General features: G+C 43.5%; 2 protein-coding genes and 1 pseudogene across 2 annotated transcripts; 2 read left to right on the top strand and 1 right to left on the bottom strand.

The window, feature by feature from the left end:
• The first annotated feature begins 853 nt into the window (after positions 1–853).
• Positions 854–20,111, top strand: CLDN19 (claudin 19). Its single transcript, XM_075840772.1, has 5 exons — positions 854–1,383; positions 11,043–11,207; positions 12,390–12,474; positions 16,343–16,492; positions 18,859–20,111. The coding sequence occupies exons 1-5, from the start codon at positions 1,161–1,163 to the stop codon at positions 18,899–18,901; spliced, it is 666 nt and encodes a 221-aa protein (XP_075696887.1). The 5' UTR covers positions 854–1,160; the 3' UTR covers positions 18,902–20,111.
• A 5,330-nt stretch (positions 20,112–25,441) lies between these two features.
• On the top strand, positions 25,442–34,926 carry LOC142662559 (claudin-16-like; annotated as a pseudogene).
• A 12,857-nt stretch (positions 34,927–47,783) lies between these two features.
• On the bottom strand, positions 47,784–50,243 carry LOC142662558 (claudin-16-like). Its single transcript, XM_075840771.1, has 4 exons — positions 49,585–50,243; positions 49,343–49,507; positions 48,853–48,917; positions 47,784–48,172 (listed from the first exon to the last, which is right to left on the bottom strand). The coding sequence occupies exons 1-4, from the start codon at positions 49,637–49,639 to the stop codon at positions 47,978–47,980; spliced, it is 480 nt and encodes a 159-aa protein (XP_075696886.1). The 5' UTR covers positions 49,640–50,243; the 3' UTR covers positions 47,784–47,977.
• Between the last annotated feature and the right edge of the window lie 3,005 nt (positions 50,244–53,248).

Genomic DNA, 53,248 nt, shown 5'->3' with positions numbered 1-53,248 from the left:
TTCAGAAAGAAAGAAAACTCTTTGAGGGTATGTGCACACGAGAAGTGTCTTTTACGTCTGAAAAGACAGACTGTTTTCAGGAGAAAACAGCTGCCTCGTTTCAGACGTAAATGCTGCTCCTCGTATTTTGCGAGGCGTCTGTGACGCTCGTAAATCTTGAGCTGCTCTTCATTGACTTCAATGAAGAACGGCTCAAATTACGTTGCAAAGAAGTGTCCTGCATATAATGTATATAAGTGTCCTGCACTTCTTTGCCGAGGCAGTCAATTTACGCGTCGTAGTTTAACAGCTGTCAAACGACGACGCGTAAATGACAGGTCGTCGGCACAGTACGTCGGCGAACCCATTCAAATGAATGGGCAGATGTTTGGCGACGTATTGTAGCCCTATTTTCAGACGTAAAACGAGGCATAATACGCCTCGTTTACGTCTGAAAATAGGTTGTGTGAACCCAGCCTTATACGAGTCAATTAAAAAGTTAATTTATTTGCCGTAACCTTATCACTTATAGGTAATTCTAAAAAATTACTTAATCCTGGATAATAGAATCTCACCGCAACTGCAGGAGGAGTGGCCTTTAGTGTCCATGTGTTCCTTCTTGAGGATCCAATACTCCAAAGTAGGTTCATTAATTAGACATTTAATGAGCCGTGGCGGGAGGAAATTATATTTTAAGCTTCCCTGGACAGATGATAATAATACAGGTCCTCATATAATATGTGTACAGTGTAACTCTCCAGTTATTAAAGTGTTAATTCTAAATTCCACGAGTTCTGCCTTTTCCTCTGTGGGTGTTCCTATGAATTCCATTAATGTGAGGACCAGCCTCCTTGCATTCTGTGAGCTGCTTCCAGACATTAGTGCGTGTATTTTTTTTTCATCTTCCACTTTGTCCCCTAAGTGTCCTATAGACTCAGTCAAGTGTAAACATGAATTTCTGGACACCCAAGTGTCCCATCCACATCTCAGCTTGGGAGAGCATTGTCATGAATCGCCACTGAACTGTATCATCCTCCTTCCACCAACCTGCAGGCAAAGTGACTCTTCAGAGACTTGTGACTATAACCACCATCATCTCTCCTGACCGACAACTGCAGATAAAGGGGATTCTCTTTCAATCATTTGAAAATAATTTAACTTTATTAAGAAAAAAAAAAATTATGGCTAATTCGGGGATCCAGCTCCTTGGCTATTTTTTGGGTCTGGGAGGATGGATTGGAATCATCTCAACCACAGCATTACCTCAGTGGAAGCAATCGTCCTATGCCGGAGATGCCATCATCACAGCGGTGGGATTATATGAAGGCCTGTGGATGTCATGTGCATCCCAAAGTACTGGGCAGGTGCAGTGCAAAGTCTATGACTCTCTTCTCTCTCTGGAAGGTATGTAAAGCGACAACCCCCAAAATATCAGGGGGACACATTTACATTATGCACTTACATTTAGCAATGTTATAATGCTTTCATGAATGCATGACTTGGTAAATGGTAAATAGCACTGTACAGGGGCATAGCTAGGCGATTGGCGGGCAAGGTGCTGGGTGCCAGGGGTATGCCAACAAGCCACTCTACCTTCACCAAGGGAATTTTGATACAGGGTTAGGTCAGTGAGCTGAATATTTGCCTTTAGAGTATGTAGTAATGTAATTATGTAATAGTCATTGGGCTGGGGCTGGACAATGACTAGTGTCTTTAGAAGCAATGATGGTCTGTATGAATGCCCTCACTTTCACCTAGGTGTGATGTATACATGTCTACGTTTTTTTATTTTTCACGCAACTTCATTAGTTTTTTCTAATTTCAAAAAGTTGCACCAAAGCTTTTCTCTTCCGGAATCTGAAAATTGTATGTAAGTGTATGTGTAATTTTGTAAAAGATGTATCACCCATTGCAAGAAATAAAAAAATAAAAAATTATATATATATATTTATTTTTTATATTTGTTTTTCTTCTATATTTGATATATATATATATATATATATATATATATATATATATATATATATATATACACACACACACAAAATAAATGCTGCAGCACTCCAGTAGTCAAGATGAAAAAAGTGTGGTTTATTATGCCAACATGGCAAGTGCAACATTTCTGTCCCACATTAGGACCTTTTTCAAGCATGTTCCAATGTGGGACAGAAACGTTGCACTTGCCATGTTGGCATAATAAACCACACTTTTTTCATCTTGACTACTGGAGTGCTGCAGGACTTATTTTTTGGATATCTGTATGGTCTTTGGATTGAGACTACTTGCTGGCACCCGTTTACTACAGGACTTTCTGCTTGGATTTGAGTGCTGCTGCCTTTCTCTGCTGGGATAGATAGATTAGATAGATAGATAGATAGATAGATAGATAGATAGATAGATAGATAGATAGATAGATAGATAGATAGATAGATAGATAGATAGATAGATAGATAGATAGATAGATAGATAGATAGATAGATAGATAGATAGATATCAGATAGATAGATATCAGATAGATAGATATCAGATAGATAGATGATAGATAGATAGATAGATAGATAGATAGATAGATAGATAGATAGATAGATAGATAGATAGATAGATAGATAGATAGATAGATAGATAGAAAGCTTGAGAAAGGTCCTATTGAAGGACTGAAACGTTGCACTGTCTGATGTTGACTGAATAAAACGACATTTTTTTACCGTCTACTGGAGTGCTGCAAGATCTTCTTTTGAAAACTATTTAGTCCAAGGATCAGGACTACTTGCTGGGCACCTGATACATATTTTCCTGTTGTGAGCGCTGCTGCTCGTCCTTTTTGCCTATATGTAGATATAGATATATCAAATATAGCAGGAAAAAAAATTACATGAACTAAAATCACATAAAAGTGCATTAACAAGGCCCTGTTACAGGTCATCACATACTAGTCACTTAAATTTTTTTTTATTGATTTATTTAATTGATTTGCATTCTATTTGTATGATGGTAATGAAAAAATATGAATTATCATTTTATTATTAATATAATAAAAGTATAATGCAAATAAATAAATGATATAAATAAGAAGAAATTAAATAGTAACAAGCATAAGAATAATAATTTGTATTGTTTTATTATTATCGTCTGATGTCATGCTTAATATGTATTATCAGTTTTTTTTTATTTATATCTGTACTTTTACTTTGGACTATTTCGTTGTTTTAGCTTATAGTTAAAATAAAAAAGTATTATGTATTTATTAATCTTTTACACGCGTTACTGCGCTGCTCATTGAGAAATCCAAGGACAAAGAAGAATGTAACATTCCAGCCTAATTGGCCTGAGCGGGATTTATAAGGCGCAATATACGTGTCCTAAGAGTCTCATAACGCCAGCGGTATGTTACTATAACGGTTTATTAATGGTGAACAAAAAAAAATACCAATGAAAATGTAGTAATATTGAGGTATAAAATGATAACTTTCAGAAAATACACGAATAAATATAGGTAAATATATTAAATTGATTTAAACATAGTTGAAATACTACATTTGGTTATATTTAAGACTGGTTCATGTTTATAGTGGTTGATTCACGATGACTACGTCTTTCCATATGTACTATTAGGGCATATGGACGTTATATAGGGGGTCCCCCGCTTGGAATCACCCTATATTAGCCAGAGAATAGACTAACAAAGAGTCAGACCCAGCCCATCCATGTTTTACATGATCCGCTATTTATTTTTATGAGCAGCATGTAATACAACATTTCCCCTGTAGGCTTCCATTGAAAAAGGGGTTGTCATGGGTAGACAACCCGTTTAAAGGAGTATTCCCATCTTATAATGATATGGCATATCACTAGGATAGACCATACCATTATGATCACTCGGTGTCCGACATTTGAGATCCTCAATGATCAAGACAACAAAGGGACAGTGGTCCCCCCCAGCCCCTTTAAGGGAATGGGGCACTGCTGTAGTTCCCTGCACAGCGATGGCTGGAAACATTGCTGTGCATGGAAATACTGTGAAGGAGCAGCAGCGTTCAACTTGCACTACTGCTCCTTCATTCTGATAATTAGTGGGAGTCATGGCAGTTGGACCCCTACCAATCATTAAAGAGGCTCTGTCACCAGATTTTGCAACCCCTATCTGCTATTGCAGCAGATCGGCGCTGCAATGTAGATAAGAGTAACGTTTTTATTTTTTAAAAACGAGCATTTTTGGCCAAGTTATGACCATTTTTGTATTTATGCAAATGAGGCTTGCAAAAGTACAACTGGGCGTGTTTACAGTAAAAGTACAACTGGGCGTGTTTACAGTAAAAGTACAACTGGGCGTGTATTATGTGCGTACATCGGGGCGTTTTTACTTCTTTTACTAGCTGGGCGTTGTGAATGGGAGTGTATGATGCTGACGAATCAGCATCATCCACTTCTGTTCGTTAACACCCAGCTTCTGGCAGTGCAGACACACAGCGTGTTCTCGAGAGATCACGCTGTGACGTTACTCACTTCCTGCCCCAGGTCCTGCATCGTGTCGGCCACATCGGCACCAGAGGCTACAGTTGATTCTGCAGCAGCATCGGTGTTTGCAGGTAAGTAGCTACATCGACTTACCTGCAAACGCCGATGCTGCTGCAGAATCAACTGTAGCCTCTGGTGCCGATGTGTCCTCGCTCGTCCGACACGATGCAGGACCTGGGGCAGGAAGTGAGTGACGTCACAGCGTGATCTCTCGAGAACACGCTGTGTGTCTGCACTGCCAGAAGCTGGGTGTTAACGAACAGAAGTGGATGATGCTGATTCGTCAGCATCATACACTCCCATTCACAACGCCCAGCTAGTAAAAGAAGTAAAAACGCCCCGATGTACGCACATAATACACGCCCAGTTGGACTTTTACTTTAAACACGCCCAGTTGGACTTTTGCCAGCCTCATTTGCATAAATACAAAAATGGTCATAACTTGGCCAAAAATGCTCGTTTTTTTAAAAATAAAAACGTTACTGTAATCTACATTGCAGCGCCGATCTGCTGCAATAGCAGATAGGGGTTGCAAAATCTGGTGACAGAGCCTCTTTAAGTGCTAGCATAGCTTGGCAATATGCCATCACTAAACATCATGGGAAACGCCTTTAAGCAAAATACATGCAAAAGGCTAGAGTGAAGAACGGTTACAAAAAGCATTACATTGATTTGAATGGGCACCGTTTAATGCCTAATTTGTCCTGTGGTGGCGCTGCAGGGAAATTGAACACTTACTGTTAGGGTCTCCCTCAGATTACAGCTGATCCCTGGGGGGAACTTTGTGATCAGCTTATGGTCAAGAGACCCATCTAACAAGTGGGGATTGTACAAAGTGGAGAACCACTTTAATGATAAGGTCAGAAGAGAAGAACACATATGTTTTCTAATATGGCCAATAATAATCATATGGGCTATTGGGGTCACTCTTTAGTAGTAAATACTATAACATCATACCTTCCAATTATAGATCCGCCTCATCCTCCCAAGTCCTGACTGGATGAACAGAAGATACAATTTTTTTACAAGACCACATTGTTTTTAATAAGCCCCACCTCCTACAATTGGGACTATCCGGTGGAACATGGGACTATTGAGGAATGTGTCTGATATTGATTCCAATATCATAATGTAGATAAACATTTTTGTCCATAATAATCTGTAATGAAGATATCCTATTGTTTTAATGTATATCTTTACATTAAACATGTATATAAATATTTGATAAAGCTAAATATTATTGAACTCATGGACTTGACTATATTCTCTTCAAGTTCAAATCCATCAATCCATTCAAGTTCCTCATGGGCGGGCCTATAGCGTCTGCTAGGAGTGTTGTCTGACTTTAGAAGTTACCCATTTAGTGTCCATGAAAGGGCAAAATAGCAGGACAATTAAAAAAACTATGTATATCCTTTGGTGGTCTAGGGCACTTTACATGTCTATGATTATAGAAACTGCAAATACTCAGAAGCACTAACATCCTCTTGGCAAACTGTAGACATTAGATTTGTTATGTCAGATACTAATGATTTATGGCATCAACCAACAATCTAATGACTATGTGATCTGTATTTCTCATTTAGACAACATGTTTGGTCTAGAGGGCCATATGTTATTGGGGGAGTCAAAGCTTATAGCTGTTGGCCAAACAATAATGTTCATGGCAGGACCCAGAGCTCTCACCACATCAAGGGTGTACGTAAAATAGAGGCAGACCATGTGGCTGCTATGAGGCCCCTAGAGAGAAGGGCCAAGCCCTGGTTGACCTCTTCACTTGTTTTAAGACAAATTTGAACCACTATTTATTACGGGGTATTCAACAAACTACAAAGAAAAAAAAAAAAGTGATTGTACCAATAGATAGTAGCTTCTATGATTAGTTTCCTTTATAGTTCAAGATTATTAAAAATTGCCTTTATAGATATTATGGAAGATCCTCAGAAATCCTCGCCATCAGGATTCAGGGACAAAGATAGTCGTCAGATTCCAGGACTTAGCACCAAAAAATATAAAATTTTAACTGGTTTATTTAAGTAAAAGTAACAAACATAAAAGAAAAAAAGATATATAAAACAAACTGGAGCTCGATGTTTCCAGGGGGGCCTGCTTTATCAGGAGATACAAAGTGCCTTCTTGGCCCTTTTATACATGGTGTTGGGGAAAGGGCTTTAACACAAAAAATCCACACAGTCAGATATAAAATATCTCTAACAACAATACAAATAATTGCATACAAATGTATAAAAATATCTTCAATATATACAGTTAAACTGTAACAGTGTCTTATCCGATCCACTGCGCATGTACCAAACTGTAGAGCTGGGGTTGTGATGCGCCAAATGCTCCTGAACGCTGTATGCTAAGTGGTAGGGCTGAATATGTTAGATATAACAGAGCTAAGTGTGACCCAATAAGATTGTAAGGAATTTAAAGTTCCAAAAAAAGTGTGTGGGGGGGGGTCAAGTAGTAGGTAGGTTAGCCTAATGTGAATGTAGTGATATAGAAAAAAGTTCCAAATATGAAGTAGAGGGATATACAATTACGGTGTGTCTCTGAAGACCCATTAAGACAGGCCAAAGAACGGGCGAATCGTTCTTGATCATTGCCCTATGTAAACAGGGCAGTGATCGGCTGATGAATGAGCAAACGCTGATTTAATCTTTTATGCTGCCCAGAAAATCATTTTTGTCGGCAGGATATCTATCTCCCCGTGTAAACAGGAGATTTGATGCCAACATTATGTAAACTGTATCAGGATCGAATGATCGTATTAACAATCGTTCGTCCCCATACAGTTTACATTGGCCTGTGTAAAGGGCCCTTAAACGAGTGCCGATCGACCTGTAAATATTGGCGATCGGCGCTGTTTATGGCCACATATGTGCCCAGCTTTAGTCAAAAGATAGTTCTCTGTTCTATAGTTCTATGTTGGCGTTAAGGTCTTAATGTGCCGATTTTGTAATGCATACATTTTTTAAACCTGTCCTTCCCTATTTTATCCTCCACAATGTCAATTCCCACAAGTCTCATCACGTCGTCGCTGTCATGTCTTCCCTTATATTAATAGATGGTGGAAACCACCACAGAGATCCCCTCTACACAACCCTTATAACATTAGCAAATGTTGGTGTGAGGAATTAACTAAAGAATCATGAAAATAAGATGAAGGCAAACATGCACCTAGGCCTCCTCTCCTGGATAGTTAGGGGTGTGATAGTGTTAACAGCGCCTGTAGAGGGGGCCCCCATTTTGATACTTGCTGTGTGGCTCCCTCAACTCAATGTACACCACTGCACCAGACCGCCTATACACATTAGATAAACGTCGGCCGAACCTGACGAAACCGGCAGGACCGGCTGACTATGTAATGTGTATGGGGGTGTCCCAACTCTCCCCCGTTGGGAGATGTCGGGGGAAAGAAGCATCGGGCATGTTGGATTTCAATATGCCTGATCCTCCGTTCTCGTGGGAAATAGCCCGCCCCAAAAAGGTGTCTGACCGTGACTTATTCCCCTCTTTTTAATACACAAACTCAGTTGGCCGGGCCATGCCGAGCGTTTATGTGTATTGGGAGGAATAATTGCTCGTTTAGCCAACAGCTATCTACGGTTTATGGCCACTTTTACTCCTCTGTATGAGGACAGTTGGGAAGTTGACCACATTATTATTGATTCGAATAGAAATCGTCTGCCCTGTTGGGTACTCTTAGGCAAGGGGTGAATTTACAACTAAAGGAACACCCTTCACAATTTAACTATGGAGTCCAGGTATTTCTAATTACAGCTCTCTTAAAAGTGAAGTGAATTCCCATTTTGCACATTGTATCCAAATATATTGTTGAATTGTTTTTGTTTTGCTTGTTTTTGTCAATTTTGACTGACAGCCCCTAACGAAACTCTCAACAATGCAGCTTTTATAGCTAACTACGCCATATTTACTCATTAAATCCCATGTTAAATTCCCATATCTTAAAATCCTTTCATGTCAATCAATCTTCTTTGTTCCAGCATTGGAACCCTCTATATTAGATTAGCCGTTCTCTCAGTCCTTTAAAATCCCAACAAGAAAGCTCAGAAGTCCCTTAATAGACGATGTAGAAAAACAAGGAGATTATTTCAGATCTGGAATGTATTTTGTCCTAGACCAGAAACTGTACAAATACTTTTCTTATTTAATACTGTGCTGTGATGTTGACAAGTCTCTTGTAGTGGACCGCAATTTAATGAGGAGGCGTTTGAATGCAGCGGTGGTCGAGCATGTGCGCTACCGCTCCATTCAGAGCCTAAGGGAAAGATGGAAAAAGCTGAGCAATATGTGAGGGAACAGAGGACTTGAGATCACTGAGTATATTACCAATATAGAGCACCACCTGCTATTTAAAGAAAAATTTTGATAGGGGAGTCATTAAAGGGGTTGTCCAGTGAGATATAATTGATAGCCTATCCTCAGGATAAGCCATCAATATCTGAGCGGTGGTGGTCCAACTCTTGGCACCCCCGCCGATCATCTGTTTTGAAGGGGCTTCGGTGAGCACTGTTTCCCCTTCATCGCTTACGCTGCTCCATACTGTAAAACACAGACACACTCATAGCAGCAGTTCTCCCATTCAAGTAAATGGGAGAAAACTGTAATTTTGTCGCTACGAGTGTGACAGCGTTTTACAATCTGGAGCAGCGTAAATGATGTAGGGGTGGTCAAACCAAGAAAATGCAGTTGTCTAGCAATGTCAAGTATGTGACTAGCAGCCGGCACACAGTCATGTTCTGTAATAAGCATCAAATGGGAGCTGATAAAAGCTTGAAAACCCTTTTATTTAGTGATTTTCAACTAGTGGACATTTTCCTGGAAAAAAAAGGACAAACAAAAGTCAGTAATTCAGACAAAATGCCAGTCTGCCACCGACTCAAGACTCAAGTCTTTGCCATTAGCTTTCAAGGGGAGTTCAAAAAAATGGCAGCAAAACCCCTCTAATAATTTTTCCAATAAAGAGGATTTACACCTAAATCTTAATTCTGGCCAAATATTAGTAAATTAGAAACTTTTTAAACTTGCGGAGATATTGGCATATTTCTTGAGGCGGCCATATTTGCAAAAGTGATGACCGGATCAACCTTTATATTAGTTGTCAATTTCTAAATAGTTTACCAGCAACTGATGACAAATTGTTACATTTCCGAACACAAGCTAATTCCAAAATGACAACTATTATGGCTGCACTTCCTGTTGTCACTTTCAAAAATGGCCGCTGCAATTGAATGCAAAATTCCAATAACTCTTTAAATAAGAAATACATAATTAAGAAATTTTCACTGTTGATCTATATTGTGATTTACTACTATGTGGTCATTTATAAGGTTCGTGTGGAAAACCATTTTAAAGACCAGTAGTGATGCAGCAAGATATGTTGCTAGAACAAGGGAGCATACATGGGCGTCACTGGCATCGGGCATCTGGGCAATATTCCTAATGGGGGCACTATGGGGAGCACTATTCCTAAAGGGGGCACTATTACCAATGGGGCACTCTGGGGAAGCACTATTCATAATAGGGTACTCTGGGGGAGCAATAATAATCGGTGCACATTTTCCAATGGGAACAATCTGGAGAAGCGTTATTACTAATGGAGGCACTCTGGAGGAAGCATTATTGCTAATGGGGGCACACTGGAGGAAGCACTATTGCTAATAGGGGCACTCTGGGGAAACACTATTACTAATGGGGCACTCTGGGGAAGCGCTATTCCTAATATGGGCACTCTGGGAGAACCATATTGCTAATGGGGGCACTATTACCAATGGGGGTATGCTGGGGAAGCACTATTCCTAATGGAGGCACTTTGGGGGGACACTATTACTAATGGGACACTGTTACCAATGGGGGCACTCCGGGGAAGCTTTATTCCTAATGAGGGCACTCTGGTGGAAGGACAATTACTAATGGAGGCACTGGAGGAAGCATTATTACTAATGGGGGCACTCTGGCACAGTTACTTGTGGGGCACTGTAGGGGAGCACTATTACTGTTGGGAGCACTGCTTGGCACAATATTATATTTTTCTCTTGCCAGCATATAGGGATTTGTATGTATTATTTTGTGTGGGATCCGAGGACACCAAGCTGAATTTTTGCCCCAAGTCAAAGAAAGCCAAACACAGGTAATAACTGAGAAGGGGGAAAAAGGTTGACGACTCTGAAATCTGTATTGTAGCGAGATTCCAACATCATGAGCAGGAACAAACAAGCAGTGAACACCCTAGATCCAAACCGTCTCCCCTCCTGGGACCAAATCTGGCCAAAAATCTTGATTCAACAAGTCAGAATTTTGGGATTTTCAGAAAACTGTGTTTCTGATCTCTCGTTAATTTGTCCTCTTAACCCTTATTCAGAAAATAAGATAATATGTCTACTTCATCATTACAAATAACTGGAAGGGTCAATAATCTGTAGGTCTGCACATGCCGTGCCGGCTACCTGCATTAACCCATAACGATAATATCAGATGTGTGACTATATCAGTTCATGTATATTCCTGTATTTGTTCCGCAGTTCACATCCAGGCAACGCGAGCTCTCATGGTGGTTGCCATGCTGCTGGGATTCATTGGAATTATTATCAGTGTTGTTGGAATGAAATGTACTAAAGTGGGTGACAACAATCCCATTACGAAAAGCAGAATCGCAGTGTCAGGCGGTGTCCTCTTCCTGCTCGCAGGTAACACACTGAAATTATATAAAATCTCTTTATGTTGAAACAATGGTACAATGGTTCCTTACATGAGATCAGTAATCCATGAGATGACCCACAAATCCCATTCCATGGGTCCACAGCATGGAGATGTCAGTAGAGCACACCAGCTTTCAACAGTAATCATTCAATAAGCAAAATGTCTCACGGTACGTGAGGTCACCGTATCGGGTACAGTGATGTCACTTGCCTCAGTCCATTCTTGGCAAACGAAAGAATATCCAGATTCAAAGGCAAAATATTTAGAAGTAATTGTATATCATTAGGAGTTGTGGTGACCACCCATGAAACCAGACCATTGGTGGTTTGGAACCTACCAGAGATATGATATATATCATGTGAACTATGGAAATGTTAATATATAGTTTCTATACCACAAGTTGACTTTGGTGATTGAGCTTAGGTTGCCTTGTCCAGGTACACCTCCTTCAACTGTAAACCTAAGCATTGATGTTATAGACGTCATGTCATCCCATGCTTAGGGCTCATTCAGACGAGCGTATATGTAGTCCGCGTGACGGCCGTTAAAACAACAGCCATCACATGGACTCATGTATTTCAATGGGGCCGTTCACACGACCGTCGTTTCAACGGAGCGTGTGAAAGGTCTGTGAAAAAATAGGACATGTCCTACTTTTTGCGCTTCACGCATCCCTCCATAGACTCTAGTCTATGTGGGATGCGTGATAATGTGTCCCACATGGGTGCAGCATGGGTGCACCTCGGACGTGAAAAACTGCAGTTTTTCACGTCCGGGGTTGGCTACGTTCGTCTGAATGTAGCCTTATGTGTTATGCAGGGCCGCATTTCCATGAGGCACAAAAGGCTCATGTGTAGGATGGACCCTACTGGAACGGGGACCTGCTCCTCAGTGTCATGGCTGGATTATAATTGATACAGTGGGAGATGGTGCAGTAGTCTCATGTGGTAGTTCTGTTATCTACGGTTTGATACTAGGCCTTCTATGGTAAAAGTTTGGGTATCCAGGTCACTGGCCCTGTCTATGTTACATTTACACAGAATCTTACAAGAGAGATATAAATCCTATACTTGACTTGAGGCTATATTGGTATCACCCATATAATGTGTAACCTATTTATTTGAATGTGACGTGCGCTCTTGATGTTCCTCTCGTTTCTGTATAATCAGGTCTGCTGACATTAATAGCTGTTTCTTGGTACGCTACTCAAGTTACTCACGAATTCTTCAACCCAAATACTCCAGTTAATGCACGGTAAGTTGAAATATGAAGACTCATTAACAAAAACTAATACAGCCAAAAAGTGGAGGTGCCGCTCGCTGTTAATTGTCTAGTCTGGGTTAGGAATTTTATCATGTCCATAGAGCAGCTGGTAAGGTTAATAAGAAAAAGAAATCTAACCAAACAATGGCACCTCCAAGCCTGCAGCCACAATCACCGGCCAACCAAATCTACCTAAAAATATCGCCTCGACCTCCACCATTTCCTAAATGGAAGGGTTTTGTAGCTATATAGAGTACCCTAACCCTATCACTGAGTAGATATTGTTGCAAATATAGGAGTCATCTGGAAGAGGAAAAATACTTTTCACAGCACTGTATAGGTCATGTTTGAAGATAAGTTAAAGTGGACATCCCCTTTAAGTATCAATAACAAAGTAAGGCCTCATGCACACGACCGTAGCCATGTGCATGGCCATGATTTTCGGCGGAGTGTCACCAGCAAGCCGCCTGAAAATCGCGGTCCCTGCACATGGCCGCGTCCATTATTTTCTAGGAGCCGGGACCGCAGAACACGGCCGTTATAAGACATGCCCGTTGTGTGCATGGCCCCATAGAAATGAATGGGGCCGCAATTCTCCCGTGGATTTTTGGGGGAAATGCGGCCGTAAAAGCACGTTCGTGTGCATGGGGCCTTAGAGAGGACACTACACATGTTCAGTTACTTAATCCTTATTTACCAAAAAGTAGAGATAGCCATAAAAAATATAAAATATAGATTAAAGGGATTGCTTAGGATCTACATTGTCAGCATATCGCTAGGATATGCTGCCGATGTCCAATTATCTGGGGTCTAGCCGCTGTTACCCCTGATGATCCCCAGAATTCGGGAAGTGTGGCACCAATTCATCTCCTGTTAGATTTTTTGAGTCAGGCTGCATGGGTCGATCAAGAGGCCTCCAAAGAAAGCCAAGCCGCGCCGACTGGAGACAAAGTGGCACGGTGCTTTTCTAGCACTTAATTCTAGCAATTGTCAGGGGTCACAGCAGTCGTCCACTTCCGATCAGACATTAGAGGCATATCCTAGCAATATGTCACCAATGTCTATCATGAGAAGACCCCATTAATTGTATGAAATGGGTCTAAGATTTAAAAAAAATGTATATTGTTATCTAGTTCTCAGTACTAAGAAACAGATATTTTCACGAATAAATATTAAAAACCTGAGACATTCCCTGGGATTGGGTACAATTGGTGGATTATACATGGATTATGACTTCTTACAGTAATGTGTATGAATCAGGGATAAAGTGGAGTAACTTTTAAGCACCATGAACATCTGACTGTAATACAATTACTTTTTGCATTTTATAACTTTGGGAAATTGCCAAAATCCAACCTCACACCTTTATTCTACAATGTGATTTATACAAAGTCTTACATTCATTTGCACTTTTAAGAGCTTGTGTCATTCACGGCAATAGACCGCAAATGTGCTGCCAAGTTTCAGAAGACGGTAACGTTTACAAGGTGCTTGGATTGTTTCCATGTTCCAAAATAATAATTCAGGAAAGAGATACGGCGGGAGGGGGAGGGGATGGATTGTCATGCACAGCATTATAGTAATATAGTAAAATGTAGCAACTACTTTCTATAGAAGAGTCGCTGCTGAATATACAATCCCACAATGCCGAATCTCTCAAAATTAAAGGTCTTGATACAAACTGAAAATTCTGATTTCTTTTCCAGGGATAAATCCCCTCCCCATAAATCTTACATACCTTTTAGACCTTCGTTTTGGATATCCACGCCAGCCAATGCATGAACGCGAGCTCCATGTTTATAAGCCACCATAGCAAATACTCCCTTAGGTAGTTTGGGTCATGCATTATTTAGTAGAGCTACGCTGTTTTCGTAACTCCCGACCATATAGTCAGAAAGTGACGGGGAGGCGAGGGAGAAGAAAAATGTAGAATGGGGCTCAGGGGGCCCTGTTCTAGAGATAAGTGCGGGTCCCAGAGGTGGGACCCGCATCTATCTGACATTTATGACATATCCTGTGGATATGTCATAAATGTCTCTGATGGGAAAACCCCTTTAAGGTAAGTTTGACTTTGGGAGTTGGAGAGGGCATCTGCATCCACTCATTTGAAATTCACATTACTGAGAGAATTGGCAAAGTATCTTCTATTGTGCCTACTCGATCTCTTATTTGCAGATTTAACTTAAAGCAACACTCCTCTGATACACTGTGTCATGCCGAGTGCAGGGCCTGAGGGGGCGGAGCATGACAAAGAGATTTTCTTTTTTGTGTTCTTTGGATCCCTGTGTCATGCACTGCCCCCTTAGGCCTTGTCCTAGGTATAACACACTGTAAAAGTTGTGCCTGGAGTTTTCCTTTAAAGAGGATCTGTCACTAGTTTATTAATTCCCCATCTCCTAACTGATCTAATAGGCGCTTTGCTACAGTGTGATTTTTTTCAAAAACGTTTATTATTTGCAAAGTTATGAACATTTTTCTAAATATGCTAATGTGGCTGTAACAGCCAAATGGGAGTCGATTCTTTATTTTCATTCTGGGCGGTGTAACATTTTCTGTATGATGCTGTCCAATCAGCAAACAGCTTCTCCCCCTTCCCTGTACACAGCGTGATCATATAGTATACAGCTTCCATTCCCGACTGTGTTTTCAGCTGGCGATATCTCCGGTTGTGTCACAGCTAGAACTGTGATCCTGGTGTTATATTAAAGATTAGAATCTCATCTTTCATATGACAACCGCTATTCTAGGTGGTCCACAGCCGGAGATATGGCTATTTGAAGTGATCCCCCTTCCCTCCAGCCTCAGTCTCTCACACTGTGTGAAGCAGCTTCCTGCTGATAGGACAGCATCAGAGGCTGTGAGATAGCTCCACCTCAGGAGAATCGCTGCTATTGACGCCCAATTGGCTAGTATAGCCTCATTTGCATAATTAGGAAAAAGCTCATAACTTTTAAAATAGAAAACATTTTGTGATTTTTCAGTTTCACTAGCATTATCAGTGTGACAGCGTCTATTAGATTAGCTGGGAGATTGGGCATTACTAAACTAGTGACAGAGCCTCTTTAAGATAGGTATCTGTGCAGATAATTCATCTGATATGACTGATAACAAATGTTCATTCTAATAATCTGTGTATCTAACAAAATGAAAATTTCATATACTTGAACAGTGAGGCACCTGTTACCCAAAGATAATAGCTAAAGGGCTTAAAATGTGGCACCATTTTATGGTACCCAGAGATGTTGGCACTTTCCTTTCCACAGACACCAGTGAATCAACTGCTACAATGTCAAAACCATACTACAGCAGAGAATATAGGGTGCACAAAGCCTTTTCAATGTACAGGTAGAGAGTAAATATATGAAGTAGATATTATGTAAAAGACAATCTCTCATTTTGCAGATCAGGCCCATTCAGAGGCCAAAGCCCCATCGTTCTGTTGATCGCGAGGGTCCTGGGGTTGGACCCTCATCGATCACACATTGATGGCCTATCTAAACCGCTTTCAATCCAAAGAGGTTATTCAGACACAATCTTAAAATGCATTTCTCATAGTATGAGCTCTCTAGGGCAACTATAGATGGTCCAAGGACAGTTGGTGAGACATCTAACCTCTAAGTAGCGGGGCTACTCAGAAAAAAGGAATTATCATGGACAGACAAGTTGCAAAATATCAAGGCCATCATATGTAGCACTGATTCTTTACAGTTGTCCTATTAAAATATATAGTTGGGGTCATATGATTTTCAGAACTTTTTACTCACATTGCACCATGTTTTGACCAGAACATGAACATCAATCATCTCCACAAGTCTACAATAACCTATTATTTGACTATAAACCAATTCTTGTCTTGCAGGTATGAGTTTGGCTCAGCATTGTTCGTAGGGTGGGCTGCAGCCAGTCTCACCATGCTGGGAGGATCCTTCCTGTGCTGTTCATGTCCCAATGGAGAGAGCGGCGGACAACAATATTATAGACAATCCCAACCATCAGCAACAGCCAGAGAGTATGTGTAATCTTCAGCCCATTCCAACACATCCTAGTCAGCAGTGTCTCCAGGTGTCCCCCTCTCAGCCACCACGCACAATGATACCACATCACATATTACTTTTGTTTTTTATATAAACTTCATGTTGTTTATGCTTTATTTTCATTTTTTAAAATTTTAATATTTTGTAAATAAATGTCAACATTATAATACGTCAATTATTATTATTATCACTACAAAAATGTATAATTTTCAGTAACTTCTATTATTTTTTATAATTTACAACAGAAGAGACATGAAAGAGAAGTTATCACCAAGACAAGCCACCTTAAATTTGGACACGTATTAGAGGCTGTAATAACACTTAGTTAATATTTGCAAAACAAACCATTTAACAGCCCCTAGTTCCCGACCAGGGGCCTATAAGCAAGTGTATACTGTAAAATCGCACATTCATCTCGCCTATTGGTCAAGAAGAATCACCTGACTGACTACAGAACTCCCTTATAGAAAAGAAACCAATTGGGTTAACCCTCTCACAACACACTCAGCCAAGATGGTGGCACTGTTCGAACTAGAGTACACACTTTCTAATGGCCCCTGATTGGTGGTTTATTGACCATTCAGTGGATGAAACTGCGTAGCACGTGACATATATAATTTACAATCGTTTTGCACCTGCACCTTTTACCCCTTATCCCGCATGCTTTTGTTCTGAGGGAACATGATTTCGGAAGACCATGGAGAGGTAGGGCCCTTTTACACCGGCCAATTATTGGGCAAACGAGCATTCACAAAACGCTCGTTCCCGATAATTGCCCTGTCTAAAAAGGGCAACGATCATCCGATGAACGGGCACTCCTCCCCATACATAGCTTCTTGTGAAAGGAACAAACGAGCGCCGATCAATGATCTGTCTCGTTAATCGGCACTCGTTTACACGGCCCTCGTTGGGACGTGTAGGAGGACCTTTAGTATGGTGTGGAGAATGTAGAACATTCTGCGACCACCTCTATACAAGTCATCAAATAGTCACTTAGACAGAAAGTCAAGCAGCTAGGCAACCTGAACTCGCACACTATAGCCGGCCATACATTAGGGATTTCAGGCAGCTTGTCGATGCTCATGGCCAGTCAGTGAAAGCTGTCATTTTGGACGGCAACGCCATTAATTAAAACAATAAATCGTTGATCAATCCCTGCCTTGATATGAGGCCTGGTCTGGGCTTCTTTCTATTCATGATAGGCAGATCTGTCGTTTGGCATGATCAACTTGACAAGACTTCACCTGACAACGACAACTGAAAGAAATCCAACATGGCACATCAACTTTTCTACAGATTTCTGTTTTCGGACAGCTTCTGTCACGCTTGTTTGTGTCATGAAAAAATGTCAATAGTCGGCAGAAATTGAGTCGTCATTTTCTGTCATCCAAAAGCTCTAGTGTATGGCCAGCTTCAGAAAAACTGAAAATACTGTAATGCACAAATGGCGGAAATCAGTCAATCTGTGGTTCACTCCTTTTAAGTCTTTCAATTTTACATTTACATTTGTGCGTCCTGCAGGTTAATCCCAGTTTTTGAACCCTCAATAGGGTTTGGCTTTATTTAAAAGGTCAAATTTATAGAAATGTGCATAGAATCAGTTCGCTTGGGTTGATTTTGGTGGGCCATGAACTGAGCTTTCAAGTGTTCTGGCGTTGGAAATCTAAATTTTGGGATTTTTTTGCAGAATTATCACCCGAATATTTACAGGAACTGTCTCTGAGTATATCAAATGTGCTCATCTGACTTGTTCAGGGTGTCCTAATGGGTAATTTCCTGTAAGAACAAGACAAGTTACGTAAAGTAATTCATCATGTTGTATCACCAGCTTTAGCTGCATGGAGGCAAACATGTACGTTTATAGAAATATCCTACATAAATCCATCTTTTGATAATCAGAACAGAGGCAAAATGTTCCTTTCGTAAACCATAACTGTACAGTGGTTTATATTAGAGTGGCTATTCGTGATAGATAGTAGACTGAATACATGAAACATACAAGCTACTGCTAATAATAGATAACGAATTTAGCTGAGGAGAGAGCAGAGACTATACATTTATTTGAAGCCTCGGTGACTCTGTGACAGCATAAAGCACCCATAGCTGCTCAAAAGGGCTCCTACTTCCTGTTCCTCGCAATACATAGAAAAAGCGGTCAATGGCATAACTGGCTGACATAAGCAGTCCTCATAGAGTACTTAACATCACTTATGATGGGTTTCAATATATATGAAATATCTTAGTGGTAATAAAAATGAGATTGCTAGTGAACTCAATATACTTGCAAATATCATTAACCATCCATAACTTCGCATTGTAATTGAATCATTCTTCTATCTAGAATTACAAAAGTCCCCATGAAGAAAAAAGAAGAGACGAGTTAATGCGAGAGCCCATCATGAAATCCATGTTGAACTTGTTATGGCATGTGTAAAGAAAACAATGGAAGGTCCTGGAAACAGAATGGATTATTTCCTCCTACAAAAAGACTATTGCTTTATAGAGAGACTTTTGCTATAAAGTAAACGTTGCAGATCTTTTGTAAATGTGAGGAGTCCAAAGTAGAAGAAACTTTTGTAGAGCGTCCTATAAAGCCTACTTCACTGTAGTGTCCTATACCTTCTACTCTCAATAGTGTCCTAACCCTACACCAAACCAGTGTACTATAAACTCTAGTCTCCAATAGTGTCCTATAAACCCCACTCCCCAGCTGTGTCGTATAAACCCCTAACCCTACTCCTCACCAATGTTCTACAACCCTACTTCTTACTAGTGTCTTCTAAACTCTACTTTCCCGTAGTGTCCTATATGCCTCACTCCCCAGAGGTGTCTTAACAACCCTAGTCCCTGGTTGAAGCCTTTTATCCAGTAGTGTTCTATGAACTCTCCTCCCTTATAGTATTCTATAAACTCTTCTCTTTAGTAGTGTCCTAGTAGAGTCCTCACTCCTCATGGGTGTCCTAGAAATTTTTCTCTGCTGAAATGTCCAATACATCCCACCCCCCCCCCCCCCCCCCAATGTTGTCCTTTAAACCCTACTGCCTATGTTGTCATATAAATCCTTCTCCATGTTGGTGTCCTAAAACTCCTACTCCCTAGTAGTGACCTGTACACTACACCCAGGTGGATTGCCGTAAAACCATCTCCTGCAGGCCATACTAAGTAATGTTAAAGGTGTCTGGGGGGGCATTTTATTTTCAGAGACGGTAACCTCAACATCCATAGACTTGTTGTATTACATGAATTATAACCAGCGCAGTGCTTGTACTTTATAAAATATATCCTGTGATTATTCTCAAAGTTTTTCTTTATTAATTTTGGGATTGCTAAGACAAGCCATACAAAACGTTCTTTTTGTGAGTTTTAGTTACACTGCATATGCCATTGTCTTTTCTTATTAACAAACTAAACCAGGGTCTACAGTATTTTCCTGCTAGGGTAAAGAGACTGTCTGATCAGAAGGTCTTCAATTATATATTAACAGTATAACGTTAAGCTCTTTTTCTTATGGAATTGTAAATATAGGGAATGAATTTAGGAAAACATTTCAAATGTTTTGCTGTGACTGTAACTTTTTGTCAACTAATAAAAAAATTAAGGTAATGAGTTCTTATAAATCAGAATGTCACATTTTATGTTAAACTAACAGGAAACACCGTCTTAAAGGGCTGCTCTGGATCACTTACTAAATCCTATCCATGACATGGACGTATCTTATACGTCCTTGCATGGAGCCACTTTAGTAGCCAAGAACGTTTCTGATATGTCATTGTTACTAAAGGCTCTAGCTCCGGCTAGATCGTGGCTATTCCTGCAGCTCCCACTTCAACCTGCTGAAGCTCAGCCCAGATCTAGCACAGCCAAGAGTCTTGGCTTTAAAACAAGAAATAGATTGCAGCTCTAGCCTGAGCTAGAGAAGGTTGAAGCGGGAGCTGCATATATCCACAGCTCTCACTTCAGCCTGTTCTTCTAAAGGATCTAGCTCAGGCTAGATAGCGACCACTGCATCCATAGAGTCCAATGTCTACACATGTGCAGGCACATACAAGCTATAACTTGTACGGCACTTGTATATGCCGGTGCATGTGCAAGCAGGGGATGCTATGGACGCAGCAGTCACATAATATATCACGTGACTTCCGAATCCATCAATGCGCCGCTATTATTTACATAAAGCACTATTTTTGGAGACATCCTATGGATAAGTTTTGTGACCTTTCATGTTAGGGCATATGACATTAATATTTAGAAAGTGGCTAACCCCTTTAGAGTCAGTAAAGTGGATGGTACGGGGCCCATGACAATTATTGATTGAGAGTCCCAACCCATCTCAGTCCACCCCTGGTCAGTGGTCTATACAGTTTTTGTACAGTGCTCCGATGGTTAGTGGTATATACAGCGTATGATGGTGATTGTATATACTGTATATAGTTCGATCTATGGTAGTCTGTGTTATGTACAGTGATTTGTCTTTGACAGTCAGTAGTATAAGCCATATACAACATACCTAGTGGTCATTGGTTTTAGATCATTTATATTACCCAATATGTAGCCTTTCTTTACTTAGTCAGTGGTATATACAGTATTTAGATGTTTTTAACGTATTGATAATATACATTCAGTAAAAGAGGGGGTGGAAGTGATTAACACAAAGGCAGATAGATGGCAATATGACTGCAGGATCAGACTACTCAGGGTCTGTTTGTAGTCTGTTACCATGGATACACATACGTCTGCATTTAAACTGTAGACACAAAACAGTAAGAGATTTTGAATCAAGACTATTTGAAAAGTTGCTCCATTTTTTTTATTTTAGATGCATTGGAGCAATAAACAAAAATGTGTTGCAAAGTTTACAACTCAAAGACTTTTATTTACTGAGGAGTTTAATATTCTAAAGAAAAATTTCCTGTAATAAGAAAGTACTCAAAAACATTTGCATCTTGTACTTTGGCCCTGAACTGGTGCAAAAATATTTCTTCTGGGATCACTGTATTCCATCACACGTTGTCCTTCAGTAACCACTGCGTTTAAAGACGCTCACACATGATTTCCTGGATACTGCACACAATGTCCACCCCATTACCATGATAATTAGTGCAGAAATCACATTGGAGAATGCAAAGCACATCTGACATGACTTGGAAAGACTTAAAATAGTTCAACAAGGAAATTGGCTTCCACCTCTCCCAATCCTACACTTTCTCCTTCTTTCCAAAGCTGGAAGGTGACTTGGACCCACAGCCGGCCCCGGGAGATCACTCTGGTTTACCCTTTGGCTATTTTCACCTTTTTGAAAGTCTATTATTATTGGCCTGAGAAGTCATAATAATTAGATATCTCCCCCACATGGACCAACAACAATGAGTCCCGCGAGCAGAAAGTGGAGGTAACCTTACAAAATTCCTTTAATTTCAAGGGAAATAACGAAAAAATATGCAAACCAGGTAAAATATGGATAAAACAAGAGTTGATATGATGGCAAACGGGTTTCATTCCGGGCAGGCAGCCTATCTATCTATCTATCTATCTATCTATCTATCTATCTATCTATCTATCTATCTATCTATCTATCTATCTATATCTAATATCTATCTATCTATCTATCTATCTATCTATCTATCTATCTATCTATCTATCTATCTATCTATCTATCTATCTATCTATCTATCTATCTATCTATCTATCTATCTATCTATCTATCTATCTATCTCATATCTATTTCTTTCTGTCCCTTTACATATATATTTGTTTCTTTTTGTATATATATATATAGTAGGATTTTTTTTTTTAATATGGTAAAGACAGAGTCTTCTCTGGAATCTGAAGGGAATAATAACTTCAATGATTGAGAACAACATCAAATATTATTTTAGCCAAGAATGAGCATTTATAGAAATTGATTTCGGGTTAATTAGCGTGATAGTGCGGCAGAAAAGCTAAAATATGGAAATTGGAAATGTTACCTTGGGATTTCAGCTCATTTCCATTCTTTTGTTTCTTTGCGTGGAAAATGTCTCTGAATATTAATCATTATAGTCATTAAAATCTGTCCTCGGAGAAAAGAACGACGCTTGGAAATCAAATATTCAAGACATTTGTTTTTGTTTTTTTTCTTTTGACTTAACAATTTTTGGCTGATACTTTATTCATTATTAATCCGGACAAAAGATTTAGTTTAGAACCTTTCATGAACCTTTGTCTTGTATATGGGGAATGTCACATACAGCAACTTCCTAAATTCCTACTCTGTGGTATTCATATGGTCTCATGCAAACTGCGTGTTGTATGGTAATACAGGACCCACAGATCTCTATGGGCCAGAACTGTAACTCCGTTTTTGACATGACATGTTACATTTTATTCAGTATTACAGAGCTATAAGGAATGGCTCCATACAACACCACACACGATGCCAACTGCTCTGCATTATGGAACCATAGACACTGTGTGCCACTGTATAGGCTTCATGTACTAGGTTTTGTCAGAGCAGGAGGCTAAGGGCGGATTTAGATGCAGCAGATTTTGTTGCAGAAATTTCTGCGACGTTTAATTCGTCTGAATGTAAGGGGGTTTTACACTGGGCGATTATAGGGAAGATAAGCGTTCATTGAACACTCGTTTCCCGATAATTGCCCAGTGTAAACAGGCAGCGATCAGCAGATGAACGAGCAAACGCTCCATTATCTGCTGATCGTATCGTTTTAAAAAAGTTAAATATTATCGCTGTCGGCAGAACATCTTGGTGTGTAAACAGGGAGACGCGCTGCCGACGGACTAACGAGCACTCGTCCCCATACATAGCTCCTTGTGACAGGAGCAAATGAGTGCCAATCGACGAGCTGTCTCGTTGATCGGCGCTCGCCGCACCGGCCAAAATAGGCCAGTGTAATAGGGGCTTTACTTTCAGAAATCCATGCACGCAGAAACAACCCCATTCAAATGAATGGAACTGATTTTCAGTCGCAGAAACTTCTGCAGCAGAATCTGTTGCGTGTGAATCCACCCTAAATGGGCTGTAAATGTCAAGAAGAGCAACCCCATGATAGTTATGGTACAGTTACAGGGTCAGTCCCACAAAAACTGAATGCACCATGGTTACAGGAATGTTCACATATGTTTTTATACACAGCATGTTACACAACGTGGATTTTTCAAAGAATTTGTGGAAGAAATCTGAGGCTGAAACCACGGATGTGCCAGCCCCATGTAGTTCATTGGGGCAAATCTTCGGCTTTTCCGTGTGGAATCCATGCAAAATAATGAACATATTTTTTTTTTTTACAATCTGATTGGCGTTTATTATTCCGCACTGATTTATTCATCTACATGTGAATGGGGTTACGAAAACACTATTCACTTGCATTGGATGCAGAATGTCAGCTGATTTGGTGAGGATTTAGGGGCGGAATCCACGCCAAAATCCTTATCAAATCCTGATCATGTGAACATGGCCTTAAACTCAGCCCCAAGAAGCAGCAGCAGCCACATTGTTGTCTATAAGCTGTCTGCCATAGAGTCTAGAGCGGCTACATGCACGATTACATCTCTCCTGCTTCTCCTTCTTGCAACAATCGTTGTCATTTTAGGTTGCCCATTTTCTTTAGCCTCAGTTTCTGCTGGATTTTATGATTGTGCTTTACGTAGTCCTAGCAGAGCACCTTGAAGCTCCTGGGCCTTAATTTGATACCTATACCTAACCCCCAACCCTCATGTGCAGTACTGGAGTTCTCCATATGTGGACCTGGGTGTGACTGCAGTCTCTATACCCCTATAGTCACATCCCTGTATATTCCTTTGTATACACATACTTGATACCTATCTTCCTTCTTCTTCCATTATGCCTCATTTGTCAACTCTTCTGAGTCCTAATGAAGCTCATTGTACATGGCTGCAGAATATGTTGGCTGCAAAATTAAAGGACAGTAGTAATAATAATAGTGACAGTCTATAAATACATGCTTCATCTGAATATATATCTCATTGTCAACTGAGCAGTAATAGCAGACACTGAAAATTAAATTACACTAAAGTGGAATAAATTATCCCAACTGGGGAACAGCACAGTCATCTTTCTGGTTTGATCCATGATGAATGGCAAAATACAAGTATTTAGAAAGCCATCATTGAGAATTATCGGCCCGCCTTGAAAGTTTCTTGTACTATTATTAAAAGGAATTCTTTGGGATTCCTGGGCCATAGATCCATAGGGTCAGGGTCTTTGGTGATTCTTGGACAGTTCTCAGAGTCTTGGGTTAAAATGAGGAAAGTTCTCAAAGTTTTAGATCATTATGGAGGACAGTTCTAGGAGTCTTGAGTCATTATGAAGGACAGTTCTAGGAGTCTTGGGTCTTTATGGAGGACAGTTCTAGGTATTCTTGGTAATATTTAAGGAAAATTCTAAGGATCCTGGGTTAATAATGAGGAAAGTTCTTGAAGTCTTGGGTGATTATGGAGGACAGTTCTAGGAATCTTGGGTCATTAATGAGGAAAGTTCTAGGAGTCTTGCGTCATTGTGAAGGACAGTTTTAGGGATTCTGGGTCAATAATGAGGACAGTTCTAGGTTATCTGTGTCAATAGTAAGAAGTTTAAATATGACCATCATTATGTAGCCCCTAGAGAGATGGCCCAACCCTAGTTGGTCTCACTGCCGACAAGTGACCATTTTTCTTGCCACATAAAAGATCTTATCAGCCGACAAACGAGCATTTGCTCGTTCATGGGCCGACCGCTACACGGGCCAATGAATGGAAACGAGCGTTCGTACGACAGAAATTCATTACGAATTAGAAAGGACCCTAAAGTAAATCTTTTTTTTTTTTTATAAAATGTGGATATTTAACACTTAAAAAAAAACTGGAAATAGGCATTCAGACTCTCTATTTGTTGTGTATGTACAAGATATAAGACTAATTTTTCCTTGATGTGTAAAGAGTTTTTTGTGTTTTGGAGTCTTTTTTGCTTCAGTTCATGGCTCTGTGTCTGGCTCTTGTGTCAACCGTGTTTTTGGTTGTGGCCACTTGGACCGACTGCTGGATGGTGAATGCGGATGACAGCTTAGAGGTGAGTAGACAAAAATGATCTCGCCTCAATAAAAAAAATTATAAAAGCCCTCGAGGTGCCCTCATGAACACACAGGACATCAAGATCATAAAGAAGGATAAATTGTCTTTTTGTGAATCTACCCATAGGAGATAAACCCAAGTGGTAAGTGATTGGCTCCAAAGTCAATTCCAAATTGGGTTGATTATGCTGGACATTTGGGGCTCATTATGGTGTCAGAGTCTTGGCCCACCAGAGGAACCGCCGGTACTCGAGAAAGCTACGGGCGAAACGCGCGTCGGGGCGCTATCCTATACCACTGGGTCACACTCCACCTCCCATACATGGGTAAGTGCACACTCTGGATTTACATCGGGGGCTTTTTTGCCATTTTTTAGACAATAGGTACCTACTTTTCGGTCACTATAGACCCTTTCAGAGTTAGGCATTTTGCCTGTTTTTCAAACAAATCATACTATGTCAATGCACCCCATGTTGGAGTTACATTGAGTCATAGTAACTGTGCATACTATCTGTATTTTCTCATATATACAGTGACTCAATGTACACTTTTGTGACCCATTTATGGACTATTTTTGGATTCTCTGTCTGTTATTTTATGTATTTTATTCTTGTTTCTTAATAAAGATATTTAGTTGTTTCATACATTGATATTTATGGACTCTGGTTCTCCGGTTTATCACAAAACATAAGACTGTAGAAGAAAAAGAAAAAAATCACCAATTAGGAATTAATATATATATATATATATATATATATATATATATATATATATATATATATATATATATATATTTATTTAATTTTTTTTTAAAACATAAAATGGGGAAAATTGTATCTTACTACATTATAGAGCACCATTGAAATAAATGGAAATGCAAATAGAATGAGTTTACATTCCTAACATCTAGGTTGCATGTAAACCACTGGTATTCAACTTGCAGCCCGGGGCCAAATTCCCTCCTGTGCCTGATGTAAGGCCCCCAGGGGAAGGCAAATTCATATGGTGCAGCTGCCAAAGTTGTATGTTTACGTACGTATGTATGTATGTATGTATGTATGTATGTATGTCTGTATGTCTGTATTTATGTATGTATGTATGTATGTATGTATGTATGTATGTATGTATGTATATATGTGTCTGTTGGTTTTCTCCATATGTGTTTTGCCAAAAATAAGAACAAATCCAAACCCCTTTTATGGAGAAAATATATGGTGAAAACGTCGGCTACAAATACGCTTGGTAAAAAGGTCATACCTATGTGTGCCTTGCCTTTCACCCAGCTCTAGCTGAATGTAATGTCTGGCCTCAAGGGTTGAATTTGAGGCCCCCACGATATGTTGTCCACCACTGAAGTGGGCTATAATGCGAACATTCCCTTATCAGTGGCTATAAACGTTAGATCCCAAACAATTCTCAAGTCTATGACCATCTTAAAGGGATATTCCAGCAAGAAGCATTTATCACCTATCCACTGGATAGATGATAAATGTTAGATTAATGAGAGTTAGGACGGTAGGACCGCCACCATTTGCTACAATGACCGCGGCTAGGAAGTGGTCGTGCATGTGCTCTGCAGCTAAATTAAAAAGTCTATAACACAGATGGATAAATGCTTCTGACTGAAATATCTTTTTGAATATATTTTGAAATATCTTTTTGAATATTCACTGAAGGCACAGATGACCGTTGACTATGGGAGACAGAGAAAGACATGAAGACAGGTGAGGTGAAAGAAAGGCCAGAGAAGTGTCTGCGTATGCTTGAATGCAGGCATGTGACTGGGTGACCAGAAGTTTCATTAACATAACTTCAAAATGGCTGACCAAGGAGTCAAGTTCCTGTTGTCGCTTATAGTAAGTTGAGCAACTCTACAGCCCAAACAGCTCTAACAAGTGAAATATGGTGACAAAAAAGTAACAAGGAATATTTAGGAGGATATGAAAGCACTTTAAAGGGATTCTGTCACCATGACAGACCCATTTAAGTAAAGATATCTATAGGAAATATATCAGTGGGTGCTATTAAGTTACATATAGTTAAATCTAAGCCCTGAAGGAGAGATATTAGTGCCTGAAGTCCTTTGTGTCATGAGTCGTGACTCTGACCATTTGATGCCTCTCTGCCAATCAGACTTGAGTTACATTAATTTACATATAGCATACAATGTGGTTTTCAGGGTACCAGGTGCCTTTTCCTAAAGAGCATAGACCTGCCCTGGTCCTGGACTGACTCCCTTGAACAGAACTTCAATCAAGTTCAATATGATTGATAATCTGTAGAGGATCAAGCTGTGAAAATAGCAGGAATAACAAGAGCATATAGAGTCTTAATAGGGAAGGTCTTTTTGAGGATCAACATTGGTGAGACATCTGCCAACTTTATCTGCCTTTACTAGTTACATGTGCGTTCTTCTGCATGATTATCCATTTAGGTTGGCAGAGGCTGATCTTCTTCAGATTACTGGATAGGACATCTGGTGTGAGTAGGAATATATTTTCCCAATATTAACAAACCTCAAATGTTTTCGATTCTGATAAGGTCCTAAAATCTTTAAAGAACTGTCAATTTGTGTTGTGGGAGACATTTGTAGATTGTGTTGGGGTCCGAAACTTTGTTTCCATTAGCCTTATGATTAATGTTAGAATTGTCTTACCCTAGAAGGATGTTGTCCAGGGGCGTAACTAGGAAAGACTGGGCCCCATAGCAAACTTTTAACTGGGGCCCCCCCTCCGCTGGGTATCACACAACCCCCCCCTTGTAGATAGTGCCTCCCTATAGATTCCACCACACAGCGCCCCCCTATAGATAGCCCCATACACAGCTCCCTGTAGATGGCACCATACACAGCCCCCTGTAGATAACGCCATACAGCCCCCCCTGTAGATAACGCCATACAGCCCCAAATCCCCCTGTAGATAACGCCATACAGCCCCCCTGTAGATAACGTCTTACAGCGCAAAATCCCCCTGTAGATAACGCCATACAGCCCCCTATAGATAACGCCATACAGCCCCCCTGTAGATGACGCCATACAGACCCCCCTGTAGATAACGCCATACAGACACCCCCTGTAGATAACGCCATACAGACCCCCCTGTAGATAACGCCATACAGCCCCCCTGTAGATAACACCATACATCCCCCCCTGTAGATAATGCCATACAGCCCCAAATACCCCCTGTAGATAACACGATACAGCCCCTCTGTAGATAACGCCATACAGCCCCCCTGTAGATAACGCCATACAGCCCCCCTGTAGATAACGCCATACAGCCCCCTGTAGATAACATCTTACAGCCCCAAATCCCCACTGTAGATAACGCCACACAGCCCCCCTGTAGATAACGCCACACAGCCCCCCTGTAGATAACGCCATACAGACACCCCCCTGTAGATAACGCCATACATCCCCCCCTGTAGATAATGCCATACAGCCCCAAACCCCCCTGTAGATAACACGATACAGCCCCTTTGTAGATAACGCCATACAGCCCCCCTGTAGATAACGCCATACAGCCCCCCTGTAGATAACGCCATACAGCCCCCCTGTAGATAACGGCATACAGCCCCCTGTAGATAACGTCTTACAGCCCCAAATCCCCCCTGTAGATAACGCCACACAGCCCCCCTGTAGATAACGCCACACAGCCCCCCTGTAGATAACGCCATACAGACACCCCCCTGTAGATAACGCCATACAGACCCCCCTGTAGATAGCGCCTTATAGCCCCCCCCCCAAAAAAAAATGGCCTATAGTTTGTCCTACAAAAGAGATGTATCCCCTATCCACAGATAACGCCTATCCCCCCTGTAGATAACGCCATACAGCCCCAAATCCCCCCTGGAGATAACGCCATACAGCCCCCCTGTAGATAACGCCATACAGCCCCCTGTAGATAACTCCATACAGCCCCCCCTGTAGATAACGCCATACAGCCCCCTGTAGATAACGCCACACAGCCCCCTGTAGATAACGCCACACAGCCCCCCTGTAGATAACGCCATACTGACCCCCCTGTAGATAACGCCATACAGACCCCCCCTGTAGATAGCACCATATAGCCCCCCCCCAAAAAAACGGCCTATAGTTTGTCCTACAAAAGAGATGTATCCCCTATCCACAGGATAGGGGATACATGTGTGATCGCTGGTAGCGATAAGGAGAACGGGGGACCGAAAATCCCCTGAAGTTCTTCCATGACAAACCTCGGACTTCCGGCATCTGCGCAGTTCAATAAAAATGAAAGGAGCCCTGGTCACGCATGCGCACAAGCGCGACCGGTGCGCAAGTCATTTCTATGGAGCTGCCGACAGACCCCGGAAGTCCGAGGTTTGTCAAGGAGAACTTCGAGGGACTTTCGGGCCCCCGTTCTCCTTATAGCTGGGCGTCCCAGCGATCACACATGTATCCCCTATCCTGTGGATAGGGGATGCATGTCTTTTGTAGGAACAACCCCTTCAGTGGCGTCGCGCTGTAGCAGCCATAGCAGCTGCTAGCGGAGCCTCCGGCCATGGGGCGGGCCCGTGCCGGCGAGTGGCACTGGCCCCCTCATGCTGCGGGCCCCGAGGCAGCCGCTACGGCTGCTATAGCGGTAGTTACGCCACTGATGTTGTCATTTAAGAGACTTATGAGATTGAATATTATTTTTTCATGTCAGTCGGAAATGCAGAGGATTGTGGTGGGAATGTGTGACTAATTCTCAGGATGGAATAAAAACATGTGACCAGTACAACCCAATATTGGCAGAACATCCATGTGAGTATTGATGGTTAAAATCCTTTGTCATACGGGTCCATCAAATTTTAACATTATGATAGTTCTTGTCCTCAGAGAAAATCCAATCCCCATAACAGGGGCACTTGTAGTGGTCGCAACCAGAGAGTATTACTAGTCACATTTACGGCTAGGACAGACTTGAGATCACCAATCAGGTCACACATGCATAGGCTCACATGACCTAATCGGAAAGTGGATGAGGGCAATCTAAACTGTGCCTCCATACGCTTGGCCCTAGATCAGTTACATGGGCCTCCTAGAAGGTATATATTCACAGGTAACATTTATCGGCCAGGGTGATATAATAGAACCCATGACATTCAAGTGGAAAGAGTATATGATAGCAGTGGTAATATTCATGAGCAGGGCTTCAAATAAAGATCTAAGGGCTCCATATAAATACTTTTAAGAATTTTTAACCACTGTAAAACCTCAATTTCTCAAACGTATCAGCATTATAACTTTACCTTATACCTTTATGCCTGACAGTTCAATATATTTCCGTATATTCTATTACTATAATGTTGCTTTATCTCACAGTGAAGATAGCCCTAAGTGTATGTTCACACGGCCTATTTACGGACGTAATTCGGGCGTTTTTGCCCCGAATTACGTCTGAAAATAGCGCCTCAATAGCGCTGACAAACATCTGCCCATTGAAAGCAATGGGCAGACGTTTGTCTGTTCACACGAGGCGTATATTTACGCGCCGCTGTCAAATGACGGCGCGTAAATAGACGCCCGCGTAGAAGAAGTGACCTGTCACTTCTTTGGCCGTAATTGGAGCCGCTATTCATTGACTCCAATGAATAGCAGCGCTAATTACGGCCGTAATTGACGCGGCGTTCAAGCGCCTGCACATGCCGGTACGGCTGAAATTACGGGGATGTTTTCAGGCTGAAACATCCCCGTAATTTCAGCCGTTACGGACCCCCGCCGTGTGAACATACCCTTACACGAGCCCTTATGATCACAGTTGACATCCAGGCCAGTTTTGCACTAATTATATTGGTGCTTGGAATAGACACTGTGAAGTTCCTGAGGGAAGAACCTCATATTAAGCTGCGTATCTGTTACATGGCTGGATTCACATTTGGAATTGGAGGTATGAGTTTTCTTTTCTATGTGATACAACTATTTACATATTTTGCACTCTGGAAGATGTTTAAAATAATGTAACGAAATGTATAGAAGACCTAAAGTTAATATTTTCTGGCTTGTATCCAGTAAGCAAAAACCCTTTATACTGTAGTTTAATATACAAGGCCATATTCTTTGTGTAAGTCCTTAGAATTACCAAAATGTCCTATCTTCTTTTTGGGTTTTCAGGTTTCACAATGATGTTTTCACAATCTTCATCATTGCCTCCATCCATCTTGGTGGTGGTCACCCTCTACGTCTTTTCCTTTTCTTGCATTATTTTTTTTTGATTTTTTAATTAACCTGAGTTTTCTCATAATAGCATAAGAAAGGATTTCCATCTGATAACTTTTACTGGAAGCGTTTGAATAGCCTTGGTCTGCTCAAGGATTCAATTGTTTGAAAAAGCCACAGAAAATACCATTGCCTACGCAATGCTCATCATAGTCCTTATAGACACAACATAATATATGAAGATCTTTTCTAGGACTTTCATCTTTACTCTACACACAAATTATTTTGCATATTGTGTGTTGACAGATATCCCAGGAATGATTGGCTCAGTGTGGTACGCAGTGGATGTTTATGTAGAGAGAGCCACATTGGTGTTACAGAATGTGTTCTTGGGAATTCACTAGGAATTTGGACGGTCTTGTTGGTTGGGAATGGCCGGGTCCACGGGCTGCTTTCTGGCATCAACAGTCCTAACATGCTGTCTTTTCATATTCAGAGGTTGAATTTTTTTTTTAAATTCTACATTTTTATTAAAGTTTAGAAACTATAACATTCAAACTAGAAGAGGAAAAGGACACAATCATTACTTTATATTGCCGATATATAATGTGAAGACAAAATATAGTAATACACTTCTATTGAAATACAGAGTACCTAAAGGGATACACATATATTTTACATGACTATCCATATAAAAAATCCTGTAATTTTCTCGTTTTCACACTGGCCACTAGAGAACATACAATAGATTGACATGAACTGATTTCTAGTCTACATTTTAGCTTTGCTGTGTAGACTAGGGCTCAGTCAGCAGAGCCATCTCATTATCATTAGAGGCAAGGGACTTAATGACAGATGACAGTTCTATTATGCTTCTGCAGAAAGAACAGCAACCACTATACACTATGAGCACAGATAAGGCTTTGTATGCAGCTTCCTTACCACTCCCCATTTTCTGGAGGAGGGGTAGTACTCAGTTTCTTCCTGAAAAAAGTCTTCTTAGTTCTAGTGAAGTTATAAATATGATATAATATGAAAGTAAAGAAGGGAAGGGAGAAGTGGAAAAAAAAGGTTTAAAAATAAAGTGGTGGAGGATTGTTCCAGTAAGAGGGAAACCAGACACAGAAGAAGAGGTTAGGTGTATAGATGAAAGGATGCCATAGTCTGGTCACCATATTCAGTACTGGTTTTTAACTGTGATGTCAGGAGTTGTCTTTTAGAGCATTTTGCACACGTATTGACGCACACATATTATGTACATATGCATAAGCTTATACATTGTGTTAAAGGGGGTGGGGTAATTACGGGATTCACTGGTTAGTGGCACCCACTATTACTACCGCCTTTATAATTAGGGTCACTAGGGTTATGCCTAGTTCCCCTACCTTTTCCTTATACTAACGTCGATCTAATTGCTTTAGCGGCTACTCAAGGGAATAAGACCATATAGTAAATAAAGATAATATTTATTAACATACAGTAATCACTCTCATATGTATAATACAGTAACTAATCACCGTACAGTATAAACACGGTATCAAGATATTATACCGCCACCCACTTACATAAACATACACAGAATACAGTTACGTTACAACACAATACACATAAGTACACAATACACATAAGTTACTTGTGATTCTCACACGCTCTCTCACACGCTCTCTATCTCTATCCAACTCCCTCCTAATATAACTTTCCCTATACACTAAGGGTTAATACGGGATAAGGAGGAACAAGGGGAATGGGTTACTGTGTAAAACAGACAGCAAGGGTTAACTCAGGGACTCTGGGACAGCAAGGGTTAACTCAGGGACTCTGGGACAGCAAGGGTTAACTCAGGGACTCTGGGACAGCAAGGGTTAACTCTGGGACTCTGGGACAGCAAGGGTTAACTTGGGGAGAGCAAGGGGTTAACTTACTCAGGGAAGCAAGGGTTAACTCAGGGAAGCAAGGGTTAACTCAGGGACTCTGGGACAGACTCTGGGACAGCAAGGGTTAACTCAGGGACAGTAGGGACAGTATCAAGGGGTTAACTCAGGGAAGCAAGGGTTACAGCAGGAGAGACAGGGTTAAGTGTAGCTGCTGCTACACTTGATACTTAGCGTGACTTTGTGGAGCAGCAGAGGCAGCAGCAGGAACCCAGGTCTTTGGAGGAGAGAGAGAGAGAGTTGAGCCGTCGGTGATGTGTGTGTGAGGCAGGCAGGCAGCTCTCAGCTGATCTTCTTCAGCTTCGGCTCCTGAGCTCGGCTCCTGAGCGTACCGAAGCAGGGCTATTTAACCCTGTCGGTACGCTCGCAGCGGGGAGTGTGGCGCTTGCCCCAGGCTAGCATGGGTCGGCATGGTAATAATGTATCACCAGCCGACTCATGAGAGCCCGCACGAGACAGTCCGTGCGCGCGGGAGACTTGAAATGGAGACAGGGGATAACTATCCCTTGTCTCCATGGTTTCCTAACAAAGCAGGGACATGCTAATTGTCCTGCTTTGCTTCCAACCGTATTAATGACTAGGGCTGTTGTAGTTACAGCCCTGGCTCATGATACAGTATATGTACTATACATACACATATATATTATATATATGTGTATATATATATATACACACACACACTGTATACATACATACTATATATATATATATATATATACATACACATACATATATATATACATACATATATATATATACATATATATATACACATATATGGACACTTCCCTTTACACATTGCTATTTTTAATTTCTCTAGATATGGGGTCATCATCTAGGAATGAAAGATCTGTATACAAATATGGAAGAACGGCCACTGGGAAGATGTACGCCATGGACTCTAGAGTGTGACTAACTATTCAACTATCCAAGTGCAAAATCTTATGCTGAGTACCTGCATATTTCCAGCTGTATACATGTGGATTGTGTAAATAGATAATCTCTCTAATGTATAGTTGTCTTTTATAGAGACTTGTTATGAAAAAAGGTCATTGTATCCTATATCTTGGAGTCATCTTGAAAATGTTGTTGTGCGCACATCAAATTAAATCACGGATGATACTTCATTCTGCACATGGCTCCTTGTGTAATGTCCGCGGCTGCGGGCTGTCAGCTCCATCTTCCCCCTGACAGCCACAAGTCGGCAAGCGCTGGCCCCAGCCTCCTTCTCAGGAGACTCCAGCGCTCGCGTCCACTCACCTCAGAAAACTATACATCCCTGGTCTAGCATTGAGCTGTGCCAAAGTCGTGCTGTGCTGCATCCACGTCTGACCTGCTCCACCTCGACTGACGTCCGCCTGCTACCTAAGTCCCAGCCGAGCCTGCCCTGCTGCTGTCTGAGCTGCCACAGGTACCTATAGAACTATAGACAGTCACCTGCTCCCTGTTGGCCAGCTGCCTTACCGCCAATGCGGTATGGCCCATTGGGTCCACAGACCCTTTGTGACACCTTGTTATACTATTTCCTCATTTAATGACTTACATTTTAACCAGGAAATATTTGTGGATATATCTAGCAGATACCAGTAGACATGAGATAAACTCCTCTCTAGGTGGTACAGGGTCCCAGTACTCATTATTGTCCTTTTCTCGTCTGTCTCAGCAGCTACCTGTTGATGTTATGGAGAGTGGGAGAGCTAATTTCTCCACAAAGACATAGTGGGAGAGATTTCTTCCAAAATAATGGGTCTTGATCTTCCTTGGTATATGGACCACTTCCTCTAGCTAGTCATAGATATTTTCTTATGACTAATCTAACTCCTACAGGGACGACTGCTGCACTAGATATGGGGGCGTCTAATAGAACGGATTCCTTTTCGGATTGGTATTGCAAACAATTGGTGGAGATATGGGTGGGGGCTGTGCGGGGGGTGGGGGGAGAGGGTATGTTGGGGGTTTTCTGATATGATGTAATTATTGTATACGATGTTGAAATACTTGGAATATGAATGTAATTGTGTTATCTTTTTTGATGTTCGTATCAATAAAATTGGATTGATTAAAAAAAAAAAAGATATGGGGGCGTCTTATCTTCCTTTGTAGACATACCAAGCACATTCACCAGATCCAAATAGGCATCTTAATGGGAATATGGAAAAAAAAAAAGAAAGAGACAGAGGTGATACCGTACATTCAGAGTTAGATGGTACTAGCAAAGATGTTTTTCAAAAATACACTCACCTTCTTTGGTTGTGCTAGAGGGTCGGCACAACTCGATCATCTAGTGTGTGGAGCCATTAAGCTTCTTATTTAAGCAGTCTGCTGGTCTTCGGAGTGGACACCGGTAGCTGAATGCTCAACGGGATCCAATGTAGGCAAACGGTCCAAAAGAAACTTGAAAAAGAATCACTCCTTGCTGAAGGCGCTCCTGCACCAGCGTTGGAAGTCGGCTACGTCCCCAGTAACGGAAAGGCCTCTCAGTGGGTGATGTATAAAACCGTTTTATTACTTGAAAAAGACATGTGTATTGTAACAGCATATGTCTCTGTATATAATACACAAGCAACGCATTTCGACCTGGTACCTTAGTCTTCATCAGGTTGCTACGCATTTTGACCTAGTACCTAGGTCTTCACCAGGCTTGTCTGGGAAGATGGCTATCTGCCGAACTCAAGACCTACCAGAAACCTTTGCTCCGTCAAATGGTGGATAGCAGGGGCACATGTTCCAGACTTTTGTAAATTAACTAACCCACCTGCCACTAAGTCGTGGCTCTCTCAAGCAATAAAATGATATAAATAGAAGGTTTTATCTTTTTCCACCATGACACCAGCTACTCCTGTATAAGTATGTGGTATTTTTAGATGTCAGACCTCCCTTAACAATAAGGGCATTTTAGTCTTTGACCTCTTACAAGAGAACGGCATGTACACCAAAACATGCAGGGAAGAGACCCACATTCCACCTTAGAAAGTGGGCCTGAAACATCTGCTATGGTTGCCATGGTGGGAGTTCACGAATTAAAAAATACCAAAGATGATAGCAAAGTCCACAGAGCTAAATGCACCTTGTAGTAGCGCAAAAACACATATATAATCCAGTACGAACGGGGTAGCTATCAGCATTGCTGAGAAACTTTCCACCCTTTTCCATTAGCATATAGTTCCTACACAAAACAGAGTAAAAGAGGACCTGTCCAATTTCCTGCCATGTCTGTTTAATAAATACGTACATTTCCCATAAAAGAAAAATTTGGGAGCATCTATCCTTTGAACTCTGCATTGTATTGTCCCTCTGCAATTCCTCCTGGAAATGTATGACTAAGTCACCATTCCTCTCGTCAATAGGGTGCGTCCCTACACATTCCTATAATGTCCAATCAGTGCGACTGTGTAGGGACACACTGTATTGAGAAGGGCAATGGTAATTGGTAATGTCCAGCTGTCAATTTATTTGTACGTTTCAAGGAGGACTAGTAGAGTATGGCACAACGTAGAGTTCTAATTTTTTTTCCAGTGTAATCTGCCCGCATTACCCTGTAGAAATTATGCCGTGGTATCTCCGCTGAGGTGTGCCCATTTCTCCTAGCTGTGCGTCATACACCAGAATAGACGGTGATGAAAAGCTTGATGCTTAATCACCTCACAAAAAAACAAAACGGGCAATTTTACTGATTAAACTGAGTTTGTCCTCACGCAGGCCACATGTTTGTGTATCCGCAATCACTGTAACAATACTCTCCCTTCTAATCAGAAGCCACATCAAAGACAGGAACGTCTGGCATGATGACGAGACAGCGTCCATGCGACAAGTCTTCCTCAGGAGGCGGATGGCGAACGTGTGTGCATAGCACCAATTAGCAAATATGTGCGTAAGATGATAATTATATCATCTAGAGATTCATCCGAACGTCTTCCTGGAGCGCAGTCAGTCATTTCCTGACAGGAAAACGACCCATTATCTACACAGAGAGTTTCATCTGAAAATAAAGTGCTAGGCCCAAACCATCAAAACCAGCCTGCCTCCCCATCCCCCGTTCCCTAAGACGCATTATTATCAACATGGCCTTTTAAGTAAATTGCTAGGGTGGAAATGTGCCACAACCAATACTTTCCTTCTGGGGGGCAATAAATAAAGCGTCTTCTTAATGAGATCTGAAATTATTCCATTGCAAACCAATAACTATCATCATTACTCCTCTTATACGATGGACGCTTACTGTAGTCACATTCCCACATCAAATATACACAGAATTATATTACAGCTTAGTCCTGGTAATTAGGAGAAGAATAATGAGTCTGTAATAATGGACATTGTGGGACATTTATCAAAATAGTTGCAAAGGAATAGTGGAGTTGTTGTCCATAGCAACCAATGAGATTGCACCTTTTATTTCTCAGAGGCCCTTTGAAAAATGAAAGCGGCATCTTGATTGGTTGCCATGAGCAACCAGCACCACAGCATTTTCCCTTTGCATCAATTTTGATAAATCTCACCCAATGTCTTGACTTAAAGGGAAACTCCAACAAAAGGAGTTTTCCATTGTGATTATTCATCAGAGGGTAAATTTACACGTGCCGAATGCTACCATCTTTTTGCCATGCGGATAATTACCACTCCACAAAACCATGCGTGTTTTAATACGAAGTGCCACAGTTTTGGCCATACAGAATCTACCAGGTGAAATAATTCTGGTAGAAGCCATGTGGTCAGAACATGCAGAGCAAAACAGCCGCAATTTGTGATAAAACACGCACAGGTTTTGTGGAGTGGTAATTAGCTGCACACCCAAAAGACTTTGTGCCATTTGGCACGTGTGAAGTTACGATGGGACTGCCTAATTAATAATTTTTTTAACCATGTCTTTTCATATGTAGAAGCCTAAATACGATGGTTGAGTCACAAGTGACATCACTAGATATCCATGCACCTGTAAAGATCCACAGGAGGAGAATATCTGTACAGCGCTGTGAAATACGTTGGCGCTATATAAATGAATAAAATAAACTTATCATTGTCGCTCATTTTGAGGAGGAGGAGAAGTACCGGAGTCATGTATTCTTAGTTTCCATTAACACTTCTGGTCTCAGGAAAAAAAAATGGCAGCTGGGAAGCTGGGGCTGGCTCATGGACAGCGGTAGCTTCTCTTTGTACCACAAGGCAAGGGTTTTAAAAGCTACGCATCACCATCGCTCCCTGAAGTTCAGCATGATAGCTATTTTTGGACAATCATTTATTTAATTACCCCTTGTATCTCCCTTCCCCAACAATCCCTAGAATGAGGCAGAGCTGCAATACCAGACACATCCCATGGACAGATGTGTGGCTATTTCTAGAAAAAAGCAGACTGTTTTCTAATATGGTTTATGCCATCACACCCCACTATCCCAGGAAAGAGATCCTGGTGTTTGTAGAAGATTTTAATGTGGACCCTGGGTAGCGAGAAATACCCCATTAGAAAGGAAGACATGGCTAATCTGAGCTGGGGTCCCCTTTGTCATGGGCCCCATAGCAGCTTCATGAATTGCCTCTATGGTAGCTATACCATTTCCATCACCACCATAAAGAGGAAATAGAGAGACAAAGAGGTCTAAACTGTACCAACCAATAGTGACCCTTTCATCACAACCACTGAAGTTAGGGGGGAACATACCCTGATACCGAGCATCCAAACATCATCATTATAAAGCAGGGATGTAACTGTAGGGGGTGCAAATGTTGTTGTCACACTTGGGCCCTGCGGTCCCATATGAGGGTACCAGTACCAGTGTGTTAGTTGGGGGTCCATGTTAGGCTTTTTTCACACCTGCGTTCGGGCTTTCCGTTGTTCTGCTCCGTCATAGGAGCAGAACAACTAAAAGAACGGACATTAAGGGTATGTTCACCCGCACTGTTTTCAGACGTAATTCGGGCGTTTTACGTCTCGAATTACGCCTGAAAAAACGGCTCCATTACGCCTACAAACATCTTCCCCTAGCGTTCAATGGGTTTTACGATGTTCTGTTCCCATGACGTGTAATTTTACGCGTCGCTGTCAAAAGACGGCGCGTAAAAAATAACTGCATGTCACTTCTTGGGACGTTTTTGGAGCCGTTTTTCAATGACTCCCTTGAAAAACAGCTCCAATAACGTCCGTAAAATACGCCGTGAAAAATGCGAGTTGTTAAAAAAACTTCTGAAATTCAGGAACTGCTTTCGCCTGAAAACAGCTCCGTATTTTCAGACGTATTTTGCTAAGGCGTGTGAACATACCCTAACGGTGCCTGACGGAACATATTGACTTTAATGGGTACTGTTGGGTTTCCGTCATTTTTTGTCCAGCATTTGTGACAGGATCTGCAGCAGAGGCTCCGAACTAATGCAGATGTGAACACAGCCTTACCGGTTTAGCATTGGGGCCCAGTTACGCCTCTGATTATAAGGTCATAAATCCAGATTCCAGGTGATGATTCTCTTGGCATTAGCCACATACAGGGATGGCACCGACTCGAACGTTCCATTCAGCTTGAATTAGGGAGATGTAGTATGAGATATACTGTTACTTTGATCTTAATCATTTTGGCTATAGAGTAATAAAGCTATGAAAAACTTAAGTGTGCTCGCTAATTGTTACTTAATCTCCTGTTTATGGCGCGCGCCAGGAATCTGCCAATTTCCGCATGAGAGCTCCCAGCAGGTGGACGGCTGCAATTACAAATATGTCCATTTATTCACAGCATGTTGATGAGCTGCTAATCTGGAGTCATTGTCTTCCCGCAGTTATAAAATTTATTCTTGTCATCCCGAATTTCTAATTTATTTGTCCTGTTCAAATAGTTCAAAGCCTGCGATGTCAAGAATAAACTGATGCACATCATTCAAATGAGATATTTCAAAAGGTAATTGCACCCTGAAACTAAAGGGATAGTGCACGGCCTGTACCAAGAGTAGATGTTGGAAACTGGTGTTATTAAAGGTAGTATTACAAGGCCCGACGTGGGCCGTGTAAACAAGCGCCGATCAACGAGACAGCTCGTTAATCGGTGGTTGTTTGCTCCTTTCACAAGGAGCTATGGATGGGGACGAGCGCTCGTTACTCCGATCACTCGTCCCCATACAGTTCTATCATGTCGGCAGCACGTCTCCCTGTTTGCACCGAGAGATGTGCTGCCGAAAACGATAAAACTTTATGCATTTAAAACTATGCAATCAGCCGAAAAAACGAGAGTTTGCTCATTCATCGGCTGATCGTTGCCTTGTTAACACAGGGCAATTATCGGGAATGAGCGTTCTATGAACGCTCATTTGCCCGATAATAAGCCAGTGTGAAAGGGCCTTTAGTCTATCTGACTACAAGAAGACAGGTAATAACCCCAGGGGACTAAGAAATATCAACCACTATCTGTTATGAATGGGGACGGGCGATACATTTCCATCATTTTAGCAGCGCCTCTCCCTGTTTATACAGGGAGATGTGCTGCCAACTAACGTCTATTTTATTAGTCACATAAACGAGCTGATCAGCTGATGAACGAACATTTGCTGAACATTAAGGGTATGCGCACACGATAACTGCATTTACGTCTGAAATTACGGAGCTGTTTTCAGGCGTTTTTCGCCGCGTCTTTTACGGACGTAATTTGGAGCTGTTCTTCATTGAAGTCAATGAAAAATGGCTCCAATTACGTCCCAAGAAGTGTGCTGCACTTCTTTGACGAGGCTGTTATTTTACGCGCCGTCTTTTGACAGCGACGTGTAAAATGACAGGTTGTCGGCACAGTACATCGTAAGACCCATTGAAAGTAATGGGCAGATGTTTGCCGACGTATTGGAGGCGTTTTTTCAGACGTAATTCGAGGCGTAAAATGCCTAAAATACGTCTGAAAATAGGTCGTATGAACCCAGTCTTAGGGTGCAGAACAACGGAATGCCACAACGCAGGTGTGCACCAAGCCTAAATTCGATTTTTTTTTGGGGGGGGGGGGGATTTGATATTTCTAGTAATTGGGTCCCTTAATAAAGCACTGTGGCCTTATATTTCCAAATGATGGTGTCTCTCTTATGTATTGTATGGCGGTTTATGTTTTTGTTTCTGTAGCATATAATCCCATATTGTGTCAGATTTCCTGTAACAGAAATCTTTGCAGACACTGAAGCGCCTAGGGAGAGTGTCAGGGACTGCAAGGGGTTAAGAAGGATGGAACGTTTCAATAATGCCCAGGACCAGGATTGGTGAACAAGGGGTTGAGAGGGGCGTGGTTAAGAAGATATAAGGCAGGGGTTTGGGGCAGAAAGCCCTCTTACCTTCAAGCTGCAGTGGAAGAAACACCTTTGCTGCTGCTGGAAAATTCGGAGCGTGATCCTTCAGGACTGATGGCGGAAGATCTTTTGCGGCAGGTTGCACAGCGGGTGGCGTTGGAAGGGCCTGCCTGGCTGGAATCCCTGCTAGCTGATGGGGGACGAAGTGGATCAGAGCGTGTCATGGAACAGCCGGGAGCCGCTACCCGAGGTAGGCCGCAACGCGTTATTCGCCCCCCAGTTCGTTTGAGCCCTAGTCCCGTTGCTGTTCGGGGCGCTATGACTGCTGCACCGGTGTGCGCTGGTCCCAGCATGTCACCTAGGCCTATGTCGCCTGGCGCCTCGTCGGTCGACATAGTGCCGCCCTCCCCCCCGTCCACTCGTCGCGCTGGCGTCCCTCCCCATGGCGGTAAGAGGGCTGCTGTTAAACCGGCGCAGGCACGGTACAACCCACCTCGAGCTGCAGTTGCGGGCACGGATGCGGCGGCCGATTTCCGGGACAGCGGGGTGAGTATGGCGGGCCCAGGTAACTGGTCCGCCATGGTCGCGTACCACGAGGCATGTTCGCGGGAGCTGGGACTTACTTCCGGTTCCCGTGAGCCGCCGACGCCATCGCTCCCCGTTCTGTTCTCTGTGCAGCCGGAAATGGCTGTGGGGAGAACAGAGGCGGGACTTCCTGGCCGGCGCAGGTCGGCCAGGAAACAAGATGGCGGCGCCCATGGAAAGAAGATGGCGGCGAGTACAAGGAAGCGAGCGGTGAATACGCGGCATAGCCCTGGGGCGGGGGCTTCTGCTGCGCCTGCTGCTTCTCAACTCCAATCTCCCCCGGTTCCCTGTCAGCAGGGGTCGAGGCCGGGAGGGGAGCGTGCTAGTGAGGATAGGGTCAGGGGAGCGGTGGACCCGTTTTGCCCTTCTCCTGCCTTGTCTCATTTTTCTCCTGCAGGTCCGGTGAGGGAGCGTTCCAGGCGAGGGAGGAAACGCCGAGCTGGAAGACATCGTCATCGCGGCCATCACAGACGTCGCAGATCAGGTGGCGTGAAGAGGCATGGTCGGCGGTCTTCCTCGTCTTCCAGTGAGGGATTCTCCTCCTCGTCAGCGACATCGGCATCTGCCTCGTCAGGGTCGTGGAGGAGGTCGTCACGGAGATCGTCACAGCCGCAGAGACACAGTCGACGCCGGGAGGTGCGGCACTTGTCGGTGGATCGTGAGCAGCTGTCCCAGGTTGTCCCTCCCGCCGGGCCGGTGGAGTAGGTTCAGGCCGTGGTTCCAGTGCCGCGGCAAGTGGCTGACGGACCCTCTGGAGTCGGTGGGACCTCTGGGAGCGGTGAGTCGGCCTGCGGTGATGCATGGCTTAATAAATCTACTGCTTCGGGTGCTGATTTGATTTCCATTTTAAAAGCCGTGGTGGCTGGTTTGAATGTGAATGAGGGAACGTCGGTTCCCTATGTGCCACCAGGGGGGGCTAAGCTCCCGTCTGAGTGAGAAAATACTTTAGCTAGTTTGACGTTTCGAGATTCTTTGTTTTGTGGGGTCGCTCCTCTAGGGACTCATTTGTCAGCTGAGACCAAGGATAAGATTTGGAAGAATGAATTTGTGGATATTTGGTCCTTGGTCTCAGTGGAGCAGGTGACTGTTGATAAGGAGCGGGTTTTTGAGAGAGGTTCGGATAGGAAAGCAAAAGTCGCGAAAACGTTTGGCAACTGGGTACAGTGTTATGCTACACTGGCTCACGTGATTTGCCAGCGGTATCCCGGGAAAGGGGCCGAGTTGTTTGTTTATTTTGACACAATTTTCAGCGCCCACAGGCTGCACGGTGGTGCGGCCTGGTGGCGTTATGATGAAGAATTTCGGCGTCGTTTGGCTTTGTCGCCCGATATTAGTTGGGCGACTAAGGCAACGGACGTGTGGTTGCAGCTCATCTTAGCGCAAGGGAGCAGACAGCAACGACCCTTTCCCGGTGCGGCCGCAGCGCCAGGTGCCGCCCCTGGAGCTGCGGCCGCTAGGCCCATGGGGGCCTGTTGGCTCTACAACGAGGGCCACTGTCGGTTCTTTGCCACGTGCAAATTCCGACATGAATGCTCCATCTGTGGGGGCGCTCATTCGGCGCTCCGTTGTTTCCGGAGAGGCAAGCAGCCGGTCAAGGCACCTCCTTCCGGCGCAGCGGAGAACGCCGGTGAACGTTCTCGAGATGGTCCCATGGTTAGAGCGATACCACAGGAGGCGGGAAGCAGAGGTGCTCACTAGCGGGTTTTCGTTTGGTTTTGTGATTCCTTTTGAATATTCTGCAACATTGTCGTTGGCTGACAATTTGAAGTCAATCAATGAGAATATTGGCATTGCGCGTCTAAAGTTGGCGAAAGAGGTGGAGTTAGGGAGAATGGCAGGTCCATTCTGCGAGCCGCCGTATCCGAATCTGCGAGTTTCCCCCCTTGGCTTAGTTCCGAAGAAAGAGCGGGGGAAGTTTAGGCTGATTCATCACCTTTCCTTTCCTCGTGGCGGTTCTGTTAACGATGGGATTCCCAGGGCGGATGCGGCGGTTTCGTATACATCTTTCGATGTTGCAGTGAGGCTGGTACAGGCGGCAGGACAAGGTGCGTTGTTAGCTAAGTCAGATATTGAAGCGGCTTTTCGTTTACTGCCGGTTCATCCGGAGTGTTTTCACCTGCTGGGTTGTTATTTAGATAATGCTTTTTATGTTGATAAGTGCCTTCCCATGGGTTGTTCCATATCGTGTAGTTACTTTGAAATGTTTGCGTCCTTTCTAGAATGGGTAGTTCGTTTGGAATCTGGTTTTGCTTCGGTCATTCATTATTTGGATGATTTTCTTTTTGTGGGCCCTGCGGGCTCTGGGTTGTGCAGCACGTTGCTACGGGTGTTTCGACAGGTAATGTCGCGTTTTGGGGTACCTATTTCGGAAGACAAGACTGAAGGCCCGGTAACTGTTTTGTCATTTTTGGGCATTGAGATTGATACCGTGCAGATGATTTTTCGCTTGCCTGATGACAAGTTGGCAAGTCTGGTGTCGCAAGTTGACCAGGTCAGGGGGTCTAAAAAAGTGACGTTAAAACAGTTACAGTTGTTATTGGGACTGCTGGTGTTTGCCTGTCGGATAATTCCAATGGGTCGTGTTTTTTTCTAGGCGTTTGTCCTTAGCCACTAGGGGTATATTGAAACCGAATAATTTCATCCGGGTAACGTCCTGGATGAAAAAGGATTTGTTTGTCTGGCATTCCTTTTTGAGTTCATTTAATGGTAGGTCGGTGTGTCAGGACGCTGAGTTGTCTATTATAGATTTGGAATTGTTCACGGATGCAGCTGGGAGTGATGGTTTTGGAGCAATTTTGGGCCGAAGTTGGTGTAGATCCCCTTGGCCCTCGCATTGGGGGGAGTTATGTTTGGTACGTAATTTGACGTTATTGGAGTTGTTTCCGATTATAGTTGCTATAGAGTTGTGGGGTAGCGTGATGGTGAATAAGCGGATTGTATTTTGGACAGACAACATGGCGGTGGTGCACGCGGTGAACGGTTTGTCGTCTAGTTCATTGCCTGTATTAGCGTTATTACGATGGTTGGTTTTAAAATGTTTGGAGTTAAATGTGTGGTTTCGTGCAAAACATGTTCCGGGAGTCCGTAAATGTGATGGCCGATGCTTTGTCTCGTTCACAGATGTCCTGGTTTCGGGAATTGCACCCGGCAGCTTTGGCAGAAGGGGAGTCCCCCCCCCCTTCACTTATGGGCCCTGGTCGAGGACAACTTATGAGACTGTTGAGGGGTTCTGTGGTGCCAGCGACTTGGAAGAGTCATTGCAGAGCGTGGGATCGGTGGTTGGAGATTGCGGGGGGTAATTTCCCATCACAGGATGGTTGTCACCTTGATATCACCCTTGCAAGCCTGGTGCAGTTACGTCAGGAGGGTTGCAGTGCGGCCACTGCAGGAAAACATTTAGCAGGTATGGCCTTTATGTTAAAATTGTGGGGATGTAGAGATGTTACAAAATAATTTGTTGTTAGGCAGTCTTTGAAAGGGTGGAGGAAAGAGGCGTTTTCCAGGGACACGAGGCGTCCAGTATCTTTTGCGCTCCTGGGTCGGCTTCTATCCGTGTTGTGTTTTGTGTGCCAGGATGAATATGAGGTTTCGTTGTTTGGCGCGGCTTTTTCTTTGGCTTTCTTCGCCGCATTACGAGTTAGTGAGCTGGTTCCACCCAGCGTGAACACAAGCGGTGGGCTACTCGGATCTGATGTGGTGGTGTTGGGGGATTCCCTCCGGGTCTGCGTTCGGAGGTCAAAGACAGATATGGCAGGGAGGGGAGCTTGGTTGTCGATTAGGAAGATTGGGGGCCAGGAGTGTCCGGTAAGGTTGGTTCAAGAATTTGTGTCTGTCCGGGCGCCCGGGGTTCAATTCTTGATGCATCAAAATGGTTCAGCGATGTCGCGTTTTCAATTTGAGGCGGTTTTTAAGGCCGGGCTAAAGTACCTGGGGCTGCCACAGGGCGAGTTTGGCACGCATTCGTTTAGGATTGGCGCTGCCACGGAAGCAGATGCCTTGGGCTTGGATTCAGTGGCTATCATGCGTTTGGGTAGATGGTGTTCTAATAGCTATAAGTCGTATGTGCGACCGGATTTGGTTTTAAAGTGTGATTAATCATGGTGGTTCCCCTGTTAGTTTCCTTTTTCTCCTCCTCCCCCGGATCCCCCCCCCTCCCCACCCCTCCCCTCCTTCCTCATTTCCATAAGGTATCGTGTTATGCTATTCCTGTCTGTATCCTTTCGCATTTGTCCGGGAATTTAGTTTGACTTTTCTTTTGTTAGGGTCTCGGCGCCTCCAGGTGTGGATCCTGGGGCACTCATATGTGCATTGGGCGGCGGTCCGAGCAGTACGGAGGCCGTTGGGTCCGAATTTGGGCCTCTCACAGGCCGACGTCCACTGGAGAGGTGTCCGGGGACTACGGTGGGTGCAGTTACTGCCAGAGGTTGTGGCAGTTACGAGGCACACGGAAGGACCTGTTGTCCTGATCATCCATGCTGGGGGGAATGATATCGGCCAAGTAAAAATGGCCGAGTTATTATCGTTTATACGGACTGATTTGGCGCGATTTCAGGACCTGTTCGCCCGTTGTGTTGTGATTTGGTCCGAGATAGTGGCGCGCACGGTGTGGCGAGGAGCGAGGAACATGGCGGCATTGGAGAGAGTGCGCAGGCTTATTAATGTGCGGGTGTCGCGGTTCATTCGCTCAATAGGTGGGATTGGATTGCGGCACCAATCCCTGGAGGGGGATAATGCGGATTTGCTGGCGCCGGATGGAGTGCACCTCAATGATATCGGGCTCGATATCTTTTTATTGGATCTGTTGGATGGTGCCGAGAGAGGGCTGGCGTTGCTTGGTGGGGGTGGTCGGGGGACTGAGTAGGTTTCTCAGTTCCCCTTCTTGGCGGAAAGTACGGCAGAAGAAGACAGAGTTAGCACCCTACATGCCTGATGGAGACATGGAGCATCGGCATTTCAGGAGAAGGAGAGAAAGAAATATATATATATGTCTTCATGCCGATGGTGTAAATATAATAATAAAGCTGTGGCCACTTCCACATTTCCATAAAGAAGGTGTTGGTGTGTTATTTAATGAAGGATGGTATAAGGTCCTGGGCAGGTAAGGTGGACAATGGGTCCTTGCAGTCCTCAGCAGTGCCAAAGTGGTTTCAAATCCTGTTGTTTTGGAAGTCAGTGATGGTCTGAGATCCCAAATGCCACCAATGTGATCTTCTCACATGTATCTAAGACAGATCAGAAGATCACTTGGACTGGATTTCCTAAATATGAGAGGTGGGCACAATTGTAGTCAATGTTTATTTCATACACTTAATGTTTATTTCATACACTTGAATTACACTTCTACACAATGATCTCAGAAATAATATAAAGTTCTGTCATTGTACCAATCTCTCGCTCACTTTTACACACATTTCATATAGTCCCGTCTATTTGACAGTGGCCAGCACTTGGATGGAGTCCATAGTCTCAGGGCGGAGAGACACATAGTTATAGATAGGTCATAGCATTCGTGTGGCTCCTATATACGGTGGCACTGCTGGGATTTGCCACCACCCTGGACTTGTTTCTAAAGTTTAAACAAATAATCAGTAAAGCTGGTATACTGGTGAATCCGGCTGAAGCGGCAGCAAACCAGTAGGAGTATCCGAGTTCATATGTAATCCCTGGGACTGCCAGAACCATCTGTAAGCAGAAAAATATAGCACACATTATTTATCTGATAGTTATATATGATTCTAAACAAGGACAGATTTCCTGAGTTGCTGGGCTGGGATTAGTGACATCACCACACTGGAAATGGTGACATCACTTAAAGGGGTGGCTGACTTTGGAAAAAAATAAATTTGTTAGATGGGCATCCTGTAAGTAAGCCGATCCCAGTAGTGTCCTTCTTAGTAATCTCGCCAGCAATCTGCTGTAGTCTGCAGAGGAGCCTGACAGCAAGTGTTCAATTGCCCTGCAACGCCACCACAGGGAAAATAAAGCATTACAAATCAATAAGCTGTCTGTGTAATGCATAAACATACAAGGTGCTTCAGAGACACACTTTTTTTAGCTGCTCTCTGTTGAGACTCTCAGCTAAATAACCAGATCAGTGGCATAAAAAATAATCCACTCCAATAACAGCTTCAGATAAGGGTCTACCACTGGACCCCATTGCCTTGGACCTCAGGCCCCAAAGCTAGCACTGCCCTATAGCAAATGGCAATAAACATATTTTTTTCACAAATGTTTAAAATTGTCCTAAAAATATAAGGATTGACGAAGGGGGTAACAACCTTTTTTAGGATTGTTCTTAAGAGGGTTAAAGGATTTCAAATTGTTGTTGCTAATGATATACAAACAAAGAACACACAACTTACCTCCATTCTGTATTTTATTGCAGTGTCTATAGCATACCAGAAAACTCCAACTAACCCAGAAACACCTGGTGGAAGAAAGAACGCAAATGTATATTGAAGGGTTGTAAAAGAAACATTAGATCAGTCCTGTACACATATTAATTATGAGAGTATCCATACAAGAGAAGGGTGTGAAAAAAGGGTGTTATAAGGCATGACGTAATTTTCCAGGCTAAACTCCAGCTCTGCCTATGAGAGAAAATTATGGGCAGCAGCCAAATCTGGATCCTGGAAAACTATAGCCCTGCAATATTGCTAAAGAGAGGTGAAGATAGATAGATAGATAGATAGATAGATAGATAGATAGATAGATAGATAGATAGATAGGTAGGTAGGTAGATAGATAGATAGATAGATAGATAGATAGATAGATAGATAGATAGATAGATAGATAGATAGATAGATAGATAGATAGATAGATAGATAGATTAGTCAACCGTAAAGAACATACCACCTAAAAGCAGCATTATGCCAGCAGCTCTATAAAACAACATCTTGTGGTCGCCTCCTCGGTGGATAATATTGGTGCTCTTCATTCCCAGGATCAGGACTGGTATAGCAGCAATGCTTAGGATGCCATTTACGATGACCAATGCACGGGTGACTACAAGAACCACTGGGGGATAATAAGAGCAATGACTAAACTTTAAGTTTTAATTGCTAACTTTCTAAATATATCATCTGTGTACTGACCTGGGTGATCACTGAGATAGGAGATGGGAATATCACAGGTCCAAATATTGGCCATGTTATCATAGACACACTCGCTCCATAGGCCACGGCATCGGGAGCTCAACCCCACGGAGGAGTAAGGATCCTTTGCATCTTGCTAGATCACAAATTGCACGTCATTTCAGTTATCAATGGAGACATTGGTGTGGCCATCAGTCATTTATTATAGCTTGTGCTCATCTGTGATTTTAAGGCACCACAAATTGGAAATGTCTAAGTTTAATAGTCTACTATCTGCACATATACATACAATGCATGCCCGCTGTCCACAGGTAATGGGGCATTCAATAAAGAGGTTTTAAGATGCAGGAATGTCAGGATATGGATGCAGAATGTCTACGGGTTATTTCGATCACCTGTCTGCTGGTTCCTGTCCCCAGAGAACAGTGCATTGTGGGAGCTCAGAGGTCCCTTATACAATTAAAACTAAAACCTTATAATTATAACGTATTCGAATTGTTATTTTGGAAAAAAATCAGTAGTACTGGAAACTTTAATATACAGTATTATGGGTCAATGGCATTGTTTTTACATCTCACCAGTCCGTAGAGCCACTTTCCCTGCTTGCAAACTCATAGTAAATGTTCAGGAATTTCCTCCATCATTAAAAAGCTGGTGTTCCGTAACATAATACATGAAGATACAGAGGAGAGGAGAGGTAGGGAGAGGTGGGGAGTGGAGAGGTAGGGAGAGGAGAGGAGAGGTAGGGGGAGGAGAGGAGAGGTAGGGAGAGGAGAGGTAGGTGGGGAGAGGGGAGGTAGGTAGGGAGAGGAGAGGTAGGGATAGGAGAGGTAGGGAGAGGAGTGGTAGGGAGAGGAGATGTAGGGAGAGGAGAGGTAGGGAGAGGAGAGGTAGGGAGAGGAGTGGTAGGGAGAGGAGTGGTAGGGAGAGGAGAGGTAGGGAGAGGAGTGGTAGGGAGAGGAGAGGTAGGGAGAGGAGAGGTAGGGAGAGGCGAGGAGAGGTAGGGAGAGGAGAGGTAGGGAGAGGAGAGGTAGTGGGAGGAGAGGTAGGGTGAGGAGAGGTAGGTAGGGTGAGGAGAGGTAGGGAGAGGAGAGGTAGGTAGGGAGAGGAGAGGTAGGGAGAGGAGCGGTAGTAAGCGGATAGGAGAGGTAGGGAGAGGAGAGGTAGGGAGAGGAGTGGTAGGGAGAGGAGAGGTAGGGAGAGGAGAGGTAGGGAGAGGAGTGGTAGGGAGAGGAGTGGTAGGGAGAGGAGAGGTAGGGAGAGGAGATGTAGGGAGAGGAGTGGTAGGGAGAGGAGAGGTAGGGAGAGGAGAGGTAGGGAGAGGAGAGGTAGTAAGAGGAGAGGAGAGGTAGGGGGAGGAGAGGTAGGGAGAGGAGTGAAAGGGAGAGAAGAGGTAGGGAGAGGAGAGGTAGGGATAGGAGTGAAAGGGAGAGGAGAGGTAGGGAGAGGTAGGGAGAGGAGTGGTAGGGAGAGGAGAGGAGAGGTAGGGGGAGGAGTGAAAGGGAGAGGAGAGGTAGGGAGAGGAGAGGTAGGGAGAGGAGTGAAAGGGAGAGGAGAGGTAGGGAGAGGAGAGGTAGGGAGAGGAGTGACAGGGAGAGGAGTGGTAGGGAGAGGAGAGGTAGGGAGAGGAGTGGTAGGGAGAGGAGATGTAGGGAGAGGAGAGGAGAGGTAGGGGGAGGAGAGGTAGGGAGAGGAGATGTAGGGAGAGGAGAGGTAGGGAGAGGAGAGGAGAGGTAGGGAGAGGAGAGGTAGTAAGAGGAGAGGAGAGGCAGGGAGAGGTAGGTAGAGGCGAGGAGAGGTAGGGAGAGGAGAGGTAGGGGGAGGAGAGGTAAGGAGAGGAGATATAGGGAGAGGAGAGGTAGGGAGAGGAGAGGTAGGGATAGGAGAGGTAGGGAGAGAAGAGGTAGGGAGAGGAGAGGTAGAGGGAGGAGTGGTAGGGAGAGGAGAGGTAGGGAGAGGAGAGGTAGGGATAGGAGTAGTAGGGAGAGGAGATGTAGGGAGAGGGAGGAGAGGTAGGGAGAGGAGAGGTAGGGAGAGGAGAGGCGAGGAGAGGTAGGGAGAGGGGAGGTAGGGAGAGGGGAGGTAAGGAGAGGAGATATAGGGAGAGGAGAGGTAGGGATAGGAGAGGTAGGGAGAGGAGAGGTAGGGGGAGGAGAGGTAGGGAGGGGAGGGGGATGAGGTTGCAGTTTCTCTGCCGGAGCCTGTGTATGAGACTCATGCTGTAAGAGGGGAAAGGCGAGGAGCAGGAGGGATACATCTGATTGGCTCAGAGCACACAGCATAGCTTTTCACATCATACCAGGAAGCAGCTGTATCGTTCGCTGAATCCTGTATCCGTCAGGTCCACGGGGCTGACGGGTTCAGTGTCAACGCGTCCTGCGTGTCTCTGGCACAAAGGATCCACCTGTAATCAATCACATCTAAGTTGATAAGGAGAGGTAGGGATAGGAGAGGTAGGGAGAGGAGTGGTAGGGAGAGGAGATGTAGGGAGAGGAGAGGTAGGGAGAGGAGAGGTAGGGAGAGGAGTGGTAGGGAGAGGAGTGGTAGGGAGAGGAGAGGTAGGGAGAGGAGTGGTAGGGAGAGGAGAGGTAGGGAGAGGAGAGGTAGGGAGAGGCGAGGAGAGGTAGGGAGAGGAGAGGTAGGGAGAGGAGAGGTAGTGGGAGGAGAGGTAGGGTGAGGAGAGGTAGGTAGGGTGAGGAGAGGTAGGGAGAGGAGAGGTAGGTAGGGAGAGGAGAGGTAGGGAGAGGAGCGGTAGTAAGCGGATAGGAGAGGTAGGGAGAGGAGAGGTAGGGAGAGGAGTGGTAGGGAGAGGAGAGGTAGGGAGAGGAGATGTAGGGAGAGGAGTGGTAGGGAGAGGAGAGGTAGGGAGAGGAGAGGTAGTAAGAGGAGAGGAGAGGTAGGGGAGGAGAGGTAGGGAGAGGAGTGAAAGGGAGAGGAGAGGTAGGGAGAGGAGAGGTAGGGATAGGAGTGAAAGGGAGAGGAGAGGTAGGGAGAGGTAGGGAGAGGAGTGGTAGGGAGAGGAGAGGAGAGGTAGGGGGAGGAGTGAAAGGGAGAGGAGAGGTAGGGAGAGGAGAGGTAGGGAGAGGAGTGAAAGGGAGAGGAGAGGTAGGGAGAGGAGAGGTAGGGAGAGGAGAGGAGAGGTAGGGAGAGGAGTGACAGGGAGAGGAGTGGTAGGGAGAGGAGAGGTAGGGAGAGGAGTGGTAGGGAGAGGAGATGTAGGGAGAGGAGAGGAGAGGTAGGGGGAGGAGAGGTAGGGAGAGGAGATGTAGGGAGAGGTAGGGAGAGGAGAGGAGAGGTAGGGAGAGGAGAGGTAGTAAGAGGAGAGGAGAGGCAGGGAGAGGTAGGTAGAGGCGAGGAGAGGTAGGAGAGGAGAGGTAGGGGGAGGAGAGGTAGTAAGAGGATAGGAGATGTAGGGAGAGGAGAGGTAGGGAGAGGAGTGGTAGGGGAGAGGAGAGGTAGGGAGAGGAGATGTAGGGAGAGGAGTGGTAGGTAGAGGAGATGTAGGGAGATGAGAGGTAGGGAGAGGTAGTAAGAGGAGAGGAGAGGTACAGGAGAGAGGAGAGGTAGGGAGAGGAGAGGTAGGGAGAGGAGGTGAAAGGGAGAGGAGAGGTAGGGAGAGGAGAGGAGAGGTAGGGATAGGAGAGGTAGGGAGAGAAGAGGTAGG

This window comes from Rhinoderma darwinii, chromosome 10 (genome assembly GCF_050947455.1).
Source record: "Rhinoderma darwinii isolate aRhiDar2 chromosome 10, aRhiDar2.hap1, whole genome shotgun sequence".
Classification (NCBI taxonomy): Eukaryota; Metazoa; Chordata; class Amphibia; order Anura; family Rhinodermatidae; genus Rhinoderma; species Rhinoderma darwinii.
The sequence above is the reverse complement of the archived record's forward strand: the minus strand, read 5'-3'. Positions and strand labels throughout refer to the sequence as shown.

Bases quoted from the DNA above. Each gene is read 5' to 3' on its own strand.
- CLDN19 (XM_075840772.1), top strand. From the start codon at position 1,161: ATGGCTAATTCGGGGATCCAGCTCCTTGGCTATTTTTTGGGTCTGGGA. The intron at 12,475-16,342 runs GTAAGTTGAAAT...CTTGTCTTGCAG, and splicing joins AATACTCCAGTTAATGCACG to GTATGAGTTTGGCTCAGCAT. The intron at 16,493-18,858 runs GTATGTGTAATC...TCTTCTATCTAG, and splicing joins CCATCAGCAACAGCCAGAGA to AATTACAAAAGTCCCCATGA.
- LOC142662558 (XM_075840771.1), bottom strand. From the start codon at position 49,639: ATGGCCAATATTTGGACCTGTGATATTCCCATCTCCTATCTCAGTGAT. The intron at 49,508-49,584 runs GTCAGTACACAG...ATTATCCCCCAG, and splicing joins CTATCTCAGTGATCACCCAG to TGGTTCTTGTAGTCACCCGT. The intron at 48,918-49,342 runs GTATGTTCTTTA...TTCTTCCACCAG, and splicing joins CATAATGCTGCTTTTAGGTG to GTGTTTCTGGGTTAGTTGGA.